Source organism: Phoenix dactylifera, unplaced genomic scaffold (assembly GCF_009389715.1).
Source record: "Phoenix dactylifera cultivar Barhee BC4 unplaced genomic scaffold, palm_55x_up_171113_PBpolish2nd_filt_p 000452F, whole genome shotgun sequence".
Lineage (NCBI taxonomy): Eukaryota > Viridiplantae > Streptophyta > Magnoliopsida > Arecales > Arecaceae > Phoenix > Phoenix dactylifera.
This window is the reverse complement of record NW_024067883.1, coordinates 39,453-111,541: the sequence shown is the minus strand read 5'-3', so window position 1 is coordinate 111,541 and position 72,089 is coordinate 39,453. Positions and strand designations below refer to the sequence as shown.

Here is a 72,089-nt window from a genome sequence, read left to right as displayed (position 1 = left end):
GCGACTTCTAATGCATTAATTAATTGTAGGAATGGCGTCATGAAGCTTTCTTTTGGTAACATGACCTTAGAACTGAACATTTTTAATGTGTGCAAACAACCTAATGATCCCGAAGAGAGTAAGGAGGTTGATTGGGTTGAAACTATCGCGGAGGAATATTTGTTAGCTGAAGCATTTAACGATCCATCCGGCGATAGTTTAATTGATTGGTGTTCTAATGGCACCAATAAAGATGATTTGTTGGTCAAACCTAGTATGAATTTTTCGAACGCCATGATGATCAATGGGTGGAGACCAAAAGTAGAAAAATTTGAACAATTGTCGTCTCGAGAGGTGAAAATAGTACCATCCCATGAGCAAGCACCCAAGCTCGAATTGAAACCCTTACCAAAGGAACTTAAGTATACTTTTCTTGGACCCGAAGATACTTTTCCTGTAATCATCTCGTCTGGACTTGATCATACCCAAGAAAGAAAATTAATTGATGTTTTAAAGAATCATAAAGGAGCCTTAGGGTGGTCTATTGCCGATTTGAAGGGAATTAGCCCCTTAATTTGCACGCACCGGATATATTTGGAGGACAATGCCAAAACCACAAGGCAAATGCAATGAAGGTTGAATCCTACGATGAGAGATGTGGTTAAGGCAGAAGTCCTCAAGTTGCTTGATGTGGGTATTATTTACCCAATTTCTGATAGCAAGTGGGTAAGCCCTACTCAAGTTGTTCCTAAGAAGTCGGGTTTGACGGTAGTAGAAAATGAACAAGGTGAACTAGTTCCAACTCGTATCCCGACGAGTTGGCGCATGTGTGTTGACTACCGAAAGCATAATTTGGTCACACGAAAGGATCACTTTCCTCTACCCTTCCTAGACCAAGTATTGGAGAGAGTTGCAGGACATGCTTTCTATTGTTTTCTTGATGGCTATTCGGGATATTATCAAATTGAAATTGCACCAGAAGATCAAGAGAAGACTACCTTCACTTGTCCTTTTGGCACATTTGCTTTCCGACGAATGCCATTCGGGTTGTGTAATGCACCTGCAACATTCCAAAGATGCATGCTCAGCATCTTTGAAGACATGAACGAGAATTTTTTGGAAGTGTTCATGGACGATTTCTCCGTTTTTGGCGACTCATTTGATGATTGCCTGTCACATTTACAAGCAGTCTTAGCTCGATGTATAGAAAAGAATTTGATACTGAATTGGGAGAAATGTCACTTCATGGTGCCAAAGGGAATTGTCCTAGGACACATTGTTTCATCGAAAGGAATGGAAGTAGATAGAGCTAAGACTGATTTAATTGCTAAGCTACCTGCACCCAAGACGGTTAGAGATGTTAGATCATTTTTGGGTCACGCCGGATTTTATAGGAGATTCATCAAGGACTTTAGTGTCATATCTCGACCATTATGTAACCTTCTATCCCTTGATACACCGTTCAATTGGACTGAAACCTGTCAGGAGGCATTTGAAAAGTTGAAGTCTATGCTTAGCACTGCACCCATCGTGCGACCACCCGATTGGTCATTACCGTTTGAGATTATGTGCGACGCTAGCGACTATGCGATAGGAGCTGTCCTAGGACAACGCAAGGATAATAAGCCATATGTTATTTACTATGCAAGCAAAACCTTAAACGATGCTCAAATGAATTACACCACCACCGAGAAGGAATTGCTTGCAGTAGTATTTGCCTTAGATAAATTTTGCTCTTATATCCTTGGTGCTCCTATTGTTATCTTCACGGACCATGCGACACTAAAATATTTGTTGGATAAGAAAGAGGCCAAACCACGCTTAATACGATGGATACTTCTACTCCAAGAATTTGACATCACTATCAAAGATAAAAAAAGGAGTAGAAAATGTGGTTGCTGACCATTTATCACGATTAGTTTTTCATGATTCAGTGCCACAGTTTTCCATCAAGGACTCATTCCCTGAAGAGCAGTTGTTTGCACTTTCTAGTATACCATGGTATGCAGATATTGTAAATTTTCTTGTTACAAACCGGATGCCAGAGCATTGGGGGTCGACAGATAGAAAAATTTTCTTGCGCGAAGTAAAAAATTATTACTATGACAATCCCTATTTATTTAAATATTGCAACGATCAAATCCTTAGACGATGCATACCGGATCATGATATACAAAGCATACTTTCTTTCTGCCACACTGATGCTTGCGGTGGACACTTTGCCTCTAAGAAAACTGTTGCAAAGGTCTTGCAATGTGGTTTCTATTGGCCTACTATGTTCAAAGATGCCCACGAGTTCTGCAGAACATGTGATCCATGTCAACGTATTGGAAGTCTAACTCGTAGGCAAATGATGCCTCTTCAACCCATTACTATTATCGAAATTTTCGATTGTTGGGGCATCGATTTTATGGGCCCATTCCCACCATCTTTTGGATATGAGTACATTTTAGTCGGTGTCGAATATGTGTCCAAATGGGTAGAATCTGTTGCTTGTAAGACCAATGATCACAAACCTGTCCTGAAGTTTTTAAAAGAAAATATTTTTTCACGATTTGGGATGCCTAAAATCATAATTAGTGACGGTGGAAAACACTTTTGTAATAAGCCTTTCGAAACCTTATTGAAAAAATATGGTGTCACCCATAGAATTGCTACCTCATATCATCCGCAAACCAGTGGCCAGGTAGAGTTAGCCAATCGAGAGATCAAACGTATTTTAGAGAAAACGGTGAACCCATCACGGAAAGATTGGTCCTTGAAACTATCAGATGCATTATGGGCTTATCGTACTGCATACAAAACCAATCTTGGCATGTCTCCCTACCGGCTAGTCTACGGAAAAGCGTGTCATTTGCCGGTAGAAATAGAACATAAATCATATTGGGCAATAAGAAAATTGAATTTTGATTTACAAGATGCCGGTCTAGCTAGAAAATTGCAATTAAACGAGTTTAATGAGATTCGCAGAGATGCTTATGACAACGCTAAAATTTGCAAAGAACGAATGAAGATCTTACATGATAAATCAATTTTAAAAAAATCTTTTGAACCTTTGCAAAAAGTTCTTTTATATGATTCCCGCTTACATCTGTTTCCTGGTAAGTTGCGATCGAGATGGACAGGCCCTTACATTATAAAAACTGTTTTTCCACATGGGGCGGTTGAGATTGAGAATCCACGGGATGGTAGAATTTTTAAGGTAAATAGACATAGGTTAAAACCTTTTCTTGAGAATTTTGCAGATGAAGAGAACTCCTTTTCCTTGGGGGAGCCTTCTTATGACTGAGCATGAAGGCAAAGGTATGTGTATATTAGTTAGGATTATTTTTCTAGTTTTGTAGGTTTTATTTTCTGGATATCAACAGCTCAAGGTATTCCTCTTCTCTTCAATATTATTTTCTCTACTGTCTTTCATTATAGCTTTCTTGTATCTATTACATTGAGGACCATGCAATGTTTAAGTTGGGGGGAGGGAAGTATTTTGATTAAAAAAAAAAAAAAGCATTCTTTTCTAAGCAAATGCACATGTATTTTCATATTGAGTTTGTGCAACTATTACGGCAAGGAACACATGCATATTATGACTGATTAGAGACCTATTATTAGATCCCCGCACATGTACTTAATGATTATAGGAAGGCCTCAGGAGTTCATATTTGTTTAATGCATTTTTATTAAGTCGTATCTGTAAAAGAAGTACGAGTATCCTTGTCCGTACTATAAGGTTCATGATTTGGTTTTCACATAAAGATAGAGGTTGAATACCCTGGTTAGATCACCTAAGTGCCTTATGTTCTGACCTTGGTTGACCTATAGTCACGATACAGTCATGTTATATGGTTCAGTTTACCTTCTCTATTTTGAAAAAAAAAAAATTTTAAAAAAAAATAAATAAATGAGGAGATGACAAGTCTAACCTCGTGGCGTAGTTTGGTTCGAGTAATTAAGCCCGAGGGGTCTTTTCACCTAATGCCTTGAGCCAACTGGATCAAGAGTCATTGGCCGAAAACTCGCTACATGGACCTTACTAGAGCCTAAGGGGGTTGGACTATTGTAATCACCATATGTCTTAAAAAAAAAAAAAAAAAAAAGCATGAATAGGGTTGGTCGGGCTGAACCCAGTGACATGTGGTAATGGCTGGTTTGACTCCATTGTATTGGACCTTTGTGTACTTTGGATATTTAGTTGGGATTGATAACTCCTTTTTATGCGAACCATTTTTGACAATTTTTAGACAACATGAGATATTCCGAAAATTTGATGGATCAGGCTCTAATAAACTGTAGTAAACACTTGTGAACTTGAGTAGTACACCTAAAATTCAAGCGGTACCATGTTGTGGTGGAGGTATTAGTACTCTGAGAAAGTCATACTATTTTATGCACACTACACTTTCATATTTCCCCTTGCTTTGATAGTTGCCATGCTTGAAAATATATATTAATTACATGGGTATTAGCTTAGAATTTAGGACCTCATGTTATATCATTCATGATATTTGTGGGTAACATCTCTACAAACCTTCACGAGACAACACTCGTCCACTAGGGTAACCTAGGGGTTTAACGGCTTGTTGCACGTGCTAAGTGCAATCGTGATGCCCTACGAAAGTGGGTACATATCTCAGTTTTATGTCTTTAGCTTTAATAAAAAGTCAAAAAATTGACCAACACTTTTTGTACTCTCATGTGATTATTTACTCTGAATTGCTAGAGACTAGCAATAAGCTAGTTGGGGGGTGTGATGAGAGCACAAAAGTGCAATCTACACATCACTTAAATTGGTACTATTGCTAACAAATAATAATAAAAGTGCTATATTGATATTATATTTTTGTTGTATGCAGTTGATCGTAAATCAGAGTTAAGATGCGTGTTTGGTACAGATTGGGATGATGTATAACCCAGAACCTGATCATGCTGGAGCATAATTAATCTGATCAAGTACACTTGTACTCGAGCAACACTTGGCAGTCATCTGGAGGCACTGCATAATGGATTCGCCAAGGGTCTAGTTTCATTATCCAAAAGCCCGTGGGGTTCACAGCAGCGGATCCAAGATCCATCTGTGCTTCCTAGCATCCCACGCATCCGAACCAGCTTTCCGGACCCGCATCAGACGCCCCATTCACCGTGATCCAGCCGCGATCATCTCCCGAGCCCCAGCCGTTCATGAGCTTCCACCCAGCTTCCGAAAATTGAGTCCCAACGATCCTAGACGTTCGCGATTCACCCGTCCGCCTCTTCCACGTCGTCCGCGACCCATCCGCGTCTCAGCCTTCCTCTCAGCCGAGCCCAATGCCCATTCATCCACCCCTTTCGAATCAGCTTCCGGATTAGGAATCAACCCTCCAGCATCCTCCCAGCTTCCTCCTTCCGCGTGCGCCTCCTCCCAGCATCCCGTCTCCACCGTGTCCGCTTCTCCCGCGCTCTCAGCGATCTGCCGGACCCGCATCCGAGCTCCTCATGAACGCACGCCTCCGTCCGCGATCACAGAGCGGATTAACGCCCCAGCTGCCGCAGCTCTCATCCATTTTCATAGCAGCATCCCGCGATTACCTCCCGGATCAGTGATCCGTTCTTCTTCAACCCGTTCCACGTGCATCCAGCCGTTCGTGAGGTCCACAACAGCGGATTCGTGATCTAATTTTCAGCATTCAAAGCTTCCGGATCCGCATCCCAGATTCCAGTGTCCGTTTTGATTTGCTTGGAAGGTTATTTGGAGGGGTTTTGATTGTATAAAAAGGGAGGAAGAACAGAGGAGGGGGGGGCTCCGATTCCGAAAAGAAAGAAAGAAAACAGGGGAGCCGGCTGTTGCGGTTGAAGGAAAAGAGAAGAAGGAAACAGGGTATGCCCTGTTTCCGAAAAGAAAAGAAAAGAAAAAAAACAAAAGGGGAGGTGATTGTTGTAATGGAAAGCTAATTTCTTTGGCAAAGGGTGATGGGAGAACCCTTGATTTGTTACTCTCTTGAAGTAAACTCTGAACCTTGGTTTTAATTGAGTTACATATTTTCATATGTTCTGATTCTCTCCTATTTATTTATTAGATAGATTCATCATGTTTTATATTTATTGATGCATGGATTGCTCTGATATTTGATTTGTCGTAGACATAATTGACACGATGAATGCTTAAACATTGAGTTCGTGTATTCAAATGATATATTTCATGATTAGAACTATTTTTTTTATTTGATCCTTGATCGAGAATCTCTGAGTTTATTTGTTGAAAGTAATATTATCAAGGGGGATTCCGGATCCCTTACCATCTCTATCTTATTGAACTTTGTTTAATTCATCTATTATTCGCTGCTTTTAATTTCAAAAAAATCAACTAAAAATTACATCGAAAAATTACGCTGATAATCCATAGATCGTTCCCTGAGGAATCGACCTCGGACTACCGAGTTATACTACTTGTGCGATTCTCCTGCATTTGGGAGAGCGGTTTTATTTTTTTGCACCAAGGAGCGAATAATTCATTCAGGGTTCTAATATGTTCACCCATTGTAGAGATCGACGGTTGGTTTACAGTTCGCAGGTTATGATGAAAAGTTCTGTCAATCTCAGGATCAAATGGGGTTAACTTATCCCTTAATGACCTTCTACCATGCATACATTTTCCACAACTTAATTAGACTCAATTTTTTTTTTTTTAAACGAAATCCTAAAAGATAAGAAGAAGGGCTAGACCAAGATGACCACAATCAACACCACACAATAATTTGACCCTATTAATTTTAGAGCTAAGTGAGGTTTAGTAGCTTCTTAAATCTAGTTGCATAGAGACTTATCAGGTTAAAAAAAGTTCCTGAAATTCTCTCTAGATTAGATAGCTCCTAATCTTCCTTTCAGATTAAGCTTGAGCTTACCAGTTAAGTGATCCAGTAACCAGTGACCAGAAAAGTCCCGGGGTGTGCAGTGGTGCCAGAAGGGATACACCGATACCACAATACCCGTAACAGTTCTCACTGTTGTAAAACTTTCCTAGACATCACCAATTACTAAATCCTCACTGGAGTGGCTTTCAGCCGCTTCTTTCCAAGAGCCTAATTGAGCTCGAAAACTCTAAGGCCAACGTCTAATTTGATTTTAATTTAATTTGGCTTAGGATAAGTATGCAAGGTGGTGATTTTTGGGCTAAGGACAGGTAATGACTTCCCGACCTTATCTTTTTAATGGGTTTTGCCCTTAATTACTTTATACAAATGCTTAATACTAAATGCAGCAAATAATCAATGATTTTTTTAAAAGTTTATGCAATGTCATTAGGTTGTATTGATTAAATGAGCAAAGCAAAATTTTTTTATTTTATTATTATTTTATTATAATTTTTTTTATTTTTATTTATATTTTATTATTATTATTATTATAATTTTTTATATAGCAATAACTTGAATGTAAACTAAACACAATTCTTATGCGTCAGTCAATCTCCGAATGCCCATTGAATAAGCTCTGGAGATTACTCCGTGAGGAGTCCCAATAGAGGTATGATAACCTCGGGAGATTGCACCCTATCAATTACTAGCAAAAATAATAATTTTTTTTATATTTTTTTTTGATTTAAAATTTTTTTTTTCTTTTTAAACTTCAAATTTCGAATCTCATAATTCAAATTTTGAATTTAAAATTTTTTTTGAATTTTTGAATTTTTTTTTAAATTTTGATTTTTTTTTCAAATTTCGAATTTCAAATTTCAGAATTTAATAACTACGAAATTATTAACTAAAAATTATCAAAATAAGGAAAAATAAAAATAAAAACTTACTACTAGAGTACGTTCACTCCGGGCATCCAAAATTTGATTTGATTTTCGTGATCGTTCTTGCTTCTCGATTTGCCTTCCCGGCAACGGCGCCAAAATTTTGTTCGTCCGATTTCTGTCTAACTAAAAATATGCTAGACAGATCGTTGTTAGAACCGACGAACAAAAGTTAAATTTAAATTTTTACTCTTACCTGTTCTACTCGAAGAATAGCGGTTGTAAGAGGTCGATCCACAGGGAGGCGATTGGAGTTGCATAAAAATTAGAACGTTCACTCGGATTTGAAATCGATTTTTGAATGATAAAAGAAAAAAATATTATTTTGAGGATGTTGATGGATTCTCTAGTCTACCGGAGAATATTTTTTTTTAACAAATAATAAAAAGACAAGTACTTAGAAATCAAAGAGTATTTATGAATTCATGAAATGTTTAACTATTCAAAGGAAAATTTTTGCATAAATTAAAATGGATGAAAACAAATGCTAAGAAGATCAAAAGCTTAGAACATAAATTGCATCAAAGAAAATTAAATATATTGCATCAAAGAAAAATTAAAAGATTGCATAATTTGAAGAACGTAGATTAAAAACAACAAAAATTACAACTTTAGCATGAATAAAAAAAATTCCAAAACACTTGCTCTCAAAATAAAACTCTTAATAAAACAAAAAGAAAACTAAAAAAAACAAACAGAATATGCTCTGTTTTCAAAAGAGAAAACAGAGCATTTCTCTTCTTCTTCCCCAAACCGAACTCTCCCCTGTTCCTTCTTGAACCAGCCCGCACCGAGCTGACCTCCTCCTCCTTGGACTCCACCCCCAACCGAGCACACCCTCTAGCCGATGGCCTCTCCCCTCTTCTTATAGGCTTGGAGATGTGGAAGAGGCGGGATCAGTGGGATCGGCTGGGGATGAGGGATCGCCGGTGATTGCGGAAGAGGGAGATGGCTGCGTGATGCTGGGATTTTGATGGCGTAGAGGAAGGAGATGGATCCGGGCGCTGGGAGGAGGGGCTGATCCGAGGGTGCTCCTGGCACGGATGCTTGGACGCGGAGGAGAAGATCACGGACGCGTGAGGGGAGTCGCTGATCTTCCCTTCTTTGATTGGAAGCGGGATCGATGGGATTTGCTTCCTATTTCCTTTTTCCGGTGATTTGGGAGGCGGATCCGGTCAATGGCTTGCCAACAGAGGGAGCCGGTGGATGCTCGAAGATGGCGGGCTGATGCGGAAGGAAGGAGGCGCTGGATGCTGTGAAGCTTCTGGGAGCTTGGATCACGGAGGAGACGCTGATCACGGGCTTCACGAGCGGCTGGGTCGCGGATGGAATCCGGAATGCTTCACGGCTAGCCGCAGCGGGATCGACGGGAGGTAGATGTGCGGACGCTTGGAGGAGGCTGTGAACTTCCTTCTTTGGGCCAAGAGGGGGACGCGATGCAGGGATTCCGGGATGAGCGGATGTGGGCGTTGCTGGCACGCTATTGATGGATTCATCGCGTGAAGCTTGGAATGGGCTGCGGTCTCCCATGATCGCATGGATCGGCTGGACTTGAATGCTTAGGCTCACGCGATGGGGAAGGAAGCTAGGATTTTGATGCGGCTCGGACGCTGGAAAATTCTGGGAGCACGTTAGGATGGAAGGCTGAAAACCGTTGGTGACGGAAGAGGTCCAGTTGCATCGTGGGGCTTGATGACCCAAAGATTGAGTTAAAGATTGATTTTGATGATCACAAAATCTTGAAGTATAATTACTAATGTTTATGTTGCAAGAAGAAAGATATTTATTTTGCTAGAAACATAACAAGTTGGAAGAATAGAAGAAGGCCTCAAAAGCTCTCAAAAAGTTGGAAGAAAGATATACTTAATTGGCCCAAGTTTCAAGTTCAAAGGATTCAAGTTGGAGGAGCAAACTCAAAGAAAGATTCAAAAGAATAGTCCTCGAGTCGACTCCTGGAAGATCCGAGTCGACTCTGGCACTCTAGAGCTTCAAAGAACAGTGCTCGAGTCGACTCCGGAACTTTACGAGTCGACTCTAACTGAGAACAAACAAAAAACAGAGAGTTGATTTTCAGTGCTACAGTGCTCGAGTCGACTCCCAGGTCGACTCCGAGACTGCGAGTCAGCTCCCAGGTCGACTCCAGGACTGCAAACAGACAAAACAGAAAGTTGATTTTCAGCAGAGTCGACTCCTACTTCAGCCGAGTCGACTCCAGCACGCTGGGAGGCGTAACGGCTAGTTTTTTCTTGGCTCCAACGGCTCTATTCTTGTCTCTAACGGCTAGATTTTTGTTCCCAAGTCATCCAAAGCTATAAAATCAAGAGGAGAGCTAGGGAAGAAGTTATGGAAGTGGGAGAAAACATTTAGGAAAGAGATTTCAAAGAGATTACAAGGAAAATCTTCCATAAGCACAAAAGGGCCATCCAAAGCGAAATAGAGAGAAGAAGAGCATCCTAGTGAATACCAAAGCTTCCTCTCCATCCGTGTGCTGCCTCAATCATCCTCTACCTCGTGCCAAATCAGAAGAGGGTCAAGTAAAGAAGAAGCCGAGTTCCTTCATCTTCAAAATTCGTTTGAGAGCTTCTCTTTACTCCATTTGTTTATATTTGATATATTTGCTTAGTTAAGAAGCTTGTACTTGTTTTAAATTCTTAGTCTAATATCTTGTAACTTGATTCAATCAAGGGATTGAATCAAGAGGTTAAGGTTTGTTGGTGAGCCAAAGGAAAACCAATGGTGTTAAGGTTTGTTGGTGAGCCAAAGGGAAAACCAACGTTGTAAGGTTGTGGTTGGTGAGCCTTTGGGGAAAACCAACTGGGTTGATTGTGAACCCGGAAAACAATCGTTGTAAGGTTGTGGTTGGTGAGCCTTTGGGAAAACCAACTGGGTTGGATTGTGAGCCCGTGAAAACAATCGGTAGGTTCTAGTCGGTGAGCTTGTGAAAACCGACCGAGTTCGTTGTGATCTCGCAAAACAACAAGTTGGGTTGTGAGCTTGTAAAACAACCGGCTGTAATCTGAGGGATTATAGTGAAATTCCCAAGAGGTCTTGGGGAGTGGATGTAGGTGCTGGGATGCACCGAACCACTATATTTTTGTTGTGTTTGTGATGCTCTTTGTTGTCTGACTTCCTCACTCACTTACTTAGATACTAAGCTTGCTTAACTCTTCTTCGTGCATCCTTTAGTTGCAAGCATATTCAATTTACTTAATCAAGTCTCATTCAATTGAATTGCATACTTGGGCAAACTTAGACTAATCTTTTATTGAATCCGCTACTTAATAGTTGATTAGATTAGAATCATACTCTTGCTAAGTTTAAATTTCACTAAGCATCCATACAACTTAGCTTAATTAACTCTAAAAGATTAGAAGTAGTTTAAAAGTTTTTAAAAGACCCAATTCACCCCCCCTCTTGGGTTGTCACCTTGGGCAACAAGTGGTATCAGAGCAGGTGCTCAAGATTAATTATTGATCTCACGATCAAGAGCCAAAGATCATGACAACTCAAATAGATAGTTTTCTAGGAGAGGGACAGTTAATTGATAGCCCTCCACTGTTTAATGGCATAAACTACACATATTGGAAAGCACGCATGCGCATTTTTATTCAATCACAAAACTATTATTTATGGAAAATCATAATAAATGACCTTCACACACTCTCTCAAACTATTAATGAAAAGGACTTAGCACAATTGAATGCTAATGCTATGAACATATTATATTGTGCTATTCATGAAACGAAGTTTAATGAAATTTCTGCATGCTTATCTGCTAAGGAGATCTGGGATACTTTAGAAAATATTTATGATAAATCTCAGATTAGCTCACATGTGCTTCAATTGCGTACTAACAATGAGATTGCAGAATCCTCCACAGTAGCCGAGTCGACTCCTAGTTTGTCCGAGTCGACTCCTAGAGAAGAACAGTCTGAAAGGCAGAGACACAGTCTTGAAGACCCTGTGAACGAGTCGACTCCAAGTAGTTCCGAGTCGACTCCCAAGTTAGCTGAGTCGACTCCGACAAGGCCTGAGTCGACTCCGAGGCAGAACAGTTCAAAAGACAGAGAATCATCTTTTAGGCCTCTGAGAACGAGACGTCTCCCGAAGATCTCGAGTCGACTCTCAAGTCAGTCGAGTCGACTCCAAGTAAACTCGAGTCGGCTCGAGGAAGAAAGAACAACAAAAAGAATCAAAAGCTTCCTAAAGACAAAGAAGAAGAGGAAGCAAGAAGAAAGAAAGAAAGAGATAAAAAGGAAGAAAGTTTTGACCAAGGAAGAGTCAAGCAAGAAATTAAAAGCCAGAAGCAACAATGAACTACAAAAGGTAACTAACTTATGTTTTATGGCACTAGAAGATAAAGTAGAATCTGAATCTAATGAATTTCATGAAGAATATTCTTATGATGAACTATTAAATGCTTTTCATGATTTGTATAGTGAATGTAGAAAATTAGCTATCAAAAATAAAAACCTTAAAAAGCTAAATCTCGAAATCTCAAAAGAAAAAAATTCTATTGCTGAAATATATGACAAACTAAATTCTGAAAATGAAAGCTTAAGGTTAAATTCAGAACAATTGATTCAGAAAAATCAGAATTTAATTAAAGAAAATCAAAACTTAAATGAAGAAATTAACCAATTAAAATCTTTTATTAACAAATTCACTGTAAGTTCAGAAAGATTAAAAATAATGTTTGAAAGTCAATATGTTGCTTATGATAAATCAAAATTTAGCTTGACTCCTTTACTTAATAATAAATCTCTAGAGAAAAAGGTTATCAATTCACCAAGCAAACCATTAAATAAGATAACTTATTTCAAACATAAAAAGAATGGGCATAACAACTTTACCTATCGTTCTAACATAATTAAATCAAGTGGTAAAGTTATTACAATTAAACAAATCTGGGTTCCAAAAGGAACCATATGTCCTAACTCTCAAGGACCCAAGCAAGCTTGGATACCCAAAATGAAAATATGAGGATGTAGACATAGATGTGCCAAGATACCCATGGAACAAATAGATTCATACAAATGGGTGTTCTAGACACACGTCAAAAAAAATGAAACTTAAAACATACTTATGAAAAGTAATTTTAAATAAAAATAATAATAATAATAATGAAATCAGTAAACCTTGCATCTCATCATTATTTTTGCTTTAGTATTTGATTAAAATATGAATTGCATGTATTGATTAATTTTGTGATATAGAAAATACTTTTGGAAATATAATCAAATCACTTCATTTTATAGTATACTTTACTCACTATTGGATAAGTTGCTAAATGATTAATCAATTTATTAAGAATAACTCTATGAATTCTCTATATGCTTGATTGAGAGTTTTTATCCATGGCATTATTGTTTATTGATCATAGATATGATAATGTGTACTTGGTGTGCTTTTGAATATATGCACTATGAATACCAAGATTAAAGAAACCATCTTTGGCATATAAAATCAACTCATGCTAGTATGTACTTAATCTCAAAAGAACTTGCCATTGGATTACTTAGATTATCTTCTGAAAGGTCAAAGTTTGCTATGCATGCTAACTAAGGAAACAAACAAAAATCAATTTCTAAATCTAAAGATGTTGTTTCCATCACTAAGTTTTCAAAAGCTTACATTGGATTTGTTCTTGGCAAATAAAATTAATTATTTCAGCACCAAGGACACCATAAGTAAAATAGGGTTAATAGAATTCTTGAAGAAATGAAAAAGACAATTGTGTATGATAGTCATTGATGCCGGACCAAATTTAAATGGAGGCAGGAGAAGAGGAGAGGAGAAGGAGGAAGAAGAAGAGGAGAAGGAGAAGGGAGGAGAAGAGAAGAAGAGGGAAACGTGGGGAAAGAAATTCTTTAATTCTGCATTAAACCCTAATCAGCTTACAAGTTCCCTTTAAATAGGGCCTCATAAGAACAATTAAAATAAACCCCTTACATAAAATAATTCTCCACAAATAAGCCCTAAAATGAAAATAAGCCCAGAATAAAATAAACCACAAATAAATCCCTAAACACAAATAAACCCAGAAATAACAATAAGCAAATATGCAAATAAAATGGGGACCTAGCTGATGTCCCCATCAACTCCTCCCGGGTGAGAAAAACTCGACCCCGTCGAGTGTAAATCGGGGCGGCCGTCGTACTGCTCCAGAAGATCCGGGTCAAGGCGCTGCAACTCAGCTCGCGAAATCCACGACACATCTGATTCGGGTCGACCTTTCCACCGAACAAGGTAACGTTGGTAGCTTCCTCTCCTGGTAGAGATAACCTGCTCATCTAATATATGTTCTATGTGTTCTCTGCATGCATGAAACTGGGGAGGTGGAGGCTCACTAGCAGGTGCTAGAGCAGGGTGATCAACAACAGTGGATGTATCAACAAAAGGGTCAGGAAGAATGAATGTTGATTTCTTGTATGGGACTAAATCTTCAATATTAAATGTCGCACTAATCCCATAGTCTTCAGGAAGATCTACAACATACGCATTCGAACTGATTTTCTTTAGGACTTTGAATGGTCCCGCACTACGAGATTGCAACTTTTTGAACGTCCCCGAAGGAAGTCGTTCAGGTCTAATTCTTACCATGACTGAATCACCTACATTTAATTCTTTATAACGGCGGTGCAAATCAGCAAAGGATTTATATTTTAAGTTATTAGAGTGAATAAGTTTGCTGATCTCCTGATGCAATGAATGCAGGTGTGAAGCAAATGATTGTGCAGACTCAGAGACTCTATGTTGATGTGACATGGGAATCAAGTCTATAGGCTGCCTAGGTTTATATTCATTCACCACTTCGAAAGGACTCACGCCTAAGGACCTATTGACCGAACTATTATATGCAAACTCGACGGTCGGTAACACTAAATCCCAGGTCCTAGTATAGACCGACGAAAATTTTAATTTAGTGCCAATCATGTGTCCAAGAATTTTCCTAAAGGAACTCACGAATCTAACATCTCTATCAGATATAATAGGTGTTGGAAGGTCAGGAGGTCTAACGACTTCATTGAAATAAAGTGTGGCAATTCTAGAATTGTTAGAAGTCCTAGGACATAGGAGAAAAGGAGCCATATCCGAAAAATGGTCCACAACCATAAATATGGAATCGTGCTTGATATAGGTACGAGGAAGTCCCAACACGAAGTCCATATTGACATCTTGCCATGAGATCGTGGCACTAGACATAGAATCGAAGAGGTCGTTCAACCTAGGGATGGAAAAACGATACTGAACCATAATTTTATTGGGGGTGCGGAATGTGGGTTTAGCACTGGGGCTCAAACTCTCACAAATATACCCTCGAGTGAGGAGTTTGTCAACTTTACATTTCAGTTCGGTGTGGTCGTTTGGGTTGAGCCTATGATGGGGAAGAGTTGGTACGGATGCTCCAGGAATGAGGTCAATGACGTGCTGGAGGTCACACATCGGAGGAAGTGTATCTGGAAGATCCTGAGAGAAAACAGAGTGAAACTCCTCCAACAGGGAAACTACTGCGGGTGGGTGCTCAGGATTCGACTCCACATTGATAACTCTAGCCACAAGGTTAAACACAGGTGATTGGCTGTCGATATCTTTCATTACCTCGTTCGAAGTAATGATGTGAAGTGATTTATCTTTCCGTAGGGTAGCACTCTTTTTTGTAGAGGCGGGCTCTCGGGGAGGCAAGGAGTTCAGTACAATTTTCCGACCCTGGAACATAAAGCTACACGAATTCGAACGTCCATGAAGTGTGACGTCCCTATCATATAACCAAGGTCTCCCTAAAATGACTTGACCTACGTCCATCGGAAGGCAGTCGCACCAGATCTCGTCTTTATAAGATAGAAATTGAATCGGTACAAGGCATCTTTCCGACACTGAGATGGATGTCTTATCTACCCAGGCTACCTTATATGGGTTGGGATGAGGGGTAGATTTCAGGCCGAGGCGGGAAACAACTCCAGACGCAATGGCGTTGATGCAACTCCCGCTATCAAATAGGATTTTGCATGTTTTATCATTGATCTTAAGAAACGTGTAAAATATGGAGGTTCTACGCCAATCTTGTTCGGTCTTGGTTTGAGCTAGAGTATACCGAACCACATGAAGCCTAGGATTTTGGTCATTCCGATCAGTGGGCTCATTTTGGGGTGCAGACTGGATAAACTCTAACCCGGTCTGTTCGTCTCCAAAGTCTTCTACAAAATCCTCGATGTTTGGTTCATAGACTTCTTCGACACATTCAGTCTCCTGGTTTCCTACTTCAAGTTCAGTCATTAGATAGGTCTTGGCATTACATTGGGACGCGATATGGCCAAACTTTTGGCACCTGAAACATTGGGTTTGGCTTCTAGAACGAGGATTGGGACCTAGTATGCCCTTTTCTTTATCATTTGAAGAGTTCTGGACAGGTATCGGGGATGTCCGAATCGGTGCTTGGCTAGGGCCGGGCTGGTTAGAAGGATTGGGAAGCTGCCTGGGTTGTGGGAGGTAGTTTTGATTAGGTCGGGCCCCTGGGGCCATGGGTCGAGGGTCGGTATGCCTCACTACAGGGGCTTGTAAGAAACTATCTACATCTTGAGCCAACTGGTATGCTTGGCCAAGGGTGGTAATCTCTCGGAGGATTAATTCTTTCTGAATCTCCTGGCGGAGTCCTGCCCGAAACCTAGAAAGAGTAACAGTCTCCTCTTCGATTACACCGCACCTCATGTGAAACTCTTCAAATCGTGCAATGTAATCGGCGACGGTTAAAGTCCCTTGAGTTAGTTTCTGCCACCTATCCATAAGGCGTTGTCGGTAAGAGAATGGCAGATACTTTTCATTCAGTTTTTCTTTCATATCCTCCCAGGTAGTGATACGAGGAAGCCTTTGGGTCTCACGCATATGTTCAACGTTATGCCAGTACCAGTGAGCTTGCCCAATAAGCTTCATTTTAGCAAATCGTACTTTTCTATCTTCAGTCATATCGTACCACTCAAAATAATTATCCATGGCTGCTCTCCAATCAAGGTACACGCTCGGCTCTAATTGACCAGCAAATGTGGGGGCTTCTACTCGCACAGTACGAAGTAGTCGCTCATCAAGATCGCGCTGGTGATCAGGATGATGTTGGTTCCTAGGGGGATGGGGAAAAGCTGCCGGCGGTGTGGTCAAACCAAACTCGGGGTAAGCTGCGATTGGGGATGATGGTTCCGGAGGCCTAAGGTGTTGTATTTGAGCACGGATCTCACGTTTGAATTCGTCGTGATCAGCTCGTATTGCAGCTAATTGTTCCAGAATATCTTGTATGACTCTGGGGTCCATGGTGGATGAAGGAGTCTGGGAGTCAGTGAGGAGGTACTCTCTACCACTACGGGTGGGCATACAGGAACTACTCTAGTTGGTAATATGATATGCAATACTACTAATGAACCCTAATTGTCCAAAGGTAATGCAGGACAACCTACTGATGCAACCCACTAATGCAACCTACTATGAATTCGGAAATCAGCAAATTTTTACAAAAATAACTTAAAATTAAATATTACTAATTTGCACTTTGGTTATTTCAGAATTAAGGCAAGAAATTAGTCACTATAAGAAATTAGGTTGCAAACACGTATTACAGTCATTCAAAGTCCGAAAGTAATCTGATCTATGGATGTTGAGAACTATCCTGTCGCTAAGGTGTGCTAATTTAATATTTAGATTTTAAATGGTGGATAGAATGGGTGTGGTAGTAGATGTTCTGGGTTGTGCAGTTTGACAATAAAATAAGTTTCAAGATAGGGTTGTCATGCAAGAGAACTAGAACATATTTAGATAAACAAGCCCAAAGGAGGAAGAACCTATTACCTGTGGTGGATACAGCCAATCAGAATCATGTACTCGTGGGCTGGGGCGACGGTCGGGGCGCGGTGAGTCGGCTCGTCGGATGGCGTGAATCTGGTCGAGTTACAGCAACTGGGGAACCTGCTGAACCTGTCAACTTTGGGGTATACTGTATGGTGTGGCTAGCGGGCCTGTAAATGAGGGATGCTTGTGAGTTGACCCTTGAATCAGTGGCGGGCCCTGCAGTCAGTTGGGCCGCAGGTGCAACAGTGGATCGGGCGCAGGAATGGGGCGCGATGGAGCTCGAGTGAAAGATAACACACCACCCGAGTGGAGGAGATGGGCAGCGGCAAACGGCAAGCGGAGATGGGCGTAGCGGCGGGGCAGTCGGACCGTGAGAAGGAGAGGACGGCGGAAGGAGGGCGGCGGGCAGCCTGTGGAGTCGGCCGGTGGTGAGGAAAATGGGGGCGGAAGGAGGCCGTCGGCGTCAGCTCGGGCCCCGGCGGGATGGTGGCGTCGGCTCGGGCCCCGGCGGGATGGTGGTGTCGGTTCAGGCACCGGCGGCTCGGGCGGTGGACGACGGAGGAGAAGAGGATGGAACGGATCTCGGCGGCGGCAGGAGGTGGCACGGGCGGAGGCGGCAAAGGCGGAGCGACTGGTGGTGGCGCTGCAGGCTGAGCTCGGCGACGGCGGCGAAGAGGTGGCACGACGGCGGCGAGGGGAAAGGCGGAGCGGCTGGTGGTGGCGCTGCAGGTGGAGCTCGGCGACGGCGGCGAAGAAGACGGTGAAACCCTAGGGTTTCCCTTTCGGCAGAACAGAGGTTAGTTTTTTTTTTTTTTTTTTTTTGGTTAACCCTTTCGGGTTCGGATTATCGGATTCGGGTTTTTAGAACGCAACCCGCTCCGATACCCGTTAACGACCGCACGTGCAATTCACGTGCACGTTTTTTTTTTTTTTTTTCTCCGGAACGGGTCCGGGCTAGTGGGGCGGGCTAACGGGTCTGATACTTACCCGTTAGTCTGTTCCCAACCTCCCGACCGTTTCGGGAGGGTTTCCCGACTCTCGCTGCGGCGGCCGCGGAAAGGAGGGATGGGCGGCGGCTGCGGATCGGCCGTAGGGGACGGCGACGGAGCTCGAAGCCGCGGCTCTGTGGTCGGCGGCGACAGGTGGCGGCCGATCACGGCGGCGGGCAGCTTCTTCCCGGATCGGGTGGAGGGCGTCCGAGGCTGTCACAGGGCGGTGGTGGGCGGCGGCGACGACCGAGGGATCAAGTCAGATGGACGCGAGGGGAATCCGGCGCAGGGACTGTGGCTGTGGCTCTTTCTTCTTTTTTTTCTTTTTTTTTGCTCTGGTGAAAACACAGACCGAGAGAGAGGGGATCGGATGTGGGTGGCTGTCGATCTGGGCCTTCACAGACTCGGCAGTGATCTCTTTTTTTTTTTTTTGAACAGACTGACAGAGGAAGGGGGGGGGGCTGGTGAAAACCGAGAGAGAAAGGAAGAGAGGAAGATAGAGAGAGAAGGAGGGGAAACACTGGACCGTGGCTTTGGCAGCAGGGGCAAAACCAGCCTTGCTCTGATACCAAGTTGATGCCGGACCAAATTTAAATGGAGGCAGGAGAAGAGGAGAGGAGAAGGAGGAAGAAGAAGAGGAGAAGGAGAAGGGAGGAGAAGAGAAGAAGAGGGAAACGTGGGGAAAGAAATTCTTTAATTCTGCATTAAACCCTAATCAGCTTACAAGTTCCCTTTAAATAGGGCCTCATAAGAACAATTAAAATAAACCCCTTACATAAAATAATTCCCCACAAATAAGCCCTAAAATGAAAATAAGCCCAGAATAAAATAAACCACAAATAAATCCCTAAACACAAATAAACCCAGAAATAACAATAAGCAAATATGCAAATAAAATGGGGACCTAGCTGATGTCCCCATCAGTCATCTACTTAAATATTTTTTTAAAGCTATCATCACTGCTTGTCATACATATGATTTCTATTAGATCTATTTTTGATGAAAACTCCTTTTGATCTTCTGAAAAATAGAAAATGAACTATTGCATATCTTTCATATTTATCAGTAGTATATGTTATACTTGATATGGTTTCTTGAAAGTAATGCCAAATCTGATAGAGATATGTCTATCCTTGGATATCATTCATCAAGCAATGCATATAGAATATTCAATGAAAAAATTTTAGTTGCAGAAATATCAATTCATTTTATTCTTTATGAGACTAATGATTTATTATCAAGATACTAAAATCAAATTATATATATATATGGTTAATCTTTTACATATAACAATCTGAAAACATGTTGATAATTAGAACCAAATTGAGTTTTTCAGAAATGCACTTAATGAAGAAAAATTGATGACTACTAAAAGACTAAATCAAGAAAAGATGAAATAGATCTTGATGAGATTCTTGTATGATTAGAAGTAAAGATCACCATTATCATTTGCTTGCTTTATGAGCTTTATATTCTATCAAATGAGTGTGTAGAATGGACTCCTATGTGCTTACTTTATTAAAGAAGATATATGTTAAATAACCACCATATTTGAAAACACTCATTACAAATATGATAAAGCAATATATGATTTGAAACAAGCATCAAAAGCATGATATAAAAGCTTAAGCAACCTTTTTGATAGAAAGTAATAGTGATAAATCTTTGCATCAAAAAGAAAAATTTGTGATATCTTACTTGCTCAAAGTATACATTGATGACATCATTCTTGGTTCTACTAATGAAGATTTATATGAAGATTTTACTAAGCTCATGCAAGGTGAGTTTGAAATATGTATGATGAATGAATTAACATTTTCTCTCGAACTCCAAATTAAGCCAAACAAGAAAGGAGATCTTCATTGACCAAAGTTAGTCCACAAAAAAATTCTTAATAGAAGATTGGCATGAAGAAGGTATGTCTGTGACCCTATCTTGTAGAATTTGAAAAGGATGAGCAAAGTAGATCTATTGTTTTAAAGCTGTATTGAAGCATGATAGAATAACTATTTTATCATACAGCTAGTAGACCAGATTGTATGCTCATTATGTGCCCTTGTGCAAGACTTCAATCTAACTTTAATGAATCATATTTTATTGATAACAAATAAATCATAATCTGAATTTTGATAGAAACAACCGTTTAAGATAAGTTGATTAAAACTTAGCTAACATGTCTTATTGATAATTATCTTAAGCAAATAGAATCTAAGCTAAATTGATTCTGAAAATAAAAAATTGATTTGACCTTGATAAATCTTTCTATTGCCTCACATGCTTGTCCTTGAACCATCTTGGTTAATAAAACTATCTCTTTAGTTCAAGTGATATGTGCTTGCTTATATTTAGGCAATCTCTTGAGTAAAGTGACTCAACATGCAACTATTGTCATATCTTATATTGAGTCATCTAGTTAAAAAAATATGTTGGATGAATGTTTTGTATCTTGAAGAAACTAATGACTTTCTTTCAAGAAAGAAAAGGAGTTTGTTAATAATGCAGGATCCTTGAGCAAGAAAATGAGAGATCTCAACTTGAAGGATATCTCCATGTAAGATACAATAAACATTCACATGCAAACAAGAGAGAGGACCTTCTTCAGCCAAAAGTTCATACATAAGAAATCTAGTAGGTATTTGACTGAAGAATGCAGAATGAATTGGTAATTCTAGATACTTCTCTCATAAATTAATTGAGCAAAGTCAATAACTTAAATCTTATTATGGCATGATTAAGGTCTTTAATTATAAATTTTTGATATCATGTCTATATATATATATATTGATTGACTTATACTTTTAGAAATTGTTTCATGGTTTGCCCAAACTAAAATATATCTTTGCCTATGTCATAACCATGAAATACACAAGTTTATGCTTAAAATTTTGATTTAAAATAACTTGTGAGAAATTATGAATCCTTGAGCACAATGAAAATGTTGTTTGCATGATATACATCTATATGATACATAAGATTATTTCTTTATTCTACTCTTTCATGTAAATTACTTGAGAATAACAAAAAGAGAGAGAGATAAAGAAAAGAAAATGGATATTATTCAAGAGATGTAAAATCTAAGCAAAGGCAAATACTCCAATCTTAAGGAAAAGCAAAACAAGCATAATATATTCGGTACATTTGAAAGGGATAAAATTCGTAATTAATTACACTTAAACAGGGAGAGTTTGAAGTGAACTTTATAAATTTTCTATATTGCTCATCATAGGGATGGTGCCAATGGGGAGGCTAGTGGTAGTACCCGGCACTATTTGACCCAACTATTCGGTGTAGGGTATATTAGGGACAGGCACAAGAGGGAGGCTAGTGGTAGTACCTCGTGCCCCTTCCAACTCCACCGGATAGGGAGCAAATAGAGTATAGAGCATAAGAAAGTAAAAAAAAAAAATGAAAGACAAAATAAATGAAAGTATATAAGAAGAATCAAGTCAATTTTTTTTTTATCACTTGAAAATATACTTTAAGGATTAAATCAATGCAAGATTATATTTAAATAGGGGGAGTTTATTTAAAAAGAATTGATTTTGATCCTTAACATGCTTGTTCTTAGTATTTTTATGCATGACTTAACACATAATATATTTTGCATGTGGCATGATGTTTTGAATTATGAGTTCTCAATATTTTGTAATGCCCCATGCTTGGATAAGTTGATTGAAATAGGTCTTAACTTGGAATATGTCTTAACTTTGCTCACAAGTCTTTGCTTCACCCTTGCCTCAAACTAACTTGTGTTCCAATGCTTGAATGTTTAAAATACTACATAAAGTTTTTTTTAGGTAATATTAAAAAGAAATTTCAGTTTTATCATTCACGATTAACTTTGAAAGTTAAATAGATTTACAAAAAGAAGAAGAGAAGGATATTTCTATTTAGGCAAAATGAATTGATCTTGATCTATCTTTCTACTTGCCTAACTTTGATACATAATGTCCTAATACTTGTTAAAATATCCTTTATTTTGTATCGAAACTCAATATTAAATACAAAGATTCTGAAAGTGCTCGAATGTTATTGAAATATGTGTTTTCAATCTTAGTGATTTAAGATGAGCTACAATGTAGAAGATACATATCTAAAATTATAATTGTGAAAGCCTTCTTGGAAATTCTTATGAAAATTCAGAATCTAATTTTGTATAAAAGCTTAAACTTAACTTAAAAATACTTATATCGTTACATCTTTGTAACCTTAGTTATATGCTTCAATGATCACGTCATTCAGGAGAATAACTGAATATAATTTCTAAATGAAAATTTTAATATAAGAAAAACAGAATTAATTTTGACGCCTTGGTTGATTGTCTCGATACGCATCCGAAACATATCTTTTCTTATCCTTAAAGTGTACTAATATTGGTCTAAATGATGTGTCTTTCAATGATCTTAATTGCAAACAAATATTTTTAAATATATGATTTTATTTTGATATTAAAAAGATTTATTGTGCTTCATGTATACATTGCTGAAAAACTATAATTAAGAAATTGAGTTCTATAAATATATATACTTCAATGATCATCTATATGTTTTTCTCTCCTACATTATTAAATACTTCCATCAATATATATATATATATATATATATATATATATATTATTAAGAGAGTGAATGATCTTAAGTCTAGAAACATTTCAGCTCACTCAAATGATTCTTAAAAGAAAGAAAATGTAAATGCTTTTAAAAGAATTTGAGCTTCAAATGAATCATTTTCTGATTAATATTTCAGTATATTTTTTCAAAGATTAAGAGGAAGCATAACTTATTCTTGAAAGATTAAAAAGAGTGATTGCTATAAATTTTGAATAATTCTAGATCACTCTACATTCTTGATATCATAAAGTTTTAGTTTTATTCACGTTTATCATTAAAATCTGAAATTCAACAAAAGAAAAGAATGATTAAAGAAGAATGCATCTTTTGAGGGGGAGCTTTAGATATTCAGTATCTTATTGTTGCCCAGTAGATACAAGCCAAGAGGGGGGGTGAATTGGGTCTTTCAAAACTTTTATGCTACTTCTAGGGCTCGTTTGGTTCGCGGGAAGTATTTTCCCTTCTAAGAATATGATTCCTGGGAATTAGATTCCTAGGAAGAGGATACCTAGGAAAGTACTTTTGGCATGTTTGGTTAACCATGGAAAAGTGACAAATTTCCAAAGTGCTTATGTTTGGTTGACCATCCACTTTCCTGGGAAAGTTATGTATAATTCCTATTATGCCCTTAATAAAAATTAGATCTTTAATGCCTCTTTAATGCTTCTTTAATGCTGAAGGGTCTTTTTGGGAAAAAATAAAAAAGGAGTAATTCCCACCTCATGGGAAAGTAACTTTCCCATGTTTCTCATGGGAAAGACTTTCCCATGAAATGTGGGAATCATATTCCCATGGGAAAGTAACTTTCCCATCTCTCTCCTTTGAAAACTCCAACCAAACAAGAGGCATTTCATTACTTTCCCGTTGACTACACTTTCCCCCCTCCTTTTCCTGCGAACCAAACGAGCCCCTAAAACTTTTTGATTAACTATGCTAAGTTGTATAGATGCACAGTGAAAGTTAAACTTAGCAAGGGTTTGATGTATAGACTTCGACTTGATTAAATATGCTTGCAACTAAAGGATGTGCGGATAAGAATTAAGCAAGCAATTTATCTAAGTAAGTAAGTGTGTTAGTTAAACAATAACTAGAGGCATTACAAACACACAGGACATATAGTGGTTCGGTGCACCCCAGCACCTACATCCACTCCCCAAGACCTCTTGAAAATTTCACTATAATCCTACCGATTACAGCCGGTTGTTTTACAAGCTCACAACCCAACTTGTTGTTTTTACGAGCGCACAACGAACTCGGTCGGTTTTTCCAGGCTCACCGACTAGAACCAACCCCGATTGTTTTCCCGGGCTCCCAATCAAACCCTTACACGTTGGTTTTACCCTCGGCTCACCAACAAACCTAAACCCCATTGGTTTTCCCTTTGGCTCACCAACAAACCTTAATCCCGTTGGTTTTTCCTTTGGCTCACCAACAAACCTTACACCGTTGGTTTTCCCTTTGGCTCACCAACAAACCTTTAACCCCTTGATTCAATCCCTTGATTGAATCAAGTTATAAGATATTAAAACAAAGAATAAAAACAAATCAAAGCTTCTTAAACAAGCAGATATGACAATATAAACAAATAGAGTAAAGAGAAGCCCTCAAACGAGTTTTGAAGATGGATGAGCTCGGCTTCTTCTTTACTTGACCCTCTTCTGATTTGGCACGAGGTAGAGGATCACTGAGGCAGCACACGGATGGAGAGGAAGCTTTGGGATTCTCTTGGATGCTCTTCTTCTCTCTATTTCACTTTGAATGGCCCTTTTTTTGTGCTTATGAGAGATTTCCCTTGTAATCTCTTTGGAATCTCTTTCCTAAATGATCTCTCCCACTTCCATGCCTTCTCCCCTAGCTCTCCTCTTGTTTTTATAGCTTTAGATGGCGTGGAAACAAGAATCTAGCCGTTAGAGACAAAAATAGAGCCGTTGGACACAGTCTGCACTTCCTGACAATATTACCGTTGGGATCGGAGTCGACTCGCGCGATCAGGAGTCGACTCGCCTGTTGCAGGAGTCGACTCGTGCTTTACTGGAGACGACTCGGCCACTGTTCCAAATTTGAATTATGGTGCATCCTCGACTGGGAGTCGACTCGTCTTAACCCGGAGTCGACTCGCCAACTTCTGGAGCTGACTTGGCAATTTCGGAGTCGGCTCATCCACTGAAGTCCGTGGATCCAATTTTGAATTTTGTCCTCTCGAGTCGACTCGACTGTCCTGGGAGTCGACTCGAATCTCAGAGCCCGAACTCCCGATCCTCTGTCTTTTGGCTCGTCCAGTCTTGGAGTCGACTCGAACTTCCTTGGAGTCGACTCGGCTCTCAGTTTGCGAAACTTGGTCTTCTGCCTTTTTGATGTGAAGCTGTCTTGGAGTCGACTCGAGCTGTCTGGGAGTCGACTCGAATCTCAGAGGCAGTAACTTGGTTTTCTGTCTGTTGATGGTCTCGGAGTCTCGGAGTCGACTCGTGCAATGCGGGAGTCGACTCGAATCTTAGAGTCCCAAAAATGCTCTCTGACTTTTTCCTTGTGTTCCGCTGAGAGTCGACTCTTGCTTTCTTTGGAGTCGACCTACCAACCATCGGAGTCGACTCGCGTTCCACTGGAGTCGACTCGAATCTCAGACCCGAAAACTGCTCTCTGACTTTTCTGCCTGTGACTCCTAGGAGTCGACTCATACTTCTCCGGAGTCGACTCATACTTCTCCGGAGTCGACTCGAATTCCACTGGAGTCGACTCGAAGACTGTTCTTTTGAATTTTTCTTTTGATTTTACTCCTCCAATTTGAATCCTTTGAACTTTAAGCTTGGGCCAATAAATTGTAGCTTTCTTCCAACTTGAGAGCTTTGGAGGCCTTCTTGTGTTCTCCCAACTTGCTATGTTCCTTGCAAAATAAATATCTTTCTCCTTGCAACATAAACATTAGTATCTATACTTCAAGGTTTTGTGATCATCAAAATCAATCTATGAATCAATCTTTGGGTCATCAATCTCCCCCTTTTTGATGATGACAAAACTTGGAGTATATGCAATATAAAAGATATTGTTTTCTAGAAGTAATACATAGCTAAGTTGCATGAAGTAGAAAACATATATATTTAAAAAAAAACATACTTCATGATAATGCTTTAGATTTAATCAGCTTAACACAATCAACATATTTAAATTTTAAGCTGATTTATATTCACTTCAAAGTAATAAAGCATTCTGAGTATATAGCATATACTTAGATATTTCTCCCCCATTTTGACAACATCAAAAAGATAGTGAAACATTAAGTACAAAGATCAGAGCAGAACACATCGAGTGTGAATTCAAGAGGTTTTTTAATTTGATACCACAGATAGTTTTCTAATCAAGTGTAGGTGGAATCTTCCTTAGGTTAATTCAAGAAGTACCACAAATGATATTCAAGAAAAAATATGAGTGGAAATCTAACCTCTCTTCACTAAGTATGAAAGCTTGTTCATTTAAGACCTTTTGCCCAATCTATTAAGTATTTTATCAACATGAGAGCAATTTAATTAATTTTCAGAGTAAAAGATCAAAACTTATATATTTGGAAAAACATATCATCATGTTGGATCATTAATTCTTAATGACTTCAAAGTTCTTATATGATAATAAGAGCATTGGGGCACAAATACCAAAATATGAGTTTATGCAATTTTTGATACATCTTTGAGCTCTTTTAAAGACTTTCTTTTATTCCTTTAGAAAATAAGCATAATTTGATACATAAAATAATGAATTGGCACAAAATAGAAGTTCTAAAGAGTAAGCCAATTAAAACTCATTAGTGAGGTTCAAAATAGATTTTCTAAGAGATACTCAAGAAAATTTAATACATTGTTCTCCCCCTGTTTTATTAAATTAGAGGCTCTTAAGATTTGTAATTTGGTTCATGAGTGATGCATAAGATATACTAACCAAATAACACGCCTCAAGGTGTATCATAAAAATTTTCAGATTTAAATTTCAGATGATACATATTGGAGAGTATTAGGATCACTTTTCATTTAGTATTCTTTCCCTCTCCTATAGATTTATGTAATTAAGTTCCATAAGACCTCTCCTTCTGAAATTTTCTTTCTCCCCCTCAATTGATCATTCCATTTAAGAGTTTAGAATCCTAAGATAATGTTCAATAAGATTGTCAATCTCAAAAATATATTTCAGCTTATCTTCATGAGACTCAAGGTTTGAGACAAGACAACCTTTATAGAACTCATCTCAAGGTATAAACTTATAATTAAAGCAAGTATTGTAATATAAGGAGGTTCATCAAAATCAATCCATAAAAATCAAGGTATGCATCAAAATAAAGTGTCTTTGGGATAGGATACTGAATATCTAAAGCTCCCCCTCAAAAGATGCATTCTTCTTTAATCATTTTAAATTGTTGAATTTCAGATTTTAGTGATAAACGTGAATAACACTGAAATTCTGTAATATCAAGAATGTAGAGTGATCTAGAATTATTCAGAATTTATAGTAATCACTCTTTCTAATCCTTTAAGAACAAGTTATGCTTTCTCCTAATCTTAGAGAAAATGTATAAAAGTATTAATCAGAAAATGATTCAATTGAAGCTCAATTTCTTTCAAAAGCATTTACATTTTCTTTCTTTTAGAGTCATTTGAGTGAACTGAAATATTTCTAGTTTTAAGATCATTCACTCTATTGATATTCTGATGGAAATCTTTAGGAATGTAGGAGAGAAAAACATATAGATGATCATTGAGGTATATATATTTATAGAACTCAATTTCTTAATCATAGTTTTTCACCAATGTATTCATGAAACACAATAAATCTTTTTAATATCAAAATAAGATCATATATTTAGAAATTTTTGTTTGCAATCAAGATCATCGAAAGACACATCATTTGGACCAATATTAGTACATTTTAACGATAAGAAAAGATATGTTTCGGATGCGTATCGGAGCAATCAACCAAGGCATCAAAATTAATTCTGTTTTTCTTAAATTAAGATTTTATTTAGAAATCATATTGAGTTTAAGCTTTTATACGAAATCAGATTCTGAATTTCATAAAGATTTTCAAAAGAGGCTTTCAAAGTCATAATTTGAGATATGGATCTTCCACATTGTAGCTTATCTTAAATCATTACGATTGAAAACACATATTTCAAGCATATTCAGAATATTTGTATTTATGTTGAATTTTGGTATGAGTTAGCACATTATATACCAAAGTTAAGCAAGTTGATGGATAAGACAAACTCAATTCATTGTGCCTAAATAGAGATATCCTTCTCTTCTTCTTTTTTTTTACAGATTTATTTAACTTTCAGATTTTAACGATGATTGTGAATAACAAATCTGAATTTTTTTTTCAATAAAACCAAACAAAAGATGTTATGTAGCATTTCAAACATTCAATCAAATTGTCCAAGTATGGGGTACTACAAAAGATATTGAGAACCCATAATTTAAAATATCATGCCACATGCAAAATATAGTGTGTGTTAAGTCATACATTAAAATATTAAGAACAAGCATGTCAAGTATCAAAATCAATTCTTTTCAAATAAACTCCCCCTATTTAAATATAATTTTGCACTGATTTCATCCTTAAAGTGTGTTTCCATGTGACTAAAAATTTGAATTGATTCTTTCTTGTATACTTTCATTTACTTTGTCTTTCTTTTAACTTTCTTAAGCTCTATACTCTATTTGCTCCCTATCCGGTGGAGTTGGGAAGGGGCACGAGGTACTACCACTAGCCTCCCTCTTGTGCCGTCCCTAATATGCCCTACACCGAATAGTTGGGTCAAATAGTGCCGGGTACTACCACTAGCCTCCCCATTGGCACCATCCCTATGATGAGCAATATAGAAAGGTTAAAATGTTTACTTCAAACTCTCCCTGTTTGAGTGTAATTAATTATAGATTTTATTCCTTCCAAATGTGCCGAATATATTATGCTTGTTTTGCTTTTCCTTAAGATTGAAGTACTTGCCTTTGCTCAGATTTTTCATCTCTTGAACAATGTCCATTTTCTTTTCTTTATCTCTCTCTCTTTTTGTTATTCTCAAGTAATCTTCTTCACGCCAATCTTCTATAAGAGTTTTCTTGTGGACTAACGTTGGTCAATGAAGATCCCCTTTCCTGTTTGTCTTAATTTGGAGTTTGAGAGAAGATGTTAATTCATTCATCATATTTCAAACTCACCTTGCAATATAACTATTCATATAAATTTTCATTGGTAGAACAAAAATGATGCCATCAATGTGTGCTATGAGCAAGCAAGATATCATAGATTCTTCTTTTTGATGCATAGATTTATCACTATTACTTTCTATCAACAAGGTTACCTAAGCTTTTATATATCAAGCTTTTGATGCTTGTTTTAAATCACATATTGCTTTATCATATATGTAATGTGTAATTTTTAAATATGGTGGTTATTTAACATAGATCTACTTTTTAATGAAATAACCACATAGGAGTGAATTCTACACATTCATTTGACAGAATATAAAGCTCATGAGTCAAGCAAATGATAGTGGTGATCTTTACTTTTAATCATGAAAGAATCAAGATCTATTTCATCTTTTCTTGATTCAGTCTTTTAGTAGTTATCAATTTTTCTTCATTAAGTGCATTTCTGAAAAACTCAATTTTGTAATAATTATTAACAAGTTTTCAGATTGTTATATGTAAAAGATTAACCATATATAATTTGATCTTAGTATCTTGACAATAAATCATTAGTCTCATAGAGAATAAGACGACTTGATATTTTTGCAACTAAAATCTTTTCATTGAATATTCTATATGCATTGCTTGATGAATGATATCCAAGGATAGACATATCTCTATCAGATTTGGCATTATTTTTCATAAGAACATATCAAGCATAACATGTACGACTGAAAAATATGAAAGATATGCAATGGTTCATTTTCCATTTTTCAGAAGATCAAAGGGAGTTTTCATCAAAAATAGATCTAATAGAAATCATATGTATGACAAGCAGTGATGATAGTTTTTTTTTTAAAAAAATCATTTAAGTAGATGACTATCATACACAATTATCTTTTTCATTTCTTCAAGAATTCTATTAATCCTATTTTACTTAAGGTGTCCTTGGTGCTGAAAATATTATTTTTCTGTGCACAACTTAACACAAAATTGGTTTTCAATCACTATGCCATGATTTCATAGTTTGCAAACCTTTATCATTTGATCGCTTCTTGTGAGTTTGTGCCAATGCAGAAAATATTTTAATTTGAGTGCCAAGAACAAGGCTAATGTAAGCTTTTGAAAAAATTAGTGTTGGAAACAACATCTCTAGATTTAGAAATTATTTTTGTTTGTTTCCTTAGTTAGCATGCATAGTAAAACTTTGACCTTTAAGAGGATAATCTAAGTAAGCCTATGGCAAGGTCTTTTGAGATTAAGTACATACTAGCATGAGCTGATTTCATATGCCAAATATGGTTTCTTTAATCTTGGTATTCATAGTGCATATATTCAAAAGCATACCAAGTACACATTATCATATCTATGATCAATAAACAATAATGCCATAGATAAAAACTCTCAATCAAGCATATAGAGAATTCATAGAGTTATTCTTAATAAGTTGATTAATCATTTAGCACCTTATCCACTAGTGATTAAAATGAAATGATTTGATTATATTTCCAAAAGTATTTTCTATATCACAAAATTGATCACTACTAGCAAATCATATCAAATACTAAAGCACAAATAATGATGAGATGCAAGAATTACTGATTTCATTATTATTTTTTTGTTAATAACTTTTTAAGTTTCTTTATGTTCCATGGGTACCTTGGTACACCTATGTGTACATCCTCATTTTCTCATTTTGGGTACCCAAGCTTGCTTGAGTCCTTGAGAGTTAGGACATATGGTTCCTTTTGGAACCCATATCTGTTTAATAGTAATAACTTTACCATTTGATTTAATTATACTAGAACGATAGGTAAAGTTGTTATTCCCATCCTTTTTATTTTTGAAATAAGTTATCTTATTTAATGGTTTGCTTGGTAAATTGATAACCTTTTTCTCTAGAGATTTATGGCTAAGTGAAGGAGTCAAGCTAAATTTTGATTTATCAAAATCAGCATGTTGGCTTTCCAACATCATTTTTAATCTTTCTGAGCTTACGGTGAATTTGTTAATGCAAGATTTTAATTGATTAATTTCTTCGCTTAAGTTTTGATTTTCTTTAATGAAACTATGATTTTTCTGAATCAATTCTTCTGAAAATGACCTTAAGCATTCATTTTCAGAATTTAGTTTCTCTTGTATTTCATCATTAGAATTTCTTTCTTTTGAAATTTTTAGATTTAGTTTCTTAAGATTTTTATTCTTTACAGCTAATTTTCTACATTCACCATACAAATCATGAAAAGCATTTAATAATTCATCATAAGAAAATTCTTCTTGAAAATTATTTGATGTAAGAGTAGATTCAGTTTTTACCTTGTCTTCTTGTGCCATAAAGCACAAGTCAGTTACCTCTTGTAGTTTCTTGGAGCTAATATCATCATTGTCGCTCCTAACTTTTATTTTCTGGCTTGACTCTTTCTTGGTCAAGGCTTTCTTCCTTTTTATCTCTTTCTTCCTTTCTTCTTGCTTCCTTTTCTTCTTTGTCTTTAGGAAGCTGATTTGCCTCGGAGTCGACTCGGACCTTATTGGAGTCGACTTGGTGAACTTGAGAGTCGACTCTGAGATACTTGGAGTCGACTCGACTGAGGGAGATTCAACACCCTTTTCTGCAGTCTCATTGTTAGTATATATTTGAAGCACATGTGAGCTAGTCTGAGATTTATCATAAATATTTTCTAAAGTATCCCAGATCTCCTTAGCAGATAAGCATGCAGAAATTTCATTAAACTTCGTTTCTTGAATAGCACAATATAACATGTTCATAGCATTAGCGTTCAATTGTGCTAAGTCCTTTTCATTAATAGTTTGTGAGAGTGTGTGAAGGTCATTTGTTATGATTTTCCATAAATAATAGTTTTGTGATTGAATAAAAATGCGCATGTGTATTTTCCAATGTGTATAGTTTATGCCATTAAATAGTGGAGGTGTATCAATTGATTGTCCTTCTCCTAGAAAACTATCTATTTGACTTGTCATGATCTTTGGCTTTTGATCGTGAGATCAATAATTAAACTTAGAGCACCTGCTCTGATACCACTTGTTGCCCAGTAGATACAAGCCAAGAGGGGGGGTGAATTGGGTCTTTCAAAACTTTTATGCTACTTCTAAAACTTTTTGATTAACTATGCTAAGTTGTATAGATGCACAGTGAAAGTTAAACTTAGCAAGGGTTTGATGTATAGACTTCGACTTGATTAAATATGCTTGCAACTAAAGGATGTGCGGATAAGAATTAAGCAAGCAATTTATCTAAGTAAGTAAGTGTGTTAGTTAAACAATAACTAGAGGCATTACAAACACACAGGACATATAGTGGTTCGGTGCACCCCAGCACCTACATCCACTCCCCAAGACCTCTTGGGAATTTCACTATAATCCTACCGATTACAGCCGGTTGTTTTACAAGCTCACAACCCAACTTGTTGTTTTTACGAGCGCACAACGAACTCGGTCGGTTTTCCCAGGCTCACCGACTAGAACCAACCCCGATTGTTTTCCCGGGCTCACAATCAAACCCTTACACGTTGGTTTTACCCTCGGCTCACCAACAAATCTAAACCCCGTTGATTTTTCCTTTGGCTCACCAACAAACCTTAATCCCGTTGGTTTTCCCTTTGGCTCACCAACAAACCTTACACCGTTGGTTTTCCCTTTGGCTCACCAACAAACCTTTAACCCCTTGATTCAATCCCTTGATTGAATCAAGTTACAAGATATTAAAACAAAGAATAAAAACAAATCAAAGCTTCTTAAACAAGCAGATATGACAATATAAACAAATAGAGTAAAGAGAAGCCCTCAAACGAGTTTTGAAGATAGAGGAGCTCGGCTTCTTCTTTACTTGACCCTCTTCTGATTTGGCACGAGGTAGAGGATCACTGAGGCAGCACACGGATGGAGAGGAAGCTTTGGGATTCTCTTGGATGCTCTTCTTCTCTCTATTTCACTTTGAATGGCCCTTTTTTTGTGCTTATGGGAGATTTCCCTTGTAATCTCTTTAGAATCTCTTTCCTAAATGATCTCTCCCACTTCCATGCCTTCTCCCCTAGCTCTCCTCTTGTTTTTATAGCTTTAGATGGCGTGGAAACAAGAATCTAGCCGTTAGAGACAAAAATAGAGCCGTTGGACACAGTCTGCACTTCCTGACAATATTACCGTTGGGATCGGAGTCGACTCGCGCGATCAGGAGTCGACTCGCCTGTTGCAGGAGTCGACTCGTGCTTTACTGGAGACGACTCGGCCACTGTTCCAAATTTGAATTATGGTGCATCCTCGACTGGGAGTCGACTCGTCTTAACCCGGAGTCGACTCGCCAACTTCTGGAGCTGACTTGGCAATTTCGGAGTCGGCTCATCCACTGAAGTCCGTGGATCCAATTTTGAATTTTGTCCTCTCGAGTCGACTCGACTGTCCTGGGAGTCGACTCGAATCTCAGAGCCCGAACTCCCGATCCTCTGTCTTTTGGCTCGTCCAGTCTTGGAGTCGACTCGAACTTCCTTGGAGTCGACTCGGCTCTCAGTTTGCGAAACTTGGTCTTCTGCCTTTTTGATGTGAAGCTGTCTTGGAGTCGACTCGAGCTGTCTGGGAGTCGACTCGAATCTCAGAGGCAGTAACTTGGTTTTCTGTCTGTTGATGGTCTCGGAGTCTCGGAGTCGACTCGTGCAATGCGGGAGTCGACTCGAATCTCAGAGTCCCAAAAATGCTCTCTGACTTTTTCCTTGTGTTCCGCTGAGAGTCGACTCTTGCTTTCTTTGGAGTCGACCTACCAACCATCGGAGTCGACTCGCGTTCCACTGGAGTCGACTCAAATCTCAGACCCGAAAACTGCTCTCTGACTTTTCTGCCTGTGACTCCTAGGAGTCGACTCATACTTCTCCGGAGTCGACTCATACTTCTCCGGAGTCGACTCGAATTCCACTGGAGTCGACTCGAAGACTGTTCTTTTGAATTTTTCTTTTGATTTTACTCCTCCAATTTGAATCCTTTGAACTTTAAGCTTGGGCCAATAAATTGTAGCTTTCTTCCAACTTGAGAGCTTTGGAGGCCTTCTTGTGTTCTCCCAACTTGCTATGTTCCTTGCAAAATAAATATCTTTCTCCTTGCAACATAAACATTAGTATCTATACTTCAAGGTTTTGTGATCATCAAAATCAATCTATGAATCAATCTTTGGGTCATCACTTATCCTATAGTTACTTTAATGCATACCTTGAATTTTATGGATTGATTTTGATGAACCTCCTTATATTGCAAGACTTGCTTTAATTATATAATAAGTTTATACCTTGAGATGAGTTCTATAAAGGTTGTCTTATCTCAAACCTTGAGTCTTATGAAAATAAGCTGAAACTTATAGAAAATATATTTTTGAGATTGACAATTTTATTGAACATTATCTTCAAATTCTAAACTCTTAAATGGAATGATCAATTGAGGGGGAGAAAGAAAATTTCAGAAGGAGAGATCTGATGGAACTTAATCGCATAAATCTATAACTAAAGGAGAGAAAATGAATACTAAATGAAAAGTGATCCTAATACTCTCCAATATGTGTCATCTGAAATTTAAATCTGAAAATCTTTATGATACACCTTGAAGCTTGTTATTTGGTTAATATATCTTATGCATAAATTATGAACCAAATTGCAATTCAAACAGATGATCTTAAGAGCCTCTAACTTAATGAAAAAGGGGGAGAATAATGTGTTGAATTTTTTTGAGTATCTCTCAGAAAATCTATTTTGGGAATTCAGTAATGAGTCCTAATTGGCTTGTTCTTTAGAACTTCAATTTTGTGCCAATTCATTATTATATGTATCAAAATGTACTTATTTTTAAAGGAATAAAAGAACTTTGAAATTATACTTAAAATATTGCTATTATACTCCAAAAAAAGAAAATTAGTTCAATTGCTCTCATGCTGCTAAAATACTTAATATATTGGGCAAAAGATCTTAAATGAACAAGCTTTCATACTTATTATTAAAAAAAATGATTAGATTTTCATTCGTGCTTTTCTTGAATATCATTTGTGGTACTTCTTGAATTAACTTAAAAAAGATTCCACCTACACTTGAGTTGAAAACTATCCTTGGAATCACATTCGATGTGCTCTCATCATCATTTGCCTATTCTAATTAATCTGATTCTGACATTGTTGCCTTGAGTTATATGATTCATATTCTTGCAATAATTTGACATGCATTAATTGAAAATCAGAGTACTATAAGGAAAAGAAATATTTGAATATTCTTATCTTTGTGCTTAATGTTTCACTATCTTTTTGATGTTGTCAAAAAGGGGGAGAAATATCTAAGTATATGCTCATAGTGCTTTATGTGTTGATTATGTTAAGTTGATTAAATCTAAAGCATTATCATGAAGTATATTTTAAAGATACATACATATTTTCTACTTCATGCAACTTAGTTATGCATTAGTTCTAGAACATAATCTATTTTATATTGCATATACTCCAAGTTTTGTCATCATCAAAAAGGAGGAGACTGATGACCCAAAGATTGAGTTAAAGATTGATTTTGATGATCACAAAACCTTGAAGTATAATTACTAATGTTTATGTTGCAAGAAGAAAGATATTTATTTTGCTAGAAACATAACAAGTTGGAAGAATAGAAGAAGGCCTCAAAAGCTCTCAAAAAGTTGGAAGAAAGATATACTTAATTGGCCCAAGTTTCAAGTTCAAAGGATTCAAGTTGGAGGAGCAAACTCAAAGAAAGATTCAAAAGAATAGTCCTCGAGTCGACTCCTGGAAGTTCCGAGTCGACTCTGGCACTCTAGAGCTTCAAAGAACAGTGCTCGAGTCGACTCCGAAACTTTACGAGTCGACTCCGACTGAGAACAAACAAAAAACAGAGAGTTGATTTTCAGTGCTACAGTGCTCGAGTCGACTCCCAGGTCGACTCTCAGGTCGACTCCGAGACTGCGAGTCAGCTCCCAGGTCGACTCCAGGACTGCAAACAGACAAAACAGAAAGTTGATTTTCAGCCGAGTCGACTCCTACTTCAGCCGAGTCGACTCCAGCACGCTGGGAGGCGTAACGGCTAGTTTTTTCTTGGCTCCAACGGCTCTATTCTTGTCTCTAACGGCTAGATTTTTGTTCTCAAGTCATCCAAAGCTATAAAATCAAGAGGAGAGCTAGGGAAGAAGTTATGGAAGTGGGAGAAAACATTTAGGAAAGAGATTTCAAAGAGATTACAAGGAAAATCTTCCATAAGCACAAAAGGGCCATCCAAAGCGAAATAGAGAGAAGAAGAGCATCCTAGTGAATACCAAAGCTTCCTCTCCATCCGTGTGCTGCCTCAATCATCCTCTACCTCGTGCCAAATCAGAAGAGGGTCAAGTAAAGAAGAAGCCGAGTTCCTTCATCTTCAAAATTCGTTTGAGAGCTTCTCTTTACTCCATTTGTTTATATTTGATATATTTGCTTAGTTAAGAAGCTTGTACTTGTTTTAAATTCTTAGTCTAATATCTTGTAACTTGATTCAATCAAGGGATTGAATCAAGAGGTTAAGGTTTGTTGGTGAGCCAAAGGAAAACCAATGGTGTTAAGGTTTGTTGGTGAGCCAAAGGGAAAACCAACGTTGTAAGGTTGTGGTTGGTGAGCCTTTGGGGAAAACCAACTGGGTTGATTGTGAACCCGGAAAACAATCGTTGTAAGGTTGTGGTTGGTGAGCCTTTGGGAAAACCAACTGGGTTGGATTGTGAGCCCGTGAAAACAATCGGTAGGTTCTAGTCGGTGAGCTTGTGAAAACCGACCGAGTTCGTTGTGATCTCGCAAAACAACAAGTTGGGTTGTGAGCTTGTAAAACAACCGGCTGTAATCTGAGGGATTATAGTAAAATTTCCAAGAGGTCTTGGGGAGTGGATGTAGGTGCTGGGATGCACCGAACCACTATATTTTTGTTGTGTTTGTGATGCTCTTTGTTGTCTGACTTCCTCACTCACTTACTTAGATACTAAGCTTGCTTAACTCTTCTTCGTGCATCCTTTAGTTGCAAGCATATTCAATTTACTTAATCAAGTCTCATTCAATTGAATTGCATACTTGGGCAAACTTAGACTAATCTTTTATTGAATCCGCTGCTTAATAGTTGATTAGATTAGAATCATACTCTTGCTAAGTTTAAATTTCACTAAGCATCCATACAACTTAGCTTAATTAACTCTAAAAGATTAGAAGTAGTTTAAAAGTTTTTAAAAGACCCAATTCACCCCCCCTCTTGGGTTGTCACCTTGGGCAACAGGGCTGAGCTCCATCACGTGGAGATGCTGGCTTGACTTGAGCTCGGGCTGCCGGGCATTAGGCTCAAACCCAATGTTAATTGGTTTCTTGGATTACTCGCACTGAAGCACAAATACTATATTAATTAGTTAATTTTATTATTAATGATTAGCTATAATACTAATTAAGATGGTATGACGATTGCACTTTTGTGCTCTCATTAGCCGTCGCATGGGAGGTGGCTCACCTTCTTCCTCGATATTTCGGCGGCTCCCTCGACTTTTCCAGCGTGGCCACCCTCGGGCCAAATTTGAACCACAACAGCTGTCTTAGTTCGATTTATCTATTTTTCCTTCGTTATAAATCTCGTGGAATGTATAGTTCTCTCATTAGCCCTTAATACGACGGGCTGGGACTTGTTGCGTAGCTTCACCCACGAACTCCACCTAAGGGTGGCAATCGGGTCGGGTCAGACATAAACGTGTGGGGTCAGATGCAGGTCGGGTAAGAAAATCATAAATCTGAACCCGATCTGTTTATTAAATAGGTCAGAAATTACAATCTGACCCGTTTATGAAACGAGTAATCCGACCCGACCCCTTTAACCCATTTAAATTGTTTAGCCCGTACATGAAGTAGACCCTAGACGCCGAACGGAAGAAGTCGCGCATTGAGGGGAGCCGCATCCAGGGAACCCTTTTGTCGAGGGAGCGGAGGAGGGCGAGGGTAGCGCGCAGCATGGGGGGCGCCAGCGACGTGGAGGTGGAAGACCCTGGTGCAATCCTAGAGGGAAAGCAAAGCAAAGGATTCGGGAAGCGCATGGGAGAGAGAGTAGAAAGAAGGAGGAGAGGAAGAAGAAGGGAGTGCGAGGAAGGAGCCGAGAGTAAAGGGGTGGGAGAGGAGGGAGGGGAGGTCGGAGGGGAGGAACTCGGCGGAGGAGGGGGGTACGAGGCGGGCGTAGAGAGCGGCGGTGAGGGAGGAGGGAGGCGGACGAGGGTGGCGGAGGAGGACGGGGTGAGGCGGTGCACGTGGACGGGGTGGACAAGGACGGTCGCAGAATGGAAGCGGGCGTATAAAAGGCTGGCGAAAAGGTTGAGGGAGGCTATGTTGATGCGGTCCAAATCATCGCAGTCGCAGCTCGCACCAATGCCTGCAACAGTGCTCCACCATGCGGAGGTGCTCGTCTTCTTGGTCAGCCCTGGGTATGGTGTCCTGCGCGTGGAAGGGGGAGTTGGATTGATTGCGAGCGGCGAGCAGCAGGCAAAGCTCAACACGCAACAAGGCGTGCTAGGTGAGTGATGCGAGGCGACGAGATAAGTGGCGTGGAGGCCCGAGGAACCAGTCGTATGCCTGCAGGGCAGCAGGGGCGTACGTTTCAGTCACATTATCTCCCATAGGCTGCCTATTTTTTTTTGGTTGAATATAGGCTGCCTGTGGAGAGCTTAAAAAAAACCCAGTGAGAGAGAGCATGGCAGAGTCTTATCGAGAAAGCATGGTGGGAAAAAGATGGTACTATACAATGGATTGCGTGTATTTATGACCTGCTCTCGCCCACCCTTGTAAACTATATAAGTCGGCACAGCCCTTTTAAACTATATAACTCAGCTTTTATCTCTGACGCAATTCGTCGTGCCGACGGCATTAGGCAGCCATAGCCATAATTAGTAGCCGTCTGTAGCTTTTACTCTACTGTAGCTATAACTCTACTGTAGCTATAGCCCATAGCTATAATTCTAAATCCAACCCATATATTAAACCGATTAGACGGATCAAATATCTAAAATATGTATCCGATCTAATTAATAAACACGTTAAACGGATCAATCTGTTTACGACCTGAATCTATTTAGACCAAATCCAAATCTGTTTATGGCGGGTCGAACATGAGTCGGATTGACGGATCGGGTCCTATTTTGCCACTCCACCTCTTTCTCTCACACACTCTCTTGTTAGCAGCTACCACGTATGGGGCTGTCTGAATATCCGCATCAAAATAAACACGAATCTCGGAAAAACATCTAATGTGCACTGTTAAATGCAAACACCGTAAAAAGTACCTTCAATCATATTAGAGCTCATTTCTAGTAAACAATAATATTGAAGAATAAGTACAAAGTTTCGGGGGAATAAATATTCAGTGGTTCAAAATAAAAATAAACTTTTTAGAGTAATTAAAAGTTGTCGAGTGATAAACAAAAAATCTCACTGATGTTCATTATTTTTTAATCTATTTTTTAAATAATAAATAAAAACGGCTCAAAAATAAATACTAACTATTTTATAATAAATATAATCTTTTAGGATAAATACTTAGTCTATGGCAAAAGATATAAATACTGCAAAAATAAATGAAAACTCGGCTGCCTATCCTAGTAAGATAAATAGCAATAGTAGAAGATTAATACAAAATTTAAAGAAAGTAAATACTAAATAGTCCAAAATAAATAGAAATCTCTTTAGAATAAAAAAATTGATGAGCAATAAATTGAAAATTGCATGGATGCTCACTGTCTTTCTATATTCTTCTTTAGAAATAAACAAAAACTCCTTAAAAATAAATATCAACTACTTCAGAATAAATGTAAATTTTTTTGGATAAAAATCTAGTTTGCTATGATTAGTACAAACATTGTAAACATAAATAGAAATAAAGAGTCGTGTTCTGTCCCATCGTATTAACTGTTTAATTTTTAAGAACACCAATAATTGATAGCTAACGGAAGAGTATTGGATTCCTGGTGTTCGAGTCAAATGGAAGGTAGGTAGGTCAATCGGATTTGAGGCTCCCTATACTCGAGTGTAGTGTAGCTGATCTCTTAATATTATAACAATATTATACTAACTATATTATGCTATACTATACTACATAGTCTACATAATATTATAATATATTATGTTATTGTATTTTAGTCTCTAAGGTATAAATCCTGTTTAATTGGGATAACGGGGTGTTGAACAAATTATTGGGTATAGCTTATTCTGACACAAGAATCTGATGTTTGGCAACTTATAGGGGATAAAGTGGGGATAAACGCTCTTTATCCCAATTCCAAAAATAACCATAGACTCCTCACCAAGTGATGTCCTTAGCTAAAGATATTTTTTGGTTCTTCTCAACTTATTTTTTGCAATGTTTATTTGGAGAGCAGCGAATTATACTTGAGCGGGACTTGAACGGATTCGCACCTGGTCTTAAGGAGGACACATTTGACATCTAGTCCTATATAAGATAAATATGAAAGAGAAAAGGGTTGGTATATACGTTTAGCCTCGAAATTTGATGACTCAAAATTGTGTAATATAGCCATCAAAATCCAAGTTCACCTGAAAACTTATACCATTAGATTGATATACATGTCAGCTTGGGTCAAAATTTCATCATTTTAACTAGTTCAGAGGTAAATACTATTAAGAAAAGGTGTCTCAAAACTCGAAACGACTGCGGTTGAATTTTGGCTCAAGTTTGCTTGAAAAAATCTATGCCAGCTGAATGGAGTCAACCCCTAGCATCTAGGAGTCGACTCATGTGAAGCTTGAGTTGACCCCAGGGATGAGAAGGTCGACTCGCCTATGTGCCACAGTGAAGAAACAGAGAGCTGCAAAGTTCTGAGGTTGACTCCACTAGGGGATTTCACTTGGAAAAGAAAATGTTCCATACTAACGTATTCGGGTCCATAACCATGGGTTCCAATGCACGAGATCTTGTAGTACTTATCAATGCTTGGTCAAGTTGTCTCCAGGTTTCCTGGAGTCGACTCCTAGACTAAAGGAGTCGACTCGTTAAGTGCCGTAGAGAAAGACAGAGAGGTGTTTTTCGGGTTGCTTGCAGGAGTCGACTCCAGCCCTGTGGGAGTTGACTCGAGGTCTGCTTGAGTCGACTCCAAGATTGAAGGAGTCGACTCTCTCAGGAAGATATATCGTGCCAGTTTTCGGTGCCAATTCTCTGAGTCAACCCGAGGATTTTCGAGTCGACTCAAACTTATCAGGAGTCGACCCCTAAAAGTGACGAGTCGACACCTGAAAGTGACGAGTCGACTCCTGATCACGGGATTGATTGAAATGGTGGCAAGATGAGCTTTTGACTTAGGGTTTCGTAGGAAAGTCTTCTTATGTGTTAGAAACATATAAATAGGGATCTTTTGTGAATCCTATGAGAAAAGTTTTTTGATCCTATCTCTCTTGTAAACCCTGGAAGGTTTGGATATCTCTTGTAAGCCCTTGTTATGCAATCTCCAACGGAGAAGAGAGATCTTGTAACCCTTGCTAAATATATTGAATCTGTGTGTGTGGCCTCTGTGGATGTAACTCGTATTGGGATGAACCACGTAAAATTATTGTCTTTATGATTGTTTGATTTTATTCTCTACTACTTCTTCTCGATTCGTCTTTCTGTAGTTTGGATCCAGAAAAAGAAATAGTACGATCGAAGGATGAGTTCTTCCATCCCCAACAACTGGTATCAGAGCCAGGTTCCCTGTGTTCAATGGTTGATGAAGGAAGATTAAGGATTGAGAAATTCAACGGACAAAACTTTGGTATGTGGAAGATGCAGATGGAGGATTACTTGCTCTCAAAGGATCTGGATTTACCACTGGATGGAGAATAAGTAAAGCCGACAGACATGCGGACAGAGGAGTGGGAGCGTCTTGATAAGAAAGTGCTCGCCGCTATCCCTTTGTCCTTGGCATCGGAGATCCTCACCAATATATCCAAAGTGAAGACTGCAAAAGATTTGATGGACATACTGGTTTCCATGTATGATGAGCCAATAGGAGCGAACAAGGTATTCCTGATTTGACGATTGTTCACCTTGAAGATGGAAGATAGTGGGAGTGTTCATTCACATCTGAGTGAATTTAACACCTATGCGCCCAATTGGAATCTGTGAAGATCACGTTCACTGATGAGGTGAAGGCGTGGGCTCTTGTAGGTCAGATGCCTGAAAGTTGGGAAGGCTTCATCATGGCTGTTAGTAATTCTTCAGAAAACACTACAGGAAGGTTTGATGAAGTGGTGGCTCTTATTCTAAGTGAAGAATTTCGAAGAAAAACCTTGGATCCATCAGTGAGTTCATCTGGAAATGCGCTGGCTTTTGAAGAACGTGGAAGGACTTCAAAAAAGGGAGACAAAAATAGGGGTGGACAATCCAAGTCTAGAAACAAGTCTAGACCTCTTGGAAAGTGCTGGAATTATGGGCAGAAGGGTTACTTGAGGAAAGAGTGCAAAGTGTCGAAGAACAACGGTGGTTTTGACACTAAGGCAACTGCTAATCTAGCTGAAACTGCAAGTGAAGACGATGTCCTAATACTTTTCTGTGATGTTCATCCAGAGTCGTGGATATCGACTCAGGTGCCTTGTTCCACGCTACTGGGAACAAGGCAATCATCTCAAACTATGTTGCAGGTGATCACGGCAAGATGTATCTTGATGATGAAAACAGTTGCAACATTGTAGGGAAGGGAGATGCTCAAATAAAGACATCAAGTTGGATGACTTTAACTCTAAAAGATGTGCGACATGTACCCAAATTGGCTCGAAATCTAATTTCGGTAAGTCAGTTGTCGGATTTGGGATTTGTGACCACCTTCAATGATGATGCTTGGAAGATTACTAAAGGAGCCTTGGTGATTGCTCGAGGCGCAACGTTGGAAACACTATACATGATAGCTGATACTGATTCCATCGTCAGTGCTGCAAATCCGACTGTTGATGCAAGGACATGGCACATGAGACTCAGTCACATGAGTCAGAAAGGGATAAAGATGATGATGTCCAAAGAAAAACTGGAAGACCTGAAATCTGTATATTTAAAATTCTGTGAAGATTGTGTACTGTTGAAGCAGAAAAAGGTCAGTTTTTCAAAAGAAGGTAGTACCAAGAAAAATTCTAAGTTGGAACTCGTACATACTGATGTGTGGGGACCAACTCAAGTAGCTTCTCATGGAGAAGCAAGGTACTATATCACGTTCATCGATGATGCTATCCGAGAACTATGGGTCTACTTCTTGAAGCACAAATCCGATGTATTTGAGAAGTTCAAGAGGTGGAAGGTTTTTGTTGGGAACCCACCCATGCCGCTGATATTTCAAAAAAAAAAATCAGATGGCAGCCGAAGAGGCATATGCGGGATCGACGTCCATCGCATGAACGTTGTTTCATGAACCGTTCGTAGTTAGGCAAGGATTAAAAACTTTTAAAAATAATAGAAGATCAGATCTTCACCTTGTGCGGGTAGATGATCACCACAAATCTGAGTTCGTGGTTTAGGAAGAGGGTTCGCTTGAAGCCGTTCAAGTATCCGGCCTCTACGGGTATCCACACGAAGCAGATATCCGATCAAAGCTCTCTAGTCATCCCGGGGTGCTAGCTCCCTTGCAAAGACTTCTTTTGATGGCTGATTTCCTCTCTTTCTTTCAACTCTTGAATGTACTTGAGAGGAGGAAGAAGAAGGATGAAGAAGAGAAGGAGGAACGAACCCCACGCAGCCTTCTTTTCTTTTCCCTGTGTTGGAAGGAAGAAAGGAGAAGGAGGAGGCCGCCAAGGTTCTTTTTCTTCCTCTTCTTGCTTGCGGCTGAACCAAGGGAGGAAGAGGGGTGGCCACGGCTTGGAGGAGGAGGAATCACATTTATCTAGGGCGCCGGCCCCTTGTCCTCTTTTATAGCCATCTAGGGCTCCTACAAATTAGGAGCCCTAGACAAGTTTCCAAAGAGGGGGCGCCGGCACCCTCTCTTCATGCCGCACCAAGAGATCAAAAGAGGAGGGGCGTGAGCCCCTCCCTCTTATGTTGCCTTAATCCTCATTAAGTATGGTTTTGGTTGCCCTAATGTGGCTAAGCCCTAATCTAATTAGGCTTAGTCCAAGGGGAAACCAAATTAGATCCAATCTAGGTAAGTCCTAATCCAATTAGAACTTAAATCAATTTTGACTCAATTGAACTCTTCAATCCTAATCCAATTAGGAGTCTTATTGATTCATTAGATTAATAATTAATTGTGACTTAAGAAATCCTAATCCAAATTAGGACATATTTAATTTTAGTCCTAATCCAATTAGGACTCATTTTGAATCCGAAGTCCTAATCCAATTAGGATTTCTAGGAATCCTATTCTAAGTAGGAATCCAAAGATGAATTCAAAATCCTAATCTAATTAGGATTGTAGGAATCCTACTCCAAGTAGAAATTTCAGTCCTACTCCAAATAGGATTTTCAGTCCTAATCCAATTAGAACTCTAGGAATCCTACTTCAAGTAGGATTTGTGTTTTAAGTCCAATTAATCAATTCCCATTCCTTCTTCAACTTCTTATCAATCGAATTGATTACTCGTGATTCATAATCACTTTTCAACCATCGGATCGGTCAATACTTCTAGTGTGTGTGACCCCATAGGTTCTATTCTGACTGGTAGTGAGATATATTGCGATCTCTATCACAATATCATTGAAAACTCCTTTCAATGGGTTGGAACGATTCCAACTCAACTCATTAGGGTTTATCGATCATCGAGACAATTCCTATGAGTCCCACCATCCACCAGTGACACCTAGCAGCATGTAGTGGCTACCCAGCAGAATAGAATGGTGAACCTCTAGGTGCAGTTATCGTGTGATACAGTCCTACTATCGTGGATCCCTACAGGACGGAGGTCATGGATAACTCGTCAAACCCCTTCGTCTGTCATATGTCAAGATTTATTCGACTCGAGTTCGTTAGTGGAAAACTCTTTCTCCACTGTGCATACTGCCCCAGCCGAGGTCTTACGAACTCAGTCTTATAAATCACATAGGATCTTTCCTTGTCTATCAAGGTCGATAGATTCCTTATAGCTGCATACCCTACTCCTACAGTGAACTTACTGCAGCCAATCTACACTGCATGGACCCATATGGCTAGAGACCATGTATGTGTGCAGTCAAACTACAATAACCTCACTGTGAGTAGCCGAAGCACCGCAGGTCAAAGGACCAGTCACACTACTGCAACATCAAGCAAGTCACTGACGAGTGGATAGACATCCAAGTGACTTCTTGTATTGGTCACGCTCAGTACCCTTGTTCTTAACAAGCACCTGCACTATTACTTCAGTGTCGCTACACTGTGGACTCGAGTCTCGTCCATCCATAAAGAAAGTAATCTGTGCACTGATCTCATCGGATCGATCACCGTCCTCGTGATGATCCATCGATCAGGAGCATTTAGAAATTAATCACTAATGATACATGGCTCAAATTCTCAACTCTTGAGAATATGCATCATCATCTTATTAATTTCTTGGACGATTCATAGACACAATAATAATATGAATGAAAAAGATGCCTTTCATTTATTCAATAATAATAAAGTCAAGTACAAATTATGTCCTAGAATTAATAATGTGTCAGCCAAAATTGGCTTCTAGGGCATACATCTAACAATCTCCCACTTGCACTAAAGCTAATCAGTCATAAACCTAAGCCCCATCTTGTCAAGATGCGCTTTAGTTTTCTGCCGACTTAGCTGCTTAGTGAATGGGTTCGCCACATTTTCTGTGGAGTCTACTCTCTGATCCTCTACTTATTTTCTTTCGAGGTAGTCGCTTATTAGGTTAAACTGCCGCTCTATGTGCTTCGATTTCTGGTGAGACCTTTGGCTCCTTAGCTAGTGCTATGGTGCCTTTGTTATCGCAGTAGAGTGTTATGACATCTGATGACATTACACCTAACTCTGCAATGAACTTTTTAAACCAAAAGATTTCCACTGCATCCTTAGAGACGGCTTAACATTCAGCTTCTAAGGTAGAATCTATAATGATCGGTTGTTTGGAACTCTTCCAATTTACTGAACCACCATTGCACATATTCTGATGTAGACTTTCTATCATCAATATGTGTGCATCCTTCTACCTTCAACTATGATCTTCTTCCAAAGACCAAGAACAAGTTCTTAGTTCTTCTCAAGTACTTAAGACTGTTCTTCACAGCTATCCAGTGCTTTTTGCCTGGATCTGATTGACATATGCTCGTGACATTCACAGCATGTACTATATCAAGTCATGTACATAGCATGGCATACATGAGGCTCCCTATTGCTGATGCATAGGGGATCTTGCTCATGCGTTGAATCTCTTCAGATGTGTTGGGTCACATCTTCTTGGAGAGATTAATTCCATGCCTTAGGGGTAAGAGACCCCTTTTAGAGTTTTCCATGCTGAACCTTTTCAGCACTTCCTCTATGTACATCTTCTGTGATAGGCCAAGCATCCTTTTAGATCTATCTCTATAGATCTTTATTTCCAAAATATAGGATGCTTCCCCAAGGTCTTTCATGGAGAACCTTTTTGACAACCAGACCTTGACCGAGGTTAGCATGGGAATATCATTCCCTATCAGGAGGATGTCGTCCACGTACAGTACGAGAAATATGACAGCGCTCCCACTAACCTTTTTGTAAACACACAGTTCCTCTTCGTTTTTGATGAAATCAAACGTTTTGATTGCGTCATCGAAACGAGTGTTCCAACTCCGAGATGCTTGCTTTAGTCCATAGATGGACCTTTGCAGCTTGCAGACCTTGTGATCTCTATCACTGGAAGTGAAACCCAAAGGCTGTTCCATATAGATGTCTTCATCAAGATATCCATTCAGGAAAGCTGTTTTCACATCCATCTGCTAGATTTTATAATCATGAAATGCTGCAATGGTAAGCAATGTTCGGATGAATTTCAGCATGGCTACAGGTGAAAAGGTCTCCTGATAGTCAATGCCCTCGCGCTGATTATACCCTTTCGCCACAAGCTTTGCCTTATAGGTCTCTACCTCTCCATCCGAACCTATCTTTCTTTTGTAGATCCATTTGCATCCAATAGGTACAATACCTTCTGGTGGATCTACTAAGGTCCAGACTTGGTTGGAATGCATGGAGTCTAACTTTGACTTCATAGCTTCCAACCATTTCTCGGAATCGATATCCGATATCGCCTCGTCGTAGGTTTTGGGATCCTGCGTGTGATCCCTATCTCCCACTAGGAACATTTTCTCGGTATCCTCTTCTAGTATACCTAAGTATCTATCGAGAGGATGGAAGACCCTACTTGATCTGTGAGGTGGTTGAGGGACATCGTGTACTGGCTCTGTATTAATGGGTTCGATAGGATCCATGACTCGTTGCTTTTCAGAGACTTTCTCTTCAAGCTCAATTTTCCTCCCACTGCCTCTATCAAGGATAAACTGGTTTTCCAAGAAGATGGCATGACGGCTCACAAACACATTGTGCTCCTCTGAGACGTAAAAATTGTATCCTAATGACTCTTTAGGATATCCTATAAAACGAGCACTTATGGTCCTAGCCTCTAGTTTGTCCGCCTGTAGTCTCTTGACGTGGGCCGGACATCCCCAAATCTTGAGATGACCAAGACTTGGTTTCTTACCATGCTATATCTCATACGGTGTGGTAGGAAGGAATTTAGAGGAAACTCTATTCAACAAGTAAATAGCTGAAAATAGGGCATCTATCTAAAGAAACAAGGGTAAATCAGTGAAGCTCATCATGGACTGGACCATATCAATAGAGTCCGATTCCTCCTCTCTGAAACTCCATTGAGCTGAGGTGTACCAGGAGGAGTTCATTATGAAACTATACTATTCTCCTTGAGATAATCACGGAACTCTCCATTAAGATATTCACTTCCTCGATCTGATCGAAGAACCTTAATAAGTTTTTGTGCTTATTTTTCTACTTCATATCTAAGCTTTTTGAACCTTTCAAAAGTTTCATATTTGTGTCTCATACACATATCCATACCGTGAGTAATCATCGGTAAAATGAAGTAAAAATTACAACCCCTAGCCTGCACATCGAATGGGCCACACACATCAGTGTGTACTAGGGTAAGTATTTCAGTGGACCTCCCTGTGTCCTACAAAGGATAATTTGGCCATCTTTCCTTGAAGGCAGAATTCATAAATCAAATATGACTCGGAAGTCAATGAGCCCAAAAGCTCATGTTTCTCCAATTTGTTTATTCTGTCTTCTCCTATATGGCCAAGCCTGTGGTGACACAAATACTTTAGATTTATCTCATTTTTGGATCTATTAGATCCTATGGTATTCACTGTTTGCTCAGATATATTCACAGATACATCCATATGTATGTGATAGAGACTGTCAATCATAAAACCATGTTGAATCAATTTATTTTTTCAAATAAAAAAATCTTTCTGTGCTAAATAAAATACAGAAATCAAATTTCTGCTAGCAATAGGTAACAGTCCCTAAATATCCTGAGCATATCTGACATACCTTCTGAAGGTCTGTCACCCTTCATGTTCTTTATGCTTCCCATGTATGTAGGACAGTTCCTCTTCCAATGGCCGTCCATGATGCAATGGAAACACTTTTCCTTGCAATTGGCCTTTTTCTTGGAACTTCCTTACTTGGTGTTTTCTTAGTCTTCTGCTTCTTCGCAGGCTTTTTCTTCTTCCAAATAGACTCTCTCTTGAAAGTAGAAACCGACTTGACAGCGAAAACAATGCCCCTTGAACTTCTTCAAGGTCCCTAAGTTAGTTACCAATTTATTTAACAATTCTATTTTGGTGCATACAATCTTGTTCATATGGTAGTTTACTATAAACTATTCATATGAAGCTGGAAGGGATTGCGGGATCAAATCCGTTTGCAATTCCTTGTGCATGGTTATGCCAAGCTTCTCAAGCTTCTCTAAGTCCTTTATCATGGTCAAACCATGATCATGGACAGACTGCCCATCGTGCATCTTGGCTTTGAAGAGCCTCTTGGATACTTCAAACCGAGCTGCGTGACTCTGATCACCATACAACTCTTGCAGATGATTTAATATGTCCTTGGCAGTCTTCATGTTCTCATGCTGGCATTGTAATGCATTGGACATGGATGCCATTGTGCAGCACCTAACTTTATTATCATTGTTCGTCCACTTAACAAGCGTCTTACGCTGATCAGTGATCGGACGGATTGGTAACACGGGGATTCCATGGTCAAGCACATACTCGAATTTCTCACAATTCAAAACTATTTTTGAAATTTGCTGAGCCAATCTTTATAATTGGGTTTAGTCAAACGGTTGTTCTATAGGATATGAGTTAAGAGTCTAGAAGCTGACTTTATAATCCTCAGAGAGTAAAGATTCTAGTTAGACTTTTGTACTTGATTCTAATTTGTTCTAGGGTCTTTTAGAACAAATGTACCTCCCACTATTTTCTCGAATTCCTCACACTCTCCTGGTAGAAAAATGGAAATCCTACACGACTAGAATTTCTAGTGGGTACTGCGGTCCTACCGATTTACATGCCACCTCACCTAACAGTTATTGGTGACACATAAATTGATGAATGTACAACTCTTGTACAATGCTTCTCAAGCATGTTGCAATGCTACTTGGTTTCTAAGCCATGAAGACCTCACCTAACAGTTATTGGTCCCACTTCTTAGTTAAGTCATACCCACCGTATAACCGTAGAAATAAAGTCGTCATTGGGTCCTCACCTAACAGTTATTGGTGCCCAACCCCACCTTTATCCTACAACATCTCATGTCCATAGAGAGGTCCAGCCCCCCGATGCAACTTGACCACTGTATCCAGCCGAGACAAATCAACATCAGAAAGGCCTTAGCAGCTCTACTACAGTGGAAGACCTATTGACTTAATATTGGTTAATCAGGTCTTAGTGTTTGCAACTTGAGCTCTTCATAAGAGGTAATCAAACAATTGGCCAGGTAAGCAGGTGGGAGGCTCCCCTTACTCAGAGAGTAAAGTCCTAATTAAGTAACCACCTTTCATGCTTTCCTAGACACCAATTAGATCAATTAATCTAATATGACTTGCTCATGTCGGTTCACTCTCAACTTGATTGAGGAGGTTTTAATTTAGGTCTCAATTGGGTTTGTTACATCGCATGTAAACCTATCTACCCGACTCTCATTCACATCACATGCAAACAGCACATTGCAGGCAGTTATAATCGCAGCAATAATTAAAGCTAAACTTTAAATAGGTGATGATCATGGATTCTAGTTAGGTCGTATTACAAGCATATGCACGTCAATCGATCAACTGGTCTTCAACTCTTGAATTGGTTCCAAGCCTCCTTGATTCGATCCTTGACCAACTCTTGATCCAATTGCCATCAACCGCTTAGACCCCTGCTCATCTCATGCATCATCTTCGACTTGATCGTTGACGTACATCACATCACAGAAATACAACCAGATATAAAATAAAAATAAAAATAAATTACATCTCCCTTTTAGGAGGCACGCAGGCCTCTCAAAATATTAAATAAGATGCATGCAAGCATATGAAAAATTACATGATATTACAGATCACATCGCAGGTCATTACATTCGATACCAAAAGGGTTTGAATCCTATGATCATCACCATATGCAACAATTATAATTTTCAGATCTGAGAATTAATTGATTATATTATGACATAGGTTGCTGATCATGCTAATCATGATTCTAAACTATGTAATCTCATTAACAATGCAATTAGAATCATCATCTTATCACATAAAAATTAGCATGCAAAAATTCAGCAACCCTGAAAAATCTGCATGCAGAAATTTTCAGCATGCATGATCATTCAATTTTCAGATCTAATAAGCCTTTAGATAATTAATTCTTACCTTAATCTACGAAGCCTAGGCTCTGATACCACTGTTGGGAACCCGCCCATGCCGCTGATATTTCAAAAAAAAAAAAATCAGATGGCAGCGGAAGAGGCATGTGCAGGATCGACGTTCATCGCATGAACGTTGTTTAATGAACCGTTCGTAGTTAGGCAAGGATTAAAAAATTTTAAAAACAATAGAAGATCAGATCTTCACCTTGTGTGGGTAGATGATCACCGCAAATCTGTGTTCGTGGTTTAGAAAGAGGGTTCGCTTGAAGCCGTTCAAGTGTCCGGCCTCTACGGGTATCCACACGAAGCAGAGATCCGATCAAAGCTCTCTAGTCTTCCCGGGGTGCTAGCTCCCTTGCAAAGACTTCTTTTGATGGCTGATTTCCTCTCTTTCTTTCAACTCTTGAATGTACTTGAGAGGAGGAAGAAGAAGGATGAAGAAGAGAGGGAGGAACGAACCCCACGCAGTCTTCTTTTCTTTTCCCTGCGTTGGAAGGAAGAAGGAGAAGGAGGAGGCCGCCAAGGTTCTTTTTCTTCCTCTTCTTGCTTGCGGCTGAACCAAGGGAGGAAGAGGGGTGGCCCCGGCTTGGAGGAGGAGGAATCACATTTATCTAGGGCGCCGGCCCCTTGTCCTCTTTTATAGCCATCTAGGGCTCCTACAAATTAGGAGCCCTAGACAAGTTTCCAAAGAGGGGGCGCCGGCCCCCTCTCTTCATGCCGCACCAAGAGATCAAAAGAGGAGGGGCGTGAGCCCCTCCCTCTTATGTTGCCCTAATCCTCATTAAGTAAGGTTTTGGTTGCCCTAATGTGGCTAAACCCTAATCTAATTAGGCTTAGTCCAAGGGGAAACCTAATTGGATCCAATCTAGGTAAGTCCTAATCCAATTAGAACTTAAATCAATTTTGACTCAATTGAACTCTTCAATCCTAATCCAATTAGGAGTCTTATTGATTCCTTAGATTAATAATTAATTGTGACTTAAGAAATCCTAATCCAAATTAGGACATATTTAATTTTAGTCCTAATCCAATTAGGACTCTATTTGAATCCGAAGTCCTAATCCAATTAGGATTTCTAGGAATCCTATTCTAAGTAGGAATCCAAAGATGAATTCAAAATCCTAATCTAATTAGGATTGTAGGAATCCTACTCCAAGTAGGAATTCCAGTCCTGCTCCAAATAGAATTTTCAGTCCTAATCCAATTAGAACTCTAGGAATCTTACTTTAAGTAGGATTTGTGTTTTAAGTCCAATTAATCAATTTCCATTCCTTCTTCAACTTCTTATCAATTGAATTGATTACTCGTGATTCATAATCACTTTTCAACCATCGGATCGGTCAATACTTCTAGTGTGTGTGACCCCATAGGTTCTATTCTGACTGGTAGTGAGATATATTGCGATCTCTATCACAATATCATTGAAAACTCCTTTCAATGGGTTGGAACGATTCCAACTCAACTCATTAGGATTTATCGATCATCGAGACAATCCCTATGAGTCCCACCATCCACCAATGACACCTAGCAGCATGTAGTGGCTACCCAGCAGAATAGAATGGTGAACCTCTAGGTGCAGTTATCGTGTGATACAGTCCTACTATCGTGGATCCCTACAGGACGGAGGTCATGGATAACTCGTCAAACCCCTTCGTCTGTCATATGTGTCATATGTCAAGATTTATTCGACTCGAGTTCGTTAGTGGAAAACTCTTTCTCCATTGTGCATACTGCCCCGGCCGAGGTCTTACGAACTCAGTCTTATAAATCACATAGGATCTCTCCTTGTCTATCAAGGTCGATAGATTCCTTATAGGTGCATACCCTACTCCTACAGTGAACTTACTGCAGCCAATCTACACAGCATGGACCCATATGGCTAGAGACCATGTATGTGTGCAGTCAAACTACAATAACCTCACTGTGAGTAGCCGAAGCACCGTAGGTCAAAGGACCAGTCATACTACTGCAACATCAAGCAAGTCACTGACGAGTGGATAGACATCCAAGTGACTTCTTGTATTGGTCACGCTCAGTACCCTTGTTCTTAACAAGCACCTACACTATTACTTCAGTGTCGCTACACTGTGGACTCGAGTCTCGTCCATCCATAAGGAAAGTAATCTGTGCACTGATCTCATCGGATTGATCACCGTCCTCGTGATGATCCATCGATCAGGAGCGTTTAGAAATTAATCACTAATGATACATGGCTCAAATTCTCAACTCTTGAGAATATGCATCATCATCTTATTAATTCCTTGGACGATTCATAGACACAATAATAATATGAATGAAAAAGATGCCTTTCATTTATTCAATAATAATAAAGTCAAGTACAAATTATGTCCTAGAATTAATAATGTGTCAGCCAAAATTGGCTTCTAGGGCATACATCTAACAGTTTTAGTGAAGAATGAGACAGGTCAGAGATTGAATTATCTCAAGTCTGACAATAGGGGCGAATACTGCAGTGATGAGTTTGAGGCTTATTGTGCCTCAGCTGGAATTCGAAGATTGAAGACGGTTCCAGGAACGCCACAGCAAAATGGCGTTGCAAAACGTATGAACCGCACCATCAACGAGCGGGCATGGTGCATGAGGCTTCATGCGGGGTTGTCGAAGATTTTTTGGACGGAAGCGGTTAGTACAGCAGTGTATCTGATCAACAGAGGGCCTTCAGTTGCATTGGGGCTTGGACTGCTAGAGGAAGCATGGACTGGAAAATAGGTGAAACTATCTCACTTGTGTACCTTTGGTTGCATCTCTTACGTGCCTGATACTGCAGATAGTAGAATCAAGCTGGATGCAAAGTCAAAAGTGCACATTCATTGGGTATAGTGGTGATGACTTTGGATACCGATTCTAGGATGCGATAGATCGGAAAGTCATTGGAGCAGAAATGTTGTATTCAATGAAGAAGTTCTGTATAAGGATCTGTAGCAACAGACGAGCCAAGGTGCCAAAGCTGTGAAGTTGGAATACATAGAGCTGGATGATGAAACAATGTCTTGAGACGATGAAGAAGTTGCTGAGCCAGTGGGAGAAGCACAGCAAGAAGAAAAATCGCCAGCTGATATCCCGATTGCTTTGCGCAAGGGTAAAAGAAACAGGAAAACTCCATCTAGGATGCTGACTCCCTACAGTACTTGTTGCTTGCGGATGGTGGTGAGCCAGAAAGCTACAAGAAGGCTTTGCAGGTCGAAGCCAGTGATAAGTGAAAACTTGCTATGGATGATGAAATGGATTTCCTATCATCAAATAGGACATGGGATTTGGTTCCACTTCCGAAGGGGAAGAGAGCTTTGCACAACAAGTAGGTATACAGACTAAAGCTTGAACCAGATGGTTTTGAGATATTCAAAGCGAGACTTGTTGTCAAGGGCTTTCAGCAGAAGGAGGGCATTGATTTTGATGAGATCTTTTCTCCAATTGTGAAGATGTCTACTATTTGGATGGTACTGAGTATAGTGGCAGCCAAAGACTTCCATCTTGAGCAGCTTGACATTAAGACTGTATTTTTATATGGCGACCTTAAAGAAAAAATCTACATAAAGCAGCCAGAAGGATATGTAATGAAGGGAAAGAAAGATTGTGTGACTTTGGAAAAGTCTGTACAAGTTAAAACAACCGCCTCGTCAGTGGTACTTGAAGTTTGATCAGTTCATGCTGAAGGATGATTTTCAGAGGTGTAATAGTGATCATTGTTGCTACTTCAAGGGATTGAAGAGCTCATATATCATTCTACTTCTGTATGTAGATGATATGTTGGTGGCAAGTGCCAACATGGGAGAGATTATAAAACTGAAGGAACAATTGTCCCAGGAGTTTTCAATAAAAGACTTGGGTGAAGCCAAGAAAGTCCTTGGGATGCGTATCAGTAGGGACAGGAAGCTTAAAACATTGAAGTTGTCTCAGGCAGAGTACATTGATAAGGTGCTGAAGCGGTTCAATATGGACGGGGCTAAAGCTGTGAGTACTCCGCTGGACGCACACTTCAAGTTATCCAAACAGGAGTGTCCTACTACGCAGGATGATCGAGATGAGATGAAGTATGTACCATACTCATCAGCGGTCGGGAGCCTTATATATGCCATGGTTTGCACGAGACCGGATATTACCCATGCAGTAGGAGTGGTGAGCAGATACATGAGCAATCCAGGCCAAGAGCATTGGAGAGCTGTGAAGTGGATATTGCTGTATCTGAAGGAAACCAGAGACTTAGGACTATGCTATGGTGGTTCTGATGTTTGTTTACATGATTTTGTGGATTCTGACATGGCTGGAGATATTGATGGCAGAAAAAGTACTATCGGGTATGTGTTCATGCTGGAAAGTGCTGCAGTTTCATGGGTTTCAAAACTGCAGAAGATTGTAGCGTTGTTTACGACCGAAGCCGAATACGTTGCTCTTACTAAAGCGAGCAAGGAGATGGTTTGGTTACAAGATTTGATGAAAGAGCTTGGCAAGGAGAAAGGCGATGCGTAGTTGTATAGCGACAGCCAGATTGCTATACATTTGGCAAAGAATATTCCTTTTCACTCAAGGACCAAACACATTGATATCAGATATCACTTTATTTGGTCACTCCTCGAAGAAGATCTTTTTCAGCTAGAAAAGATACATACAATGGACAACTCAGCAGATATATTGACAAAGGTGGTCACTCTTGAGTAAAGACAGAGGTTCACACACATAGAGGATGATTGGAGATTATATTGCTGATGGAGTTAAGGTTGCTTCAGGCTTGTTTCTCGACAAGTGGGAGATTGTTAAGAAAAGGTGCCTCGAAACTCGAAACGACTGCAGTTGAATTTTGGCTCAAGTTTGCTTGAAAAAGTCTATGCTAGCTGAATGGAGTCGACCCTTAGCATCTAGGAGTTGACTCATGTGAAGCTTGAGTCGACCCCAGGGATAAAAAGGTCGACTCGCTATGTGCCACAATGAAGAAACAGAGAGCTGCAAAGTTCTGAGGCTGCAGGAGTCGACCTCACGCTTGGTCGAGTCGACTCTAGGAAACCTGGAGTCGACTCCTGGACTAAGGGAGTCGACTCGCTAAGTGCCGCAAAGAAAGACAGAGAGGTATTTTTCGGGTTGCTTGCAGGAGTCAACTCCAGCCCTGCGAGAGTCAACTTGAGGTCTGCTCGAGTTGACTCCAAAATTGAAGGAGTCGACTCTCTTAGGAAGACAGAGCGTGCTAGTTTTCGGTACTGATCCTTTGAGTCGACCCGAGGATTTTCGAGTCGACTCGAACTTATCAGGAATCAACCCTTGAAAGTGACGAGTCGACTCCTGATCACGGGATTGATTGAAATGGTGGCAAGATGGGCTTTTGACTTAGGGTTTCATAGGAAAGTCTTCTTAGAAACATATAAATAGGAGTCTTTTGTGAACCCTATGAGAAAAGTTTTTTGAGTCCTATCTCTCTTACAAATCTTAGAAGGTTTGGATCTCTCTTGTAATGCCTAGTTGTGCAATCTCTAATGGAGAAGAGAGATCGTTGTAACCCTTGCTAAATATATTGAATTTATGTGTGTGGCCTCCATGAACGTAACCCATATTGAGGTGAACCACGTAAAATTGTTGTCTTTGTGATTGTTTGATTTTATTCTCTACTACTTCTTCTCGGTTTATTTTTCCGCAGTTTGGATCCAAAAAAAAAAATAGTACGATCGAAGGATGAGTTCTTCCATCCCCAACAAATACTAGTCAGCATCCCATGGTTTTCTTATGTGTAGATTGTTGAAACTGATGACCAGTTTTGAGTCGATTAGAGGAGCTTGCTATGGCACCTTAAAGGTCAGTTCCAGGCAGGGGGACCTGCCTTTTGTAGTTTCAATTCAAGCTCAGATCACTAGGGATCAACCTCCAGAATTTTTCAAGACTTCAAGGAGTCCAGACAAAAAAAAGAAAAAAGAAAAAAGAAAGACAGAGACACAGGTTATCAGCTAAAGAATCAAATCAAAACATAGAGCTAGAGCTTTCACTACAAAAGAAAGGACATCTCCCGGCGCTTTCTTGGGTCTTTACCGACGCTTTTAAGCGTCGGTAGATCTCCGAGCCACGCCCCCCAAAGTGTGGGTAAGACGTCGAGCAGGTGGACGTGGGCTCGGTTTAGGCCGACGCGTCAAGAAAGCGTCGTCGACCTATGCCGACGCTTTTAAGCGTCGTTCATCGCGGAGGTAACCGACGCTTAAAAACGTCGGCGAACTAATTCTCATCCCATTAGGCGACCCCATTAGGATGTGACCCCAGATGAGGAAGAGGATGGGCTCGTTCTGGGCGATGGGCGGCAGCCCGTTGAGCTAGTCGTCGTTGGCCGCGGCGGTGGAGATGTCGAGCTGGGTGGACATCTTGGCGAAGGCCGCTCATCGACGTCTCCAGGATCAAGGCCCTCAATGGAGGCAACTTCTAGGGTACTCCTGTTGGCATCTCCATGGACAACACCCGCTTGGCGATCGCCGCCATCGAGAAGCTCATGTTCGCCCAATTCTCCGAGCTCGTCAATGATTTCTACAACAATGGGCTGCCATCCAATCTCTCTGGCGGCCGGAACTCGAGCTTCGACTATGGCTTCAAGGGTGCGGAGATAGCGATGTTAGCCTAGCTCCAATTCCTTGGGAACCCGGTCACCGACCACGTCCAGAGTGCAGAGCAGCACAACTAGGACGTCAACTCCCTGGGCTTGATCTCTGCAAGGAAGATGCAAGAGGCGGTGGAGATCCTGAAGCTCATGTCCTCCACCTACCTGGTAGCAATCTGCCAAGCCATCGATTTGAGGCATCTGGAGGAGAACTTGAAGAACACCGTGAAGAATACCGCGAGCCAAGTGGTGAAGAGGGTGCTCACGACGGGTGCGAACGGCGAGCTCCACCCATCGAGGTTCTGCGAGAACCTCCTAATTCCCCACCACCACTTGTTGATCCGCCGATGTGGGGCTAAATCGAGGACCTAATTAGTTCTATTATCCCGAGAGGAGAGGAAGGGAGGAAGGAAAATGAAGAGAGGAGGGCCTCTCGGGAGGAAGGGCAATGAAGAGATGAAGAAAGAGCAATGAAGCCTCTGACGACGCTAAATAGCGTCGTCATTTCAAAAAGGCCTCCGACGACGCTTTCAAAAGCGTCGGCCTTTTTTAATTTATCAACGACGCTAATTAGCGTCGTCTTATCCCAGGAAGCGTTGTCTATTACTGACGCTTTTTAAAGCGTCGCCAAATTGTGGTCCTAGACCAAAAATTGCCGACGCTTGCGACAAGCGTCGGCAAAAAAGCGTCGGTAAAACCCACTTTTTTAGTAGTGTTTGCTTAATCTTGTCAGCACTGTTGCATCAATGCTATCTAACCCAATTTCTCCCAAAGAGAGAGAGAGAGAGAGAGAGAGAGAGAAGAAGAGAACAATTGTTCGAGCATCAGTCAATGGTACACCTCTAGTTAATGGTGCATTCTCTAAGTCAGAGATGAGAATTCTTGACCGTATATTTTATTTCTTCTACTTCTATTCTTTCAAATTTGTCCTGAATTTTCGTTAGATTAATAAAGATCATACTTGCTGATGAAGAACAATGGGATTTACAGATCATGCATTTGGTTCTGATTGTTTCAGTGTAGTCGAACGTATCTGGGAGTTACAAATTTTCAGATTTGAGTTATTGCTTCCATGATTAATGCCTATGAGTTATCCTTACATGAAGCAAGCGGCATTCTTGCATATGAAACCATACATAAAAACTGCATGCCCGTTCTTGTATATGAGTACATTCATAAGAAAAGCCTTAATTTACTACAGAGCAAATATTTTTGATGTGAGAGTTCGCTATGAAAAGAAATATACCTATCCATCGACTGAAATATACTTTCCCTCTCATGAGGTATGAAAGAGGTTAAATCAAGTCTACTACAGAAGACACACAACTAGACCATTTTAGTGCATGGTACTCACTCTGAGAATCCAGACGACAGCTGCTCCATAACATGGGTGGATTGCTTTGGAGGCTTCACCAGTAGGGCTTTCATCATGGGCTTAACCTTCTCTGTTATCTTTACAATTACCAAGAACAAGACCCGATATAGAATAACCATACCGAATAACACAGCAAGATCAATCCACTTGGAGTAGCCCATTTCAACTTGCCAGGTGCCTCTCAGAATCTCTTCACCAGTAATGGTGGGAGGCCCCCCTGCTTGGTTGTTGGGGAAAGTCAGACCCAAGAACTCGTTCTTGTAGAAGCCTTGGTTGGCATACTTATGGAAGGCGATGTAGTACATTGGATACCTCCACACAGGCTTGGGGAGGTCGTCGGGCAACCGGAAGAAGCCACCGTTCAGCATCATCACTCCCTGGATTCCAGCCCCGGTTATGATGCCCATCAGGAAGTCCGGGACGATGCTTGCAACGATCATCATCAAGCCCTCCACCAGCATCATGCACATGAAGAGCACCAGAGCGAAGTAGGCAAAGTGATCTATTCCCCTCTGAAGGCCAACAAGGTAGTAGGCCATGGCCCCTGGTGCAACGGAGATGAGAGCCAGGTACGGAGTGGCAGAAAGAGTGTTGGCGATCACGAATGCGGTGACGCCATAATGCCCATTCATTCTTTCTCGTCCAAAGACCTAGAGAATGAAATGGCCATTAACAGTGAAACAAATCTTAATAAACTTGACACTGGTGATTTGTATTTATAGCTGACCTCTTAATAAAAAGAGAGTTTTCATGCAGCATCAAAGTGATCAAAAGATTATATTTTCTCGCTAGAAAGGACCTAAAGATCCATGTGATGCTATGATAATGCGAAAGTAAATAATAGAAAAAGCAGCAGTAATAATCTATAATTGTTGCTAAGATTACCAAAACAAGAGAAAGAACAGTTTAGTACCAAAGTTAAAAAAGAAACTCTCATTAATTTCTTGTTAGGCATGCACCTGGACCTAAACGATATTGCTCCAATTAGATAAAAAGAACAAAAGTTTAGCACTAAAATTAACAAAAAAAAACTCTTGTTTCTTGTTAGGCATGCGCTTGGACCCAAATGATACTGTAATAATAAAGAATCAGACCATAATGCAATCTGCACCAATGATTGGTATTTATGGCCAAGGTCATAATCCAGTTCTTTTATCAGGATGCTATACGACTATTAATGAAAGCACGAGTTGCAAGTGTCCATAGATAATTGATCAGAACTTTTGACATGGCGAAACTTATAGGGCCAGTTTTGATATTCATACGGGATTGGACTAAAAATCTTATTGGAATCAGAGCTGTTGGCCTATCTAGCTTGAATTTTTTGAGAGACTATCTAAATCCAGTCCAAATCCTAGCCTTTAGGTTACATGAAGGAAAAATAAGAAACTTATAGAGATTTTTTTTCTTCTTCCCATTGGATATGGGCTAGATGGGATTTGGTTGATATGGGCCATGCTTAAATGAATGGTTCAGTCCACAAATCTTATAAAAATTTCAGCCCAATTCTGTAAGAAACATTCCTATAGAGTCTTTTAGTTTGCAACTATGGATCGTTAACAATTCAGATACATAACTATATCTCGAGAGAAAATGACTAACCTTCATGTCCTCCACAAAAGATGGAAATCCCCCTATTGCCATGAAAGTCAGGAATGCAGCTATGAACATGAGCATAGAACCTCTGGCCTGAAAATTTCAAAACCAGCATTAAATGATGATACGTATAAAAGAGCATTAAAATGGCCTTTGAGTTCATAAGGGAATACACCAACACACCTGAATTGAACCATAAGTATGGCCAACATCATGGTATATGGTGCCTACACAGAGGCAGAGCGCAATATAAATGGCAAATCGCAACCAGTAGTAGCCCAAATCTCTATACATGTTCATAAAGGACCTTCTAGTGAGGACCAGGGACTGAGTTAAGAAGCTAGCTTGACTTCCTTTCTTCACCAGAGCTCCTCCCTTTCCAGAAAAGGTAATACACGTAAAATTAGAACATGAGATAAAACTATATATATAAGGGATTGTGCTAAGTGATGTTCTTTGAATAACATCACGAATGAAAAGACAAGTACTAATCCAAGATCGTGATTACCTTTCCACGTATCTCTGCAATTTGTTGAGCTACTTGTTGTGAAATAGTGGAGGACTTATAAGATTTCACAAGGGTCTCAATTACTTCAGCAGTGGTAATTTGCTGGACTTCAGGGCCTTCTTCGATATCCTGTTGGAAGGAATCATAGAAACATCGTCGAAATTTTTCTAGGGCTTCAACTATGGATGATTAGCAAGTAAAAAGCTGTTGGAAGTGATGCTGCATACCTTCTCAAAGTCTTTGTTGATTGTCCTAAGGTAATGATCTGAAGGATTTCGATGAGGTGGACAGGGGAAGCCATTCAAAGCAAAGAACTGAAGAAAAGAGAGTGCAACAAAAATGATGAAGCTAGTAACTCGAATTTCAATCTATACTATATTAAAAAGATCATTAGGAGTACTTTAGTTCTGTCAAATTTGTCCATGCAAGTAATATTATTTGTTACACAAACAAAATTTTATTATCTAACAATCATGAGTATTGATAGTTTTGGAAATAAAAATGCGAATAATACTTTATTTTATCAAAATCTCATTTCTGATGGTATCTTTGTAATGCCCCAAATTCATTTTTTTTTCTATCCTAACTTCTTTACAACAAAATTATTTATTCCCTATCTCTATCTCCCTCTGACAACCTTCTACTATCTAACTTCATTCCATTTTAATTTTAATTCATTTAATTTATTTAATATTATTTATTTTTTGTTACTAAATGCGTACCACTCATACCTGTATGCTAGTTTACATAATAGCTACTCACAAACTTTTATATTCTCTTTAATTTTACGAAAAACCTGAACAAAGTATGTGCTTGATTATCATGCCATTTTTCTTATGCTCAAGCAAAGCCTAATCAACGCCATATACGTAATTATTTATGTGGTATATGAAATATATAATGGTGAAGCAAAACATGTTATATATATTGGGATCATATACAAGCAAGTCAAACATATGACATGTTAATTCCTGATAAGGAGCATATCCTGCATCCATGTTACATACTTGCATATGAATATATGTGTATATACATGCTTCATCTAACTATCTATCTGTTATATATATATATATATATATATATATTGTCATGTGATTGGTAAGTAAGTATATACTTATGAAAGATATATGCTTTGTTTTATGCACAACTCTATGTTGCCATAGACTGGCATAGAAAAGGGATAACAGCCTTTAATTCTTGTTGCTACCATGCTGTGATTCATTGAATCATGGGCTACTTGCGTTATTTTGTTTCTAGTTCACGGATATATGAATACTAATGTGAATAGACTTTAGTAGTTGTTAGTTAACGTTGGATAAAGGTCATTTGATATTGTGAAAGGCACAAGGTATTTTTTGAAGTTCCCAAGGAAAAAAAGCAGCAGCCTAATAGTATAACCTGCTTATGATAAAAGATGACCCATTAGTCCACCCGCCATGGAAAAATAAAAAACATGCAACGCGCTCCGTGACTTTGAAAAAGGTGGTCATTTTCCACCAGAAAGAGAACAGGGTGGTCATTTCTCTCACGTAACCTCATTTTTCTTTGCTAGTTGAGCCGGTTTGGAAGGTCAAGAATCAAGATTCATGGCATGACTTGGACACCTACCTCGCTGGTCGTTGAAGCTAGGCCAAAGTAAACCGTCTTGCCGTAAGCCAGAAGGCAAAGGCCATGAAAGAGCTCAAAAACTTCGCTGCTCGGCTGGTGGATGGCGGCGACGACGGTCATCCCCTCCCGGCGGGCTAGCCTGGCTATCCTGTTCATGACGTGGTACGACGCAGCGCTGTCGAGCCCGCTGGTCGGCTCATCGAGGAAGAGGAGCTTAGGCCTGGTCAGAATCTCCAAGCAGATGCTGACCCTCCTCTTTTGGCCACCACTGATGCCCTTGGAAGCCCATCCCCCTATCCTTGTATCCATGGCACCTCCCAAGCCCATCTCTCGGATCGTCGCCTCCGCCCTCTCTCTCTTCTCGGCCCTCGACATGGATTCCGGCAGCTGGAGCTGTGCCGAGAAGTACACAGCCTCTCTGACAGTGAGCGTCGTCATTAGTACATCGTCTTGCGTCACATAAGCCTGAGGGAAGATTTATTAACGAGATTTAGTAAACCAAAGAAAGGAAGAAGAGAAAAAAACAACAGAATTGACGAAAACGCTTTCATACCGATGTCCCGAATGCAAGCTTCTGCTTTTGGCCGTTGATTAAGATTTCTCCCCTTTGGCCTACGTTTGATCCTAATCTTCCTGCATATCCATAAATTTTTAACATAATATCAGAACACAGCGAAAACTTCATGCGATAAATATACAGAGATAACGAGGCTTCATATTTATGTTACCTGCAAGGGTGTCAAGAAGTGTAGACTTGCCACAACCAGATGGTCCCATGATGGCCAGGACCTCACCAGGCCTTGCATAACCATTAAGCCCACGAAGGATCGGGACACGCCCGCCATTGCCATCGGATGCCGAGACACAGAGATCTTCCCAGGTGAGGAAGACACCAGGATTTGTGTGGTTGCTCTCGAGGCCTTCATGGCCAACCATGCCCCAGCTTGGTACCTTCTCTTTGAACGACGTCTTAAACACATCCACCTCCGGCAAGCTCTCGAATTCTTCTCGGCTGTCGTGATGAAAGCGAGGGTGAACAAGGGAAAGTGGACCGAATGTACCACTGAAAGGGAATGACCTGTCGATGCCTCCCGGAGTATCGACGCCGGTCCTCAAGCCATGCATCTCTATGTCGTCTTCCTCGGCGACCCGAGGGCGGAGAGGCCTCGTTGGGCTTGGGTTTGGAGTCCATCTGGGCACAGAGGAGGGCGAAGCCATTGCAGTTTCGAGCTAAAGGCCGGAGAACGCAATAAATAGCCGTGGAGGCCCTGAAAATATGCATAATTACCTGCCCGTGGACGAATTTTTCGAAGTCCGCCAACTAGGACAGGTGGTTTGATCACGGCAACGCATGGTTTGAAGTAAGCATTCGCCTTGCGATTGGACTATTTTTTTATTTATCTATTTTCATTAAGTGGCTATTAGAGTGGTTGGATGTGGAAGGGTGATAGAAAGATACAAGATGCCACGAGAGCATACAAAACCAAACCGCGGACCAAACGGGTCCCTAGTGATGTCATTAAGGCATACCACCACCGTTCCCACCTCGCAACTCTTAAAAGATATAAGATGTTTTTTTTCTTTGTTTTTTTTTTTTGGTACACCGGCGCCTCACACAATGGATGTAGGTGCAGTCCATAAAATCAGAGAGAAAAAAAAATATGTAGGAGACAAGACTGGGACATGATTAACTCAAACAAAATCTTTAGAACGATATAAGATATAAGATTCTTTGCGGCATAATTTTTGCACCTCAATGCATGGTATATGGCATTAATAGTGTTTCGTCATATTCTAGAAATGAATGAAAGCCATCCATCTCTCAGATAGATAATATGACGGCAATCTATGATGGTACCAAATTCATATCGTAGAGGTGTGGGATCCTGCGGTACAAAATTCATATTGTAGAGGATCCGAACTCCTCTTAAAATGCTCTCTTTTTCTCTAAAAAACTTATTTAATGAATAAATACAGAGAGGAAAGTCTATTAATCTCTTTGATTTCCTCTCTCTCTCTCTCTCTCTCTTCAACTTCTTTCTTGTCTTTCATATATCAACATACATCCGATGATAATAAAATTTACCGTGTAGTCATAACCCATTAGTTTAACTCTTCGTCAACACCTCTCTTCTTCATCACCCTTCTTCTCTTCCCATCAAACCTCATGACCTCAAATCTACTCAAACTCAAGATCTTAATTATCTTACTATAGATGGCCCCACCCAAACACCGACATTCTTATCTTATCGAAGATGATACCATGAGAAGTAGATTGAGCTCATCGCCACATACCCTAAGAAAGTAGATAAAGTACTCAAACTAACAGCTAAGGTACTAAGGAGGCTCATATATGTACGTATGACTATGTATTACCTTGATTTGAGGCGTGTATAAAAAAGTATAAGGTATGCATCAACAAATAAATATGTATCTATGAATATTAGATATTTATCATCATACCAAGAAATATTAGTTGGACATGTACTATATATTAGAAAAGTAACAATGTATAAACTATATATATAACCTCAATTTTAGGTGTGTCCTAATAAAATATAAGATAAGTATTAACAAATTGGTATGTATCATTGAATTACTAGATTGCTGTTGGGTCGTCCATCGACCAGGATAATGATACCGAGGTCTTTTTTCTTTGATGGAGCCCTAAGTATTATGCTTTCCCTTCCATCCACTACCCTAAATATTGACGAGAAAGAGAGGAGAGAGAGATCCCATTGCATCTCCTTCACTGAGTAGGATCAGAAAAGATTGTTCGAGTTAAATCTTGCTATAATCATCGCTTCCAAATGGGAAAGTGGGATATTAGAAGGTATTTAATTTCACATAAATCATCTGGATAGGGTGGCAACGACAATGATGCCAGAAAAGAAGAAGGTGGAGTATTTAGATGGTGGGGTCAAAAATGAGATAAAGATCAGAGGGGAGAGTAGCGATGGTGAGGGAGGAGAGAAAGGTGATGACCATTGGTACCCTTTTTCTTGCGCTAGCTCTCTCTTTGCTTGTTTTATTTTTATTTTTCATCTCTCTCTCTCTCTTCGTTCAGTTTATGTTATAAGAATTTGTTAAATAATTTTTTCTTTATCTTGTATATGCTTTGGGATCCAGGGGTATGTGGATGTGCTCACCGCACGTAATGCTGGCTAAATATTATTGTACCACATCTTTATGACAAGTTGGCCAACCTTCAACGGAGGATGGTTCAAAGATCTATCATTTTTTTTGGAACGAGTTCACATAAAACCTGATATATCTTATTGTGTCTTAGAGGTTTCTTTAGAATGATAGCTGAACTGAGACTTAACCAACCAAAATTCCACATTTGATAACCATGCTACGGTTGCTATTAAACAGTCTTTTATGAGGCCGGTCCCGTGTATTTATTGACGAGGAATGATGTTATTTAAGAAGATAAAGACCGAACATTCCACTATGAGTTTGTAGAATTTGTAGAAGCCTTACATTATAACCTAAGTACGGCACGATTTTCCTAAGCATAAGCTTCCTAGACTATGGTAACATCGTTACCTAAAGCCAAACATTAAAAAAGAAATAAAGTCAAACAAGATGGAATCTGTAACTAAAGAAAGACCACACACTAGCTAGCTGGCACCTAATTAGGTACTATATGTCAAAATTCTCACCGTAAGGTGAGCGTGAAAGGTCTTCTCGTATTTTTGTTCTACACGAAGTGGTATATACGAGTTAGGTAAGATTAAATCAAGGTCTGAAGTAATGGTTGTCATGATGTTACAACTTACAATTAGCTTTTAAAATGGTATCTGAGGTCTCCCATCATGATGCAAGCATGATAGGATTTTAAAAAACAGCCGCTGTAAGTACCCATCATGCCATTACCATGGCCATTATGTAATAAACCATAATTTGCCATTTTGTGTGTTTTTTTTTTTTTCTAAAATAGGAGTATCATGCATAACGTATGCGGATACATTCAAGAAGGTTAAAAAGTAATACATCACGGAGAGCACTAGACAACTCTGCCTCGCCCACCCATAGGTGGTTCCCTGAGTTGTCAGCAATAAAAGAAGCCATCCAATCCACGGCCCCATTAGCCTCCCTAAACACATGCCTCGCCTGGATTACCATCCTGTCACAAACCATAGTTCGGATGTCTTTCAGCAGAGGATGGTAATCGCCAACCCCACCTAAGGCTTGTAGGATTGATGTACCTAATGACCATCGCAGAGTCACCATCCAAGAGGATCTCTCGCCCCAGCAAAGCATGCCGAATATAGCTCAATCCAGACCGAGTCGTTCTCAACTCCGCCGCTGGCACCGTGTTTCTTTTAGTTGAAACATTTTTTTATAAAAAAAATAATAATGACAGCCATGTCATTATATAGTTCACTTAAACCAGCGACTGGCTACGTGGAGCCCTAGTTGATACCCCTCATCTCCTATTCGCCGATCCCCGCTGTAGCCTCGGAGTGGTGAATGGATGGGGGACCGGTAATAGCATTAATTGTATATAATATGGCTTCTTTGCTTGCAAAACTTCAGTAAGTATCATTGTGGGGATGTGAGCTAATGGGCAAATATTTTTTTTTTCTTTTTGAAGTTTTAGCCAAAAAATAAGAAAAGCAATTGGGTGCTTTCTTTAGTGTTAATGTGGAAGTCCTTTTTCACCACAGAAGGTCCTGTGAATGTTAGAGGATGTTTTCTTTAGTGTTTAAACTTGATAAAATTTTCTTTTCGCATGCCTATTTGTGGTGCTTTCACTGTTACTTTCAAAAAATAAATTAAAAAAAAAACCCTTAAGTAAAAACTGCAAGAGTCCTAAGTCAGCTAAAATTTTAGCTTAGGACAAAACTAAGAGATATGTGCAAGGTCCAATAACATACTGTTGCATGTTCTTGCAACATTTGACTACACACACACAGATACACACACACACACACACACATATATATATATATATATATATATATCAAAAAATTTATCGATCACAAGGGGTACAGATCTATAATAGACATATAGAAATTATATTACGTCAAGTAACATCAAAAGAGTTGGTTTCAGGAAATGAAATGTCTAATATTTTTCACTTGGAGAATTAATCGGCTTTTTGCGAGCGGAAGGGGTAGGGCGTGCTTTGGACGAAGCGATCTGTTATCTAAATACTCAAAATTTCATATCCGAAGCAAGTTTTTAAGTAACTACTCGAGTTTTAGCAAAAGCTGCTCTACGATGTCATATAGATTGGTTGAAAGGGTGTGTGTCTATATATATATATATATATATATATATATAATTGGTTGGATACCACTATTGAACGGTTGGATATATGCAAGCTGCAGCTTACGATGACTTTAGTTGGCTTGGTTTTTATTCACAAGGTTTCATAGTGCATAATATGCTCTTAGTTAAACTCTGCAGTATTATATATTATATATATATTCTATGTATATAATTAAGTATGATGATAGGTACGTTACTAGAGATGTCAAAAGAAGGGGTGATGTATGGTCTATTTTATAACTTGAACATGAGATCTAATTGTAAACACCATGAGCAACAAGCCATGTTTCATGCATCATGTCACAATCCCACCAATAGCGCACAAGAATTTGTGAATTGAAATGCCAAAATATCTTGACGAAATTCAAACCTTGAACTCCAACAAGGGAAGATACCGACCACTTGGATTTGTATTGGTGTCTTTAGACATTGTCAACAACGAGCAGCTCAAATAAGTTTTGTTGTTCGCGAGCATGGAAGTTTTTAAATTAATTAGGTCTGTTCATCTTTGAAAGATTCACCGAACTTTGTCAACAAATTCTATAAGCAAATCTAGGATATAAAGGTGCTATGTTTCTCCATTGGCTACCAAGTTGGTTTTTCCGCATGAGTGATGCTATTCTTTTTGTATGCAAATTGAACCAGCAAAACTGAACTGTGGTTGCCTAAACTGTTAGGTTTGTAAGTGAAAAAAGAAAACACAACTACCTACTCTAGATAACATGGACCTAGACATTGACCAAACTAACTACTCTCCATGATTGAAACAAGAAGGAAATGGTCTTCAAAATTCCATGAAAATGAACTAAATATACAAAATATCTTCATAGAACTCTTCATAAAACCTCGTTTTTGAGTTATACATCAGTATTTTCTTTGTTTTTAATAAATCTGGTCTTAAACAGGTATAAATACAAAATGTTTCGACAAATTAATCTGCACAGAAGTTTTCTAGTTGCTTGTTCTTGTAGAACAGGGCAGTGAAACAAACCCTGCCTAGCACCCTAAGAAAATCTTGTTCTTTGGTGCTACTCATTTGAAGCATGGTAACAGTACCTGTGAGTTCTTGAAAAATTCTAAAATTATTTACAAACAATTCATTCTTTGGAATGTTTTGTGGTAATTAAGTAGATTAATCCAGAATATTTCAATGATTTCATGAATATATAGTTCAATAAATTACAGACCAATGGTACTATTTCTGTTTGGGATTTAGCGTTCCTATTGTTTATTAATGTTTCCCGTCATGCTTTCAATGGGTTTTTACTCATGCATTTGGAGTTCAGATGTAATACAAAAATCATATATATATATATATATATATATATGTCGTGACAAGTTTTCCTTTCAATCACTACCAAGTGTCTACTTTTACAGTAATAACTCCTAAAATCTCTCCTGAGACCATGGGACTACAACTTCCTAGTTTAGATAGATTTTTGTAAGTTTATATTAATGTTATATTAATGTGTCAAATGAAGGATCTAAATCAATCGGCAAAAGACATCTTCCATATCCATGTTATAAATTAAGGGCAATTTCGAGCAATGAGATATGCAAATATTAAGAAAATTGGGAAGATTGTTTGAAACATTTTGATGTCAAATTTGTGGTAGCTAGACCACAGTGACTTTTCTCCAAATCATGGTTATTGACATTCGAGGACAATTAAGTTAAAGAAAAAGAATCAAAATTCGAAAAAAAACATAGATATCACCAAAAATTTGAAAAAAAATCATTTCAAAAAAAGAAAAGAAATGCAAATTGTTGTTATATTAGGTTGTTTTAATTTTCAAAATCATGATCTTGTCAATCAGCTTTTGAGGATTCAGTTGGCATGGTCTTTTCGCTATTTTTTTCTTAAATACACAAGTCTCCTCAATATTTCTAATTTCTTAAAAGGCATATGGAATATAGCTTTCACAAACTAGTTAAACTAGCTAGAAGGGACATTTGAGCAGTGACATATTGAGAAAGTAATTGTTCTCATAGTCGATGCATGGTCGTTCTTTACACTTCTGTCTTATCTATAATTCCATGATGAATTCTTCTCTATGTTATGAGAAGCCTTTACGAGTCGATGCTTTTGATATTTTTAGGAGGTACAAGGAATCAATAGTAAGATCGATGCTAGGAAAAAATTTCCCAGGGCATGGAAGATTCAAAATGTGAACTATTACCGCTCAATGGAACTAAATGTGGGATTCATGGCAAGGGTTATAGAGGATCACAAGTCACTTAGTCTAACATCATCTAGCATAACCCATCATTTGGTAATGGCTTTGTGAAGGCTCATGAGGGGCCACTCTAAGCTTTTGCAGTGAATAAAAGACGGAAAGAGCATGCCTCTGTTATTTAGAAAATATTTATGTTTTTCAAGTAGGAAAGTAAATGGATCAGGAATAAACAAAAGATATCTTAAACTTTCATCAGATCCAACTTGAAGACTTAGTTTGAATTAATACTATAAAATTTGATCCATAGATCAGTTCATGAAACTCCAGCCTCAAGATGTGTTTGAAAACTAGGGATGGCATTGCGTCAGGAATAAGGCAAGTAGGCCATTACCCCTACACACCCCATATTTGCCTCAGAGCAGTGCGGGTAGAGTTAGATGGGGCAATTTTAAAGGATTAGGTCAGATAAAGCTACAATAGTCTTCTTCTTTTTTTTTGCACACAAGCCAAATTTTTTTCTCTGGGAGAGGATTCGTGAAGATTTATATGTATTCAGATCGTATTCAGGATGAATTTTTCTATTATGTGCACCCACCTCACATCTGCTGCAAGTCGAGTAAAACTTGCTCGATTAAGGCCGGTTAAGGTCAGATACCTAATGGGAAGGAGTAAATTGCCATTCCTATTAAAAATGGAAGGCAACTAACAAATATTGAGTGTATATTTTATGTATACAATTGCAAGTCAGTTGGATTTGGACATTATCCATGTAGTAGGAACATTCAAATGCAAAGTTCATTGAAAATCAAGTTAACGGCTCTTTTTGGAAGTTGGAAGTATATACTAGAATTATGTGACCTTATAGATTGTATTCTCAAGTATTTATTGTATATTTTATTTTTTAATTTTATTGAGCAATTCAATTATTAGATGGTCATGCTAGTGAGAGCAGTTCAATTTAAATTGTCAGGCCATTGATTTTAGAAAGCAGCGAGAATTGGCGTACACGGACCTCCTGATTTAATTTTTTCTCACATGAAATTTTTGATATATCACATTATTGAAAGTTAGAATATATGTTGAGCATGACTATCATCTTTTCAAAATGTGGCTTTGGAGGCTCTTGAGCAGGGTTAGGTCTTTTGAGCTTTCAATGTGGAGAAAAGAGTATGCCTCTATTATTTGGAAAATATATGTTTCGAATAGCTATGTAAATAGACCAGGTCTAAACTGAATATATCTAAAATTTTCATTGGAGTTGACTTGATGACTTAGTCCAAACAATATAGAATCTGGTCATTAGGCCAATACATTAACATTTCTATATGCAAGATGCATTCAAAAGATTGAGATGATGATAGAGAAGGGATAATTTTTGAGAGGATATTTCTTTAGAGTCCCAAGTTGGTCAGATTTGGAGTGTTTTCATCTAGGATACACTCAAATGATAAGACCTTTGAGATCAAGTCCACAAATCCCCTTGGAAGTTGGAAATGTTACAATTCCGTGATCTTATAGATTGCTTGTCAAAATAACTACTAATTATTTTATTGTCAATCATGATGGTTGTACCAGTGAGAGTGGACTTGGTTTGAAATGTCTGCCCAATAATTTCAAAAAGTAGCTCTTGATTTAATTTGTACTTAATTGAGGCCTTTTGACTATATTGCATGATGGATAGAACATATATTACATCTTGGCAATTAGCATACGGTCAATTAGAGAAAGAA

The 72,089-nt window shown here is 39.1% G+C and overlaps 1 protein-coding gene and 1 pseudogene across 1 annotated transcript; one reads left to right on the top strand and one right to left on the bottom strand.

Annotated features, from left to right (window-relative positions):
- The first annotated feature begins 55,934 nt into the window (after positions 1-55,934).
- Positions 55,935-58,187, top strand: LOC120106085 (annotated as a pseudogene).
- Positions 58,188-59,017: 830 nt separating this feature from the next.
- LOC120106082 (ABC transporter G family member 1-like) lies at positions 59,018-64,120 on the bottom strand. Its single transcript, XM_039118953.1, has 8 exons — positions 63,631-64,120; positions 63,456-63,535; positions 62,903-63,367; positions 61,522-61,608; positions 61,295-61,423; positions 60,970-61,161; positions 60,793-60,879; positions 59,018-59,840 (listed from the first exon to the last, which is right to left on the bottom strand). Exons 1-8 carry the CDS (start codon positions 64,118-64,120, stop codon positions 59,166-59,168), a joined length of 2,205 nt encoding a protein of 734 aa, XP_038974881.1. The 3' UTR covers positions 59,018-59,165.
- Between the last annotated feature and the right edge of the window lie 7,969 nt (positions 64,121-72,089).

What these genes read in the sequence shown, in the direction of transcription:
- LOC120106082 (XM_039118953.1), bottom strand. Translation starts at nt 64,120, where the DNA reads ATGGCTTCGCCCTCCTCTGTGCCCAGATGGACTCCAAACCCAAGCCCA. An exon ending in ATACTTATGGTTCAATTCAG is followed by an intron (nt 60,880 to 60,969) that starts GTGTGTTGGTGT and finishes TGAAATTTTCAG; the next exon opens with GCCAGAGGTTCTATGCTCAT. An exon ending in CTTTTGTGGAGGACATGAAG is followed by an intron (nt 59,841 to 60,792) that starts GTTAGTCATTTT and finishes TTCATTCTCTAG; the next exon opens with GTCTTTGGACGAGAAAGAAT.